Here is a 72,089-nt window from a genome sequence, read left to right on the forward strand (position 1 = left end):
GGGATAAATGCATAAGTGTAGCAGGGGATTATATAGAGAAATAAAGGCAGATTTTACTTTGAACATATATGTGAATTTGTCTGCCTTGGCTTCACCTAATGAAACTATAAAACCTGCACATTCACCAACATACCTAATTAGATGTTTTGCTCCAAACCTTGTGGCCAAACTATGGGGATTTTCTTAAAGTAAGGTGAAAAATACCAGTTTAAAGAAATTACTGAAAGTCCAATACTGCTATGAAATTCATGTTCATGAGAAGTATATGTAATTTAAAAGTATATAAGTTTCATCCTTGGATAGATACTTACACTGGGTTACTAGGTTATTAACTAACATTCATAAAGCTTGTACTTGATGTATATTTTACAGGAATCAATAAATGAACATGTATCAGAAATGGAGCTGGATACAAGCCAGTCAGGAGAATTCAGCAATGCTGATGAGGATGAATTGACCGTACAAAAGGACGAGATGAGCCCACTTTTACAGCGTAGCACAAACCTTGAGCATTAATGATAATTAACTAAACTAAACAACTGAATATTAGAAGCATGTAGTCATAAGAAGCTGCATCAAACAGCTTCTGCAGTGACATACCGATGGTGATGCCAAACACTGACAAAAACACAAAATCAGTTTCTCTGGTACCATCAATCATGTCACAGTCTATGTCACTGAAATGTAAAATAGTAGAGCAGCATTTGAACATAATCCTAGAGTGTTTGTATAACTAAGACAAAAAAATGAGATTAGATAACCAGAGCATGACAAGTATAGCTATGTCAGTACTTTGATCAAAGTAGGCTGGTTGTACTTTAAATGAACCATTATATTTGATAACATTTATTTTTATCATAATAATTCTGATAGGCTTGCTGCTTAGAAATGAAAAAAGAAAGAAGATAAAATGTACTGTATAAATTATGTTTTGTCATATTAAATTTAGCTCTGTTGGAGAAAAAACTTATTGACCTGGTCACGTACCTTGTATATTTATGTAGTCCTATTACTGAGGCATTTGTCAATGATGGGCAGGCAAATGTAATCAGCTTGAGAAATTGTTTTCTTTCATTTTTATGATGTTTCCAGTGAACTTGTATAGAAACTACATTTCTATATTTATTACACTGTGATTATGAATTGTGTGATGAATGTTGTCTCTTCAGTGTGTGCTTAGTGTACTTTTGGGTTTAGACATGTACTGTGTTATTGGTGTAGGGAAATGTAAAGTTACACCAGAAAAGGATTGCCGTTAATTTCTTTGTCATACCCTTTGCTATTCTTCAAAAAATTTGTAAATATTTAAGTCTGTTTTATACATTGATACTGTAAGACTCTTCATAATAGGTTTTTTGTTATGGAGCTATTTCACACAGTGGAGAGAAATTGAATGTGTCTTACTTCTTGTTTAAAAGAAGTCAAAATTACTCTACATTGTGAGATGAACAAAAGTGTGTGCTAATGTACTAATTACTTCAGCACTGAGCTAAGTGTTATTCTTGCTGAGCAGTGATACACTTTAACTGATGAACTCTAAATTAAAACTGGTAGTTTTTTACCCCATCATACTGAATCTGTGAAATAAAACTTAAAGCACTGAACAATAATTAATAATAATATGTCTGTATTTCAGTACATTTGTCAATGGTCAAGAGTTGGTTGAGTACATTTGGGACTTTCTTGAAAAAATACACACTAATTGTAAGTTTGTATTTTTATAAAACGTGTCTTAAAAATTTCTGTCCTGAGAAAACCTATTTATCAATAAATGCTCTATTTCCTTAAGTGATTATCCTTTTGATGCTGTACTACAACGTTGTAAGTATGTTTATACTGTGTATGTATTTGAGTGTGTTTCAGAAATTTACTTTTTCACTGTTTGTAACAGGAGATCAGGTGAAGCTCATAAAGTGCTAAAAAGTAAAATAATAAAGTGCTAATAAGTAAAATGACTGTTTAAAGAGTCACTAAGGCCTGCTATGCTCATTTTTTTTTTTGCATCAAACCACTGTTATCATCATTGTATCTACACCACTATTTGATAGTTTCTGAGGGGAATCAGATGTCAAAAGTTGAATCTTCTTATCTTCATGATTTTAATATTTTGTTAATTTAAAAGCTACTCTGATATATTTGAATAGCTACTCATGTTAAATACCAAGTTTAGGTTTCAGTGTAAATATTAACTATAAATCTAAATGCGAAACATTAACCCAGTCAGAACGTTAAATAAACCATATTTTTATATGTTTTTATCTGTTAAATTTAAGGTCTTACTCTGTAAAACTAATTACAGTTTTTTCACTGTAAATTCTAGGGTTATCCCAAGTTTTGTAAAATACGGTTTGATTCTGTAGCATTTATGCGGTATTTCACTGTTAAAATTACGAACATTTTTTCCACAGGTATTTTATAAGAACCAACAGCCTTTCCACTCTCACCTCACTTTTACTAATATTTGCTACTTCCTGTTCCAACCTCTTTGTTCTCTGTCATATTCCTCATTCATCAACTTTTTAAAGTACTCCTTCCATCTTCCCATCACCCTCCTGGCATTTGTCTGGCATATCTCTATCTTTAATCACACTAACCTGATGCATCCTTCCCATCTCTATCTCTCTGCCTTGCCAACCTGTACAGATCCCCCTCTCCCTCCTTACTGTCCAGCCCAGCATACAAGTTCTTATATGCTCTTTGTTTGGCCTTTGCCACCTCTACCTTCACCTTACTCTGCATCTCTCTGTACTCCTGTCTACTCTCTTCAGTCCTCTCAGTGTCCCACTTCTTCTTAGCTAGCCTCTTTCCCTGTATACACTCCTGGACTTCCTCATTCCACCACCAAGTCTCATTGTCCACTTTCCCCTTACCTGATGATACACCAAGTACCCTCCTACCTGTCTCCCTGATCACATTGGCTGTAGTTGTCCAGTCAACGGAAAGCACCTCCTGACCACCCATAGCCTGTCTCAAGTCCCCCTGAAAACTACACAATATTCTTCCTTTCTTTAGGCTTCCACCACTTTGTCCTCTGCTCTGCATTTGTCCTCTTCACCTTCCTCACCACCAGGGTTATTTTACACACCACCATTCTGTGTTGTCTGGCTACACTCTCCCCTACCAACACTTTGCAGTCACTGATCTCTTTCAGATTACAACGTCTACACAAGATGTAGTCCACCTGAGTGCTTCTGCCTCCACTCTTATATGTCAGCCTATGTTCCTGCCTCTTCTGAAAGAAAGTATTTTACTACTGCCATTTCCATCCTCTTTGCAAAGTCCACCACCATCTGTCCTTCTACATACCTGTCCTGAAGACCAAACCTGCCCATCACATTTTCATCACCTCTGTTCCCTTCCCCAACATGTCCATTGAAGTCTGCACCAATCACCACTCTCTCACCTCTGGGGATGCTCTGCTTCACTTCATCTAACTTACTCCAGAATTTCTCCTTCTCTCACATCCAACCTGTGGGGCATAACCACTAACATTGAACATCATCCCTTAAATTTCCAGCTTCAGACTCATCACCCTATCTGATACTCTCTTCACCTCTAGAACATTCCTTACAAACTCCTCTTTCAGAATAACTCCTACTCCATTTCTTTTCCTATCCACACTGAAAAATGAACATGGCTACCTGTTACATGTACTAAAATGTAATATGTGTTTTGTACATAATAATTTAATGTTTCCAAGATGAACATGAATAAATCATGTTGTATTTGCATGAAATTCAACAACTTAACATGTATTAGATTCAATCATGTCGAGATAAACCAATGTCACTATGAAATAGAGCAAACATCGCGAGAAGATATCGCGAGAAGAGAACACAGTTGAAAAGACATTTGGCGGGCTTGTGGAAAAGGTAAGCAGGAATTAATTCCCATCTTTCTAAATAGAAACGAAATACTGAACATAAATGTCACCTGCTGTTTAGCGATGTTTAGTCACGTTATTTTGGTTTAAGCTATTTCTTGTATTTTTAATCACACTTAAAATACCGACGGTTATATGCGTGTGCTTAATCTGCGGTTCGGTTCTGGTTTCGGTCTGTTCTCATGAGTTGTGAAGCGAGAGGAACAAAGTATAAATAATGTTTATTTGCTAATTTAAATATCATGAATTTTATTTAACTCTATCCTTATATTTTTTTCACAGGAGTTTGTGAGTGAAAGTGTCCTGTCTGCATCTGACTTCAGGAGTTTCCTGACCATCTAACGGTCATATTTAAAGGTCATAACATACAGTTATAAAGTACAAAACGCTTCTGTTGGTGTTTAATTACTTTTTCTATGATTAATACTTATTTGTGGTGTTTTATGTTTTGTACATCTTTTCAAATTGAGACCTCATTTGTAAGTTTCTGCTGGTGTAGAATAGGATTTTTATTAAATATAAAATAAAAATCTCTAAATGTCTTATGCTTCCTTCCTTCACAGAATTCTGTTGACCAGGGCTTGAAAATTAAATTTACTTGAGTTGGATCAACTTAATTTACAACTGAAAAATTTGTTGTACCAACGCTATTCATATATTTCGCAGCTGTAGTAAATAAGTTAAATGAACCTAATAAAATTTATTTGACTGATTAATTTTTTAAAATTAAAATTACATTAATTATTTGAATAATGAAAGCACTAAAAAATTGCTAGACTTTTCAATGATAACGGGGTATCATATAAATAATTTAATTACATTACAATTACACAATTAATTGCTATTACAGTAAATGATAAAGATTATGTAAAGTCAACGTGATGCTTTCACACATGTTTAACATGAATGAAATACTTTGGTTTAGCAGGCAAAAATTGTGTAATTTGGCCACATTTTGATGATGTAGGACCAATGTACACATTAAAATCAAGTAAATTCAAAGGATTATTTTTTTCAGTGATAGCCTTGCTGCCTTTCCACCTGTTCTTCTGGACACACAGTATATCCACCTTCCTTCTCTGCATCATATGAACTAACTATCTTACCTTCCCTGTCATGGTCCCAACATTCAAAGTCCCTACTATCACTCCTAAACTCTGGCCTTTTCTTTTCTCTTTCTGCTTTTGAACACACCTTCCTCCTCTCCTTTTTTTGACCAACAGTAACCCATTTTTCACCAGCACCCTGTAGGTCAACAGCACCGGTGGCGGTCGTTGTTAACCCGGGGCACAACCGATCCGGTATGGAAGTGATATTTGTGATTGGCATTATTGATTTGGCAAATGTTTTACGTCGAATGCCCTTCCTGACACAACCCTCTGCATTTAGGAGGGTTATGGTTGCATTCAGCTGTTAGCTCTTAGTGTAAAGTTTATTATTTTATGTAATCATAAGCAAAAAGTCATTGTTTTAATTTGTACTGTTTAATTTATTTCCTAGGTGATCAGCCAGGACCAGGTACGCAGGAAGTATATACTGTATGTATTACATATTTAATTTCCGTGGAACTTGTGAGTGTCATACTTGCAAGTGTTGTAATTTGGTTCCTAGTGCCTAAAATTCAAAAACATCACCTACAGTACATGATGAATGGGAGGAAAGTAGACATGCAGACTACATCACCATGCTGTCAAGCAGAGGCGGACTGGCCATCGGGAGCACCGGGACATTTCCCGGTGGCCTGACGGTCGTTCTGGCCTGCCGGCTGCCGCTGTGCAGACGATCAGTCTGGCATGTGATAGGCTGGTGTATAACTACGAATTAATTGACGGATCTCTTAATCTACGAATCAGGCAATGGAAAGGGAGGGGAAGATTAAAAGATCAGGAGGGAAAATTACACTCCCACATCACATGACCCAACGTCAGCGACGCACTGCCTAATATCTGGCCATATCCGGAGACAGGGTATATCTGACTAAATCGTTAAAAAAATGGAGCGTAAACGCAAAGGAGGAGCAGAGAGTCAGCGTATAAAAAAAAAAGGAAAAAACCCCTCTCTGCAGACGCAGCAAGCTGCTGCAAAATCCCAGCCATGTTCGCCAGTAAGGGAACAGGTCGGTCAAGATTACATCTACATTATATTTATAATAATTTGGCAGACGAACACTTTCATCCAAATCACTTAGATCATCACAATCGATAAAACTAAACCAACAAACGAGCAACAATATGTAAGTGCTGCTGTGCTGTGTCAAGTCTCGTTTCGTCTGAAAAGGTGACGAAGGAAGCAGCAGTAGCACTAGTGCTGTAAATGCTCCTGCTGTTGAGCTAGAGGTGGTGGACAGTTCAGCGTTTGAGTCAGAGCAGGGACCTTCAGGTAAAGTTAAAGATAAGCAAAACTAAACATGCAGGCAGCAGGCTATACTTTTTAAACAACATGTGCTTTTTTATGATTTATAAGATCAGTAGTAGGACTGTGATTTTGGGGACATACAACTGATGGCTGCACAATTATAAATACAGATTATTGAACACGCTTATTTCATATTGTAGAGCAACTAGATGTGCAGAGTGAGAGAGAGAAGGATTCAGGGAAAGATTAAGGAGTGTCACGATTCGGGTGTATCGGGCTGTTGGGACGCCGTGGGCTTACAAAGGGCAGGCATAGATGCAGAGGGTTCTTTTCAAAATAAAGAGTTTTTATTGACAAAACAAACTAATCACATGAAACTAAACAAACAAAACACTGGCTCTGGACAACATCACACTGAGGTATTTATAAAACAAATCACATGGGGATACAAGAAAACCCTTAACACTTCACATTTACCTAGAGTGGGGACAGAGACTCTCACAGTCAGGCTCTAATACCTGAGACATACACACACACTCTCCTCTGTGTTGTGACACAGGCTTGATTACACACAGGATCTAATACCTGGGACATACACACACTCACTCTAGGCTAGACATTTTACCCTCATAGGGCTGTGATCAAGGCTTAAAAACACATCTTGTATACACGTAATCCAGGCTCTGGCTGGTGGAATAAAACCTTGTCTGCTACTACGAGAGCCACACAACACGACCCACGCTCCTATGAGCGGCACACACACCCTACACACGCAGACCCATGCTCCTATGAGCGGCACACACACCCTACACACGCAGACCCACGCTCCTATGAGCGGCACACACACAACATCATGCACATCCTACCTACCTCAAAGAGCTTTACACACACATTCTCACACACCCGCGGACTCGTAGAGCAGACCCAGGCTTTAGAGCTTATATTAAACCCCGGGAAAAGACACTAAATACATACAAACGACATAATCACAAATGACAGCAAAACCAAAAATACACATAATCACATTTAACTTAAACATGCACTCAGAGCCAGTTCAACCCAAAAACTGAATTCAAACAAAATAAAACAAAAGCCCACTAGACATTATTAATGCTCGACCCAGTTTCCCAGAACTAACAGCTTTTTATAATGTCCCTAATGAGCCACCTCGGCTCAGGTGAACTTCGTCAACACCTGACCGAGGTGCCTTCTGGGAAACTGGGTCTTCTAACAAAACTACACACAAAAAACAAACATAGCCACAGTGCCCTCTAGGGGCAGTCCCTTACAGGAGACAGTGAAAGCCTTTATATCTCTTTTGATTATTTTGCCTGTCCACAGTCTAAGGATTTAGATTTTTTTTTTAAGTATCACCCAATTCAAACGCCTACTGGTGTACTAGTAGTGCTAATTACTTACTGTTTACTCTTACTGGTCTGTTCCACATAATGCCATAATTGAGTAAACATTGTTATCTGTTACTTACGCTGTCATAGGTTTTGTTAATTTTATTTGTGTTTGTGTTTCTGATGCATTTGATATACTAGAGTTGAGCACTGAAAATACACAAAATGTAAATATTTCAACATCTGAATGTGTCTCTTAATATCTCTTTTAAAAAGCCAATTTTCTATTTGTCATTGGTTTGGTAATAATAATAATAATAATAATAATAGATTTTATTTGTAGGCGCCTTTCATGACACTCAAGGACACCTTACACACCATAAAAAAAAGATATAATAAAAAAAAAAAAAATAATAATAATAATAATAAAATAAAATAAATAAATAAATAAAAAACCAACAACAATAGTAAAGGACAATATACAAGCAATGCAGTGTTAAAAGTATGTCTGCCTGAAGAGATGTGTTTTTAAACGGGATTTGAAAACAGAAATAGAGTTACTATTCCGGATATCAAGAGGTAGTAGATTCCACAGGTAAGGGGCAGCGTAGCTAAAAGCTCGAGATCCCATGGTTGCCAAACGCATACGAGGAAGAACCAAATTTGGTGGCGATGATGATCTCAGATTTCTTGAAGGAGTATAGGTTAGGAGAAGATCTGTTAAATATGACGGAGCCAGATTATGTAATGCCTTATAAACAAAAAACAGAATTTTATAATGTATGCGCTGTTGAACAGGAAGCCAGTGTAACTGTTGAAGAACAGGAGTTATGTGGTCCATTGTAGGAGTTCTAATTAGTATTCTAGCGGCTGAGTTCTGTACTAATTGTAACTTATGTAGGAGTTTTAGGGGAAGACCAAAAAATAGAGCATTGCAATAGTCGATGCGTGTGGTGACGAGGGCGTGTACCAGGATTGCAGCGCTTCTCATTGAGAGGGCCGGGCGAAGACGGTTAATGTTTCAGATGTGGTAGTACGCTGTCCTAGTGAGTTTATTAATATGTGCTTCAAAGGATAGGGTGCTATCAAGAATAACACCCAAGCTTTTAACTTGTGTTGAAGGAGAGATTGTAGAACCATCGATACATAAGGAAAAACTATTGGCCTTCGATAGAGTATTTTTAGTGCCCACGAGGAGTAATTCGGTTTTACTACTGTTGAGTTTAAGAAGATTATTTGAGAACCAAGATTTAATTTCAGCTAAACAATTTGAAAGAGAAGATGGAGGAAGTTCAGAGATAGGTTTGGAAGTAATATAAAGCTGGGTGTCGTCAGCATAACAATAAAATTAAAAACCGTATTTCCGGAAAATGTTCCCCAAGGGCAATAAGTAGATGATAAAGAGTAAGGGCCCCAAGACTGACCCTGAGGCACTCCTGCAGTGATGGGTAAAGGTGTAGATTTGATCTGGCCTAGCTGAACAAACTGAGTGCGGTGAGAGAGATATGAAGAAAACCAAGCCAAGGAAGTATCTACAATTCCAATGGACTTTAGTCTTTCTAATAGAATATTATGGGAGATGGTGTCAAATGCTGAGGTTAAATCAAGAAGTATTAAAATAGACAGAAGTCCTGAATCAGCTGCTACCAGAAGATCATTGGATATTCTGATAAGGGCAGTCTCAGTACTATGCTGAGGACGGAAACCTGATTGAAATTGTTCATATAATTTATTAATTGACAGGTGATCGTGTACCTGTGCTGAAACAACCTTCTCTAGGATTTTTGATAAGAATGGCAGATTTGAAATTGGACGAAAATTATCAAAATTGTTTGGATCAGCACCTGGTTTCTTGAGTATAGGAGTTATTAATGCAGTTTTAAAGAGATTGGGGACGATGCCAGAAGTCAGAGAAGAGTGGATGATCTCAGTGATGAATGGTAAGAGAACCGGAAGACAAACTTTGACTAATTGAGTTGAAAGAGGGTCTAATTGACAGGTAGTTGGTTTCGATTTCCGAATATAAGAAGCGATCTCATCAACTGTAGGTAGTTTAAAAGAACAGAGAGGAGAGTTGAATACATGTGAAAGAGTGAAGAAAGAAGGAACTTGAAGAGGATTAGAAACGAACAGAGATTTATGTATGTTCTTTGTTTTTTCAGAAAAATAAATGAGTAGTGTGTTACATAGTTCAGCTGTATGCAACTGTACAGGTAGAGAATCAGGAGGCTTTGAAATGTTTTTAACAAGAGTAAAGAGAGTTTTTGTATTACCTTCATTAGATGCGATCTGATTTGAATAGTACTCGGATTTAGCTGTATTAATAGCGGTTTTGTATTGTTTCATATGGTCAGAATACATTTCTTTGTGAACAACAAGTCCAGTTTTAATACACAGACGTTCTAGACGGCGATCTTGAGCTTTTAGCCTACGCAGATCAGATGTAAACCAGGGAGCAGAATTAACAAATGAAACAGTTCTGGATTTTATAGGTGCATGCATATCAAATGATGAATGTAGCGCTTCATTGTAATGAGAAACCAAACCATCCGGAGTTGCTAAATAGTCTTTCATAAGAAGAGTAGTAAGGTCAGATGTAAATGCCATTGTATCAATGTTCTTAGTATTCCGAAATGTGATGGTACGTCGGTTATTGGGCTTTGCTAGATTTAAGCTAGCTTTAAAGAAAACCAGAAAATGGTCGGAAAGTGTTAGGTTGGACGTGGTGAGACCAACGGGAGTAATACCAGAACAACAAACAAGGTTAAATGAGTGGCCTTTCAGATGAGTTGGAAAATCAGTGTATTGCTGAATGCCAAAACTGTCAAGACAAGACAAAAAATCCTTAGTGCATGCACTTGATTCATTGTCAACATGTATGTTAAAATCGGCAACCAGAATCACATTTGGAAACAGAGAACTAATATAGGTTAAGAACGTTGAAAAATCATTTAAAAAGTTGCTATTAACCTTAGGAGGACGGTATACATTAACAAGAATGGTCGGAACTGGACCATTTATTTGTATAACCATGGACTCAAAAGAAGTAAACTCAGGTGCAGAAACATGTGCAGTTAATATAGTAGTATAAATGGTAGTATAAATGGTGTATTCCTAGTGAGTTGTTAAGGGCTATTTTTTATTCATTTATATTGCATCTGGTAGTCTACCTGTTACAATAATAGGGTTAGCCTACAAGTTTATCAGTCCAGTAGATTACATGAATAGGGTGGTGGTGACTGCAGCAGCAGAGGTGGCCTGGGAGTGGAGTCAAATTCCCGGCCTGAATTATTGTCCCAGTCCGCCACTGCTGTCAAGTAAGGTACTGTTAAAACGACAATGACAGTATGGCACAATGTGATATAATTATGCCCATTATGAGAGAGGGGTTAACTGCTGAATAAATAGAGGTTGTGCTATGAGACAATTTATTCACTAAGCTGTGTTAAGATTTTATTACTTCCATCTTCAGCTTAAATCAAATTCAAATTTTATTTGTCACATACACAGTCATACACAGTACGATATGCAGTGAAATGCTTATACAACCGCCCGTGACCTCAAATTTTTTTATTTTTTTTATTTTTTTATTTGAACAGGAAATAATAACGGGAAATAGAAAAAGAGAAAAGAGGCAATAAATAAATAAATATCTTAACTAGTTGAACAAAATATACAAGTTTTCAAAATATATAGAAATATAAACCTATCTATACGGACAAAAATGAATTTAAATGCAAATAATATGTGGAATGAATGAAAAATGTCTGGAGTGTGCAATTGAGCATTGTTTGTGCAAATGTGCAAGTGTGTGCAAATGTGCTATGTCCATGATTGTCCGGTTTACAGTGCGTAGGGTGTGTGCACAGATGAATAATGTCCATGAGTGTCTATTTCTGTGCAAAGTTGCAAAAACGCGGAGATGATTAGTCTTGTGTGTTAATCTGGTTGAGAGACCGTATCGCCTGTGGGAAGAAGCTCCTTCTCAGTCTCTCTGTGTTGGCCTTCAGGGAGCGGAAGGGCTTTCTTGACCGCAACAGAGAGAACAGTCCATTGTTGGGATGGCTGAGGTCCTTCACGAACTTCCCGAAGTGGTAGAGACGCTGCCTGGCCTTTTTCACCATGGTGTTGATGTGGCAGGACCATGACAGGTCTGTGTGATGTGAACACCAACGTATCGGAAGCTGTCCACTCTCTCCACTGGGCTCCTGTTGATGACGGGGGTCTGGTGGTTCCACTCCTGCTTTGTGCTAAAGTCCACTATCAACTTATTTGTCTTGCTGATGTTCAGGAGGAGATTGTTCTTCTGGCACCAGTTTTTCAGATTTCCAACCTTCTCCAGGTAGGCTGTCTTGTCGTTGTCAGTGATCAAGCCGACCACGATGATGTTGTCAGCAAACTTAATGATGGTGGTGGAGTTTGTATGCAAATCGTTGGCGATCGTGGCAAAATCCTTCACAAACCGGTGATAATAAAAGGGCTAACCCGAGGAAGGTGCGTAGCTGCGACACATTTATCGATTGAGGGCAATTCTGTAACGCCGCAATTTTGGCTGGATCGGTGGCAATCCCTCAAGCACTAATTACGTGTCCTAGGAAACTGCTTTCTCGCCGCAACAGCTGGCACTTTTTGGGGTTGAGCCGCAAAAATTTGCCCGCCGGATAGCCAAAAATACCTCCCATAGGTTAGCTAGCGCGGCCTTGAACTCCTTGCCGTGCACCAGTAAATCGTCCAGGTAGACGACACAACGGTTGCGAGGAATATTGGTCAACACTCTCTCCATCAACCGTTCAAACGTAGCTGGAGCGTTACATAGGCCGAACGGCATGCGGCGAAATTGCCAATGCCCTTGCCGGATCGAGAACGCGGTTTTAGGTCGTGCTATTCGCGGTAGCGGATAAGAATCTTTGCGCGTCACCTCGTTTAACCGCCGGTAATCAACACAAAACCGCCACGATTCGTCCTTTTTACGCACCAGCACAACTGGTGAAGACCACGGTCCGGACGCTGGTTCTATGACACCCAAGTCGGCCATCTCACGCAGCTTCTGTTCGGCGATAGCTCGTTTAGCTAAGGGAAGGCGTCTCGGATGTAACCGGACAGGAGCTGCGTTACCCGTATCGATCGTGTGCTGCACCAAACTGGTATGAGTGCACTCGCGCTCATCTACCGCGAAAATGTCCGCGAACTTGTGTAAAAGGAACTTCACGGTGTCGGTCAGTGCACTCGCGCTCATCTACCGCGAAAATGTCTGCGAACTCGTGTAAAAGGGACTTCACGGTGTCGGTCTGTGTTTGACTTAGCCCCATGCTGCTACGCTGCATAAGCTCGGCCATTATTCTCGCTCGGCCTGCTACCGGATGTTTACATGGCGCGTCCACTGGAAGTTCCGCCCCCCTGGTGCGCTCTACTAACACGTCCGGCTGCGCTTTGGGCACTAGCACCTGGCTAACCCAAAGTTACCACGCAACGTTCCGTCAGCGAGATTCAGTACCGCACCCCACTTTTCCAAAATGTCCAACCCCAAGATACAATCATCCTCAATGTCGGCCACAAAGAATGGATGAAAAAGAATGATTGCACCTACTTGTAGTCGCACTGTGCGACAGGCCCGTATCTCCAAATAGCTCCCCGACACGGTGCGAATGTTCAAGGCTGGGTCCGGCAGCATACAACCGCGCTCGCCTTGTTCTAATAATCCCCAGCGCAGCAGCGAAACTGTAGAGCCGGTGTCTACAAGCGCCCGTAGCGAAACGTTGTCCAGGCCACAGTTTACGTAGACCTCCGCACGATTTCCTACACGTCCTGACTGGAAGTTGAATCCAGCAGATGGCCAGTCCGCCACTGCTCCTCTTTACTTTCCTACTGTATGTAGAATCAGCGTTTAACCGCATGCATAAATTTTTGTAAATTCGTTTAACTTCTATTTTATAAGGGTTTTGCCAGCGGTGGTACAGCGCAACGGGGGTCATTATTTACTATTAAAGAAACTTATGATGACCTGTCACGGCGTGCGCCCGTGATGGGTGTGCGCCCAAATCTACTATCGCTACTCGCTCATTCCCTAGGCTCCCTGAATAGGCGGCAAAGGGACGGAGCCGCTTATTCGTTTCAACTGGCGATAATTAACGTTAATATGATCTCGGGCTTGCTCCACATTATAAAAGCAAAGCGCGGAGTTTAGTCCGAGGTCCGAGAAGTACGTGATGTGGTGGAGAATAGGCAGTGGCGGTTCTACACTGAATTGCTCCCCGGGCGAGACTCCCTCCCACCCCCCGTCCCGTCCCCGTCAGCGCCACTTCTAACCCCCCTGCGCGATGTGTATAAATCAATGTGTGTGTGAATAATATGAAATTTTATTTGATATAGGTATATATTAACTCATGCTAGGGTACTTTTACTATGCTAAATTTATGAATTACACTCAAAGTATCAAATCCAACTATGAAGTCTGATTTAATTGTTACCAATAAAGATTTTATATCTATGTGTTTTTTTTTCTATTTATGTTTATGTTTTGCTGGTGAAATACATTTTAGGCAGAGACGTCTGCTCGGTCTTGTTAAATTGTTTTAAAACCCCCAATTCTGTGAATTCCCCCAGCAGCGAAACCGGTTTGATGACTTCACACCTGTTGTAAAGGTGAGATGGGGGATTACAGTAACTGTGGGTGCGCTTCACCTCGGAGCGCGCTGTCGCGTTGTATTCAATGAATGGACTAAAACTAAATCATGTTTGCTTCAGCATTGAAAACAACATTGTAATAGATTAACTTTATTAAAGATTATACACTTTTGTATTCTTTGTCCACACACGTAGGCATCTTTAAATTTTTAGATATTGATCCTTTTTTGATGCAGCGAATTTTCTGAGCAAATGAATAATAATTTCCATGAATAAAAAGCAGGAAGAAGAAAAGGTTACGCGAAAATAAGAAAAAGCTTTAGAGGTAAATGCTGTGAAATGCTTCAAATGAACAGATTCTGCCTATAACAGGTCAGGGACAGTGAGGCTGGACAATACTGCCAAAATGTATCATTTACATGCTGTTAGAAATTATTTTTTGCATTGTCTCTTATTGAGTCACAAGGGTGGTAAAAAGCTATTCATATGATTCAAAGTTATTCATATCAGTGTAGTTAGTATGATTTTGAAAGTGCTTTAACTCCACCTGGCACAGTTTAATCCCAGTGGAACAATCTGACTACATGTGCAGTGCCATAAAAAAAGTATTTGCCCCTTCCTGATTTATTTTTTCTTTGCATATTTGTCACCCTTGTAGTGGAAGTCCAGGGACACTTTTTGGTCCAGTCCGCCCCTGTAATAACGAATGGAGAAAGCGCAGTCAAAGCCCGGGGATTCTGCGTTCCCCGGGGGGGCAGTCGTGAATAGCTGACACTCAGTGACAGGCAATGAAATTGAATAACACCGGCATTTTGAGCCCTGGCTGGGAATCAAACCCTGGCCTCCTGCATGGCGGGCGAATCACCTACACTCAAAAAAATGAACATGGCTACCTGTTACATGTACTAAAATGTAATATGTGTTTTGTACATAATAATTTCATGTTTTCAAGATGAACATGAATAAATTATGTTGTATTTACATGAAATTCAACAACTTAACATGTATTAGATTTAATCATGTTGAGATAAACCAAAGAGATCTTGTCACTTTAAAAACCGGAAATAGCAAAACCTGAAATACCGCGAGAAGACATCGCGAGAAGAGAACACAGCGTGTTGAGAAGACAAACGTTTGGCGGGCGTGTGGAAAAGGTAAGCAGGAATTAATTCCCGTCTCTCTAAATAGAAACGAAATACTAAACATTAATGTCACCTTCTGCTTAGCGATGTTTAGTCACGTTATTTTGTTTTAAGCTATTTTTTGTATTTTTAATCACACTTAAAATACCGACGGTTATATGCGCGTGCTTAATCTGCGGTTCGGTTCTGGTTTCGGTCTGTTCTCATGAGTTGTGAAGCGAGAGGAAGAAAGTATAAATATTGTTTATTTGCTAAATTAAGTATCATGAATTTTAATTGAATCTATCTCTGTATTTTTTCACAGGAGTTTGTGAGTGAAAGTGTCCTGTCTGCATCTGACTTCAGGAGTTTCCTGACCAACCATCTCTAACGGTCATATTTAAAAGTCATAACGGACAGTTATAAAGTACAAAACGGTTCTGTTGGTGGATAATTTTTATTTCTATGATTAATACTTATTTGTGGTGTTTTATGTTTTGTACATCTTTTTAAATTAACACCTCATTTGTAAGTTGCTGCTGGTGTAAAATAAAAATCTCCCTTTTATCCCGTTTGTCTTATGCTTCCTTCCTTCACAGAATTCTGTTGACCAGGTCTTGAAATTTAAATTTACTTGAATTGGATCAACTTAATTTACAACTGAAAAATGTGTTGTACCAACGCTATTCATTTATGTTAAAAGTATTAAATTATGTTGGACGCAGCTGTAGTAAATAAGTTAAATGAACTTAATAAAATTAATTTGACTGAACCTAAGAACATTAAGTTGGGCCAACAAAATTGCTTAACGCTGAAAGAAATCCATTAAATCAGGTGGAAATTCTTTCCATAATTTAATTACGTTCATTCAACAAGTTATTTTTTTGAGTGTACCACTGAGCCACCAGTGCCCGTCTTAATTAAAGCGCATAAAAACAATAAAACAATACTGTTATAGGCTAACATATTATACATCTTTGTAGTCCTTTTGCCCGCACGCGCGGGTGCGTTACAATAATAATAATAATAATAAATTCGGAGAACTACTACTACTACTAATAATAATTCTGAATGAAAATGAAGAATAAATACATATGAGTTTGGGCTTGACACGTTTATGAGCTCTGTCGCTTGCTGTCAATGGGCGCCTAAGAGACATAACATTTTTCGGCTTCAGTAGACACACAATACTTCAGACTGAAACACGACTGCCCCCTACAGGTAATGAAGAGCATTTTCACAGCTTGGCGCGCGCAGCCGTGGCAAGTCGTGGGATCCCTTTTCCGAAAACGTGCGTTTTTAAAGGCCAGATCTGTACTTTCTTTGTTAAAAAGAAAAGTGTTTTTGAATTTGTGAGAAACCGGTGTGGACCAAAAGTTAGTGATCAAATACTAAACAACATTTACAGGGAAAATGCAATCAGGCTCTTTGGAATTCTGTATTAGTCTAGTGATTTCATTTTTGCTTTTTCGTGTGAGATGTCGTGGAAATTAATTGAAGACTCAGGCTTTGGTTTTTAGAAGATAACGACCTTTATTTATCATGCAATAATGGCCGGGGGAGACTGCAGTGTCACACTGAACTCTTAAACTTTTCGTTTAAATACACTCTGATACAATAGAGGTTATTCATTATACAGTGATGTTCCACAACAGCTGGGTTTCTTTAAATTCCCCCATTCTATGTATACCTCACCTTTCTGGGCAAGCACATTCCAGGAGGCCTTATATGGTTAGCTTTTGCACGTACGATTCCCCATCCTATGTATAGCTTGGATTCCTAGGCAAGCACTTCTCAAATTAACCACAGAAAATTACTATTATGTTCCAATGGGTACGTAAAAGTAAGTGAAATCACATAAAACCAAATAGAAATTACTACCATAGTAACAATAGGATACAGATGGCCGTGCTGCAGAGAGGGATCTTGAACATGTTGTATTTGGCATCTACAGCATCAATGCTGACGGAGGTGATGCCACAACCCCTCCAGTTGTTAAAGTGCTTCACGACTTGGGAAACATCGCTACTGCATGTGCGCTCTTAATGGTGTAGTATATGCAATGAACCTCAGGAACTGAAAACATTCTTTGAGGTACTGCAGAAGATCTTCCTCCAGCTGGATGCTACCAGACTTTCACTAAAAGTACAGATGCTTAGTGCGGGCCATGCTTTGTGGGTAATGCAGTCCAAACTTGAAAACGCTGGAATATAGAGCCTGAGCCTGTTTTCTTAAGTAGTTTTTGGTTTGATTTAAGTACGGAACCCACCCGGAAGTTTGTAATATCGCCTGACAACGCAGAAATTAAAAGAATACACATGCATCGACCCGTTTGTCTTTCTCATCACTGCATGTGCATGAATTAACGGGCTGTTGCGCTACCGCGAGCAACAACAACAAAAGAGGAGAAACTTACTGAGAGAGATACGGACGCGATGTGTTTACTGATGTGTTTACATGACTTCTTAATCTTTGACAGACATCGTTATAAACCATCTAATATTACAAAGGTAAGCATAATATAGTTTTCCGACTACGTACACAGTTTGCAACTAGACAATCACCTTAATGCATTGTTTATTATAAACGGGCGATTAGGGATTATATAGAGACGGCTGTACATAGAGAAGACGACATAACCATGTTCTATTAGAGTATAAGTTAACTTACACTCCGCATTTATCGTGATTATTAGAAAAGGCGATCTGCAAAGATTCATAAAAAAGAAATTACTCACTGAGCCTGGTGAAGATGAAGCAGGAACACGAAGCGTTAGTACAGATCCATTTTTTAGTGTAGGAGCCTCATGCGGTGTGGCGTCACAGTGACAGGCATTTGCGATTGGCCTGATTTCAGAAGGGGCATGTTATTGTAATAAATGAAAAGAAAACCACTGGGCGGCTCTTTATCATCGTAGAGTGGTTGTGTACGCACTCTCCTAACACACAGTTCAGTCCAAACAGCTTAAAAAAGTGCATGTAGGCCCGTATGACCCCTTTAAGTTCCACATGAAGACCTTTGGATGTTTGGATGTTTTGTTTTGGATGCAATATATTTAGGCTTTGCAGAAACTTAGGAAGAGAAAATGTTTTTCATAGCAAAGAAATAGGGTAAATTTTGTTAATATGGTAAATTAACTAATGTTTAGTTGGTATTATTGACCCTGGGACAAGGTTGTGCATTTTCCTTTAAATTTAATTCTTTTTAGGATTCATACAGTGAGAACCTTTTTTTTTCCTATTTTTGTGGGTGACATGATTTTTTTTCTTATGTAAAACACGTCCAGAATACTATTGAAAGAAAAGTTGAAGATACCCGACTTAAATGTTGTTTTTTTGTTAAACATAATTTTCCCGCTTTTTAAATGTGTCAAAGTTGACAGTAAATTTGGAAAAGAAAAACTAAAAAAATTTAGAACATGTTGCATATTGTGTACAGTATGTCTTTAGTATTGTTGAACCATAATATTCTCAATTTCTCTATTCCTGTTCTGCATTTCAAACAGTGCCAATTGTTATTAAAATGCTTGTGACATTAATGTTGTTGTGAATAAAGACCCTTACAAATGTTAGTTAAGTTTACCAAAGTAATTTTACTAAAGTGGAACTTGTTGACAAGAAAAAAATTAATAAACCCAACATAAAATATTTTTGAGCTTGTGAATTAGATTGTTAGTGTTTTATAAAAGTATGGCACCTGTTATAAGTTGTTCCATAATACAAAGGATGTATTACATATTTTCTGCCTCTGGAGGTGTCTTTAAGGGTCACTAAAGCATGGGAAAAGAGGGCTGCTAGTCATTATGGTATAACATCTAATTGTAGTAACATGACTAAATGGGATTCATTGAAATGAATGTAAACATATAGGATTAACATCAAGGAATAAATTTTGTATAGCATGTATAGTTGAAGTTAAACAAAAAAATTAAGTTAAAAAGAAATTATTAAATAATGTTTAAAGTTAGCTGTTCATGTTAAATGAACACAAATATTTAAAGTTGGTTTATCATTATCCAATGTTGTTAAGATAATGTGGTGTAATCATGTGGAACCACTGTACACTATTGAATCATGTTCAACCAAAGTGCTATTTTTTTGAGTGTGAAGTATTTTCTGCATACGAACAAATGAACCAATCGCCAGTTTGTGCCTATGTTGCATGTATTTTAGACTAACGCCTATATTGCACCACTTTCAGTTTTTTTTTTTTTTTTTAATTAGCCGTTGCCAAGAGGAATTCTAAGTTAAGGATAAGTGAGGCTTAATGTGGTGTAGTAGTTAGCACTGTCGCCTTGCACCTCCAGGGCCAAGGCTTGATTCCCATCTCTGTGTGCATGGAGTTTGCATTTTCTCCCTGTGCTTGGTGGGTTTCCTCTGGGTACTCCAGTTTCCTCCCACAGTCCAAAGACATGCAGATTAGGCTGATATAAAGACATGATATATTAGACTTTTTGTTAAGGCTTTTTTTTTTTGTTGTATTTTTGCATTTTTTTTTTATGTACTTGGAAACATATATTTCCCAATAAATGTTTCAGCAAATAATTCTCCTTTTGATGCTAATAAGACACTTAAATGTGCTATATTTCTTCTTGTTATACTAAATAATATAATGTTATAAACAATGATATATAAACAATACTATGCTGATATAAACAGGTACGTATTAATCATTTAGTTAAACATCTTTATTTGAGGGAAAATTCAGCAATGCCACACAATTATAGTTTTAGCTGCAAGTATTAAATGATTGATTTTAGTTTTAGCCAAAATGTAAAATCTTAACCCAAATATCTATAAAAGTGTAGTTAAAACTGTAATATTAAACACTTAGTTTTTATTTTAAATACTTAATATTTACATGGTCGCCAAACTTTGATCTGATCCTCTGCATTGTTAGATCAAAGAGATCACACATTTGTATTGTGTCTACACCACTGTGTGAAGATTTGTATGAGGAACCAAAGGTCAAAGCTTGAATAATTTTTCTTGAAGCAATTTTGATACATTTAAATATTAAATATCAACTCATTAAATAACTGCTTTTTAATAATTATTTAAATAACTGTAAATATTAATTATGAAGTTAAATGTAAATGTAGAGTTGCAGTCAGAAACCTCCCTTAAAGTCATAATGAACATGAGTGTCATGGCTAGATTGCTCAGTGATGTTAGCTAACACACGTAGCCAGCCTAGTGCAAGAGGGGGTTCTTTTTTTTTTTAAGTGGAACTTTATTTCTCAGTATTTTGTATTTAAGTATTTACTCATTTTGTATTTCATTTTAAGGATTAAATACTGCATTTTAGTGACATGTGCTGGATTAGCTTGTCTGCGGGTATCATAATGTGCATGCTTTTGATGCACCAAAAATATTTACTACAATGTTGTCAAATTGCTTATCAAGATCATGTGCGATTTTTTTTCCCCCAAAACACACACACACACACACACACACACACACACACACACACACACACACACACACACTAAAGTTTAAAAAGTTTAAAAACCACACTAACAACAGAATACATTTAAGGAATTTTTGCTGTTCAAGTTCAAGTTCAAGTAGGCTTTATTGTCACTTTAACCATATACAGTTAGTACACAGTGAAACGAAACAACGTTCCTCCAGGACCAAGGTGCTACATGCAACATAAACTTACAACATAAATTAACAGAGACACTAAACTAGCTAACCAAGAGGCCTAGTTAACTGGCTAGCAGAGACAGGACAGAGAGACCTAACATAAATTACAACATAAATTAACAAAAACTAACTAACTAAGTATAAAATTTTTATAGACAACATAAAGTGCACGTGCAAATGTGCAAACAAGAGCAACAACAAAGTGACTGGAATATTATTAAACTACAAATTCAACTTCTCTCATCAACATGCTTTCTCATTTCTTTGTCTTGGCCTTTTCATTTTATTGAACTTATGAAATAAGAACACTGATCAGCTCCAGTCTTCTTGGATACAACTTAGAGAATATGTTCACAGCTACATCCAGGTTGACTGCCATGTTGTAGTGTGTATGAATGAAGGCCAGGGCTGCCAAGCGGTCCTCTCCCATGCTGCTACGCATGAATGACACTAGACAGCATCGCCGATGGTTAATAGAATAATTTAATAAATTTACTAATTTAATATAATAATTTATTAATTCAAAATAAAATGTTAATAAATCCTAATAATATGCATGGTCAAGCAGGTTTGTTTACGCATTGAACTCGTCGTTCTTTCTTTTCTTTTCTTTTTTTTTGATAGATTAACATTATTTAACATAATAAATTCACAGATCCATCAGATAGGCTCCTGTCTGTTAATGTTTATTTAAGATGTTACAGACTTGTCATAGCCATTCAGACTGCTCAATTTAAAAAACACATTTAAAAAACGTCAGTTGACTCTTTTTTTTTTGTAAATTGTTTTGTAATAAAGTGTTATTTTAAATAATGCCCAACAATTTTAATCTGTCTAAAAATAAAATAATAATAATAATAATAATAATAATAATAATAATAATAACAACAAAATATTCTGGACCTTTGGCAGTGGGGGGTGGGTCGTTCGAACCACCCGAACCCCCCCTGGTTACACACTCTCACACATCCAGTCACACTACAATCAGCCTATAGTGCATATCTTTGGACTGTGAAAGGGAAACACAAGCTAGCATAGGGATAACATACAAAGTAGACCACACAGCAACGCAACACAAAGTAATACACACACATTACACACAAAGAAAAAGACAACTACTAGCACTCAATAAATTATGGACTATAGATGTGTCCAGGTAAACCAGTAGGTCCTAAAAGCCTTGAACTCTGAGAAAGAGGAACATTGATGAATATTAAAAGAGCTTTTGTGCAACATTGGAAAATGCGGAAACACCTACTGTTAAAAAGTTGCACATCTGGTACTGAAAGTAGAACTTCCAAAGGTGATCACAATGAGTGAGACTAAAGTAAAACCAGCATGTAGGTTGGGGCACAAAGGTGCATTGACCCAAAGTCCTGCACTGCCCTGAGAAAGAGAGAGGAAGTGCATAGCAATATGCCAATTGACTTTGTGTTTAACCTACTGTATTCCTGTTGTTAATTCCCACAGACCAAGACGTTTCCTCTCACACAGCAGAGGCAGATCTATAAGAAATCTTATCTGCCCTTCACTGCTGTTTCACTCTCATGCACTGGTGGTAGGTAGGATCTGGAACTACCAATCTGCTGTTCTCCTTAGATCTTTTTGCCTTAGATCTTTCTTGCTCCTTAGATCTTTTTGCCCTGAGACCTGGATATCTCATGATATTCTCTTAATCTTCTGCCCTCTCCTTTTTAAAACGGTGAGGGTTATTCTTATCCTACAGAAACTCTGCCTGGATCCAGCAGACATCAGCATACGGTACTGTATATCGCACCGTATCACTTCTCTCTTTTCTTTCTAAAGTTCTTGAATGCATTGTTTACAATCAATCAAATGTCTCTCTATCTCTCGCAGAACAACTTCAATGATCCCAACCAATCTTGCATCAAAGTGGCCCATTTCACAGAGACTGCGCTTCTGTCTGTCACTGAGAAGCTCCATACTGTTAGATCAGCTAAACTGTCAGCTGTCTTCATCCTTCTGGACATCTTAGCTGCATTTGACACGATGAATCACAATATCCTCTTATCTTTTTTTAAAAGCCTATGAAGGCATGCATCTGGACTCTTCTGTTCTGGCTCCTCGGTGGTGAACGATCTTTCTCTAGAAATCTGTACAGCTGAGTCTCTGACAATCTTTAAATAATGACTTAAGACATAAATAAACTGATTTAAATCTGTATGTTATGTGTGAGTGAGTGATGATCAGTTATTGACAGATGATTAACACCTTATAAACTTATAAAATACTCCAGCAGCTTTAAGAGCAGCACTCGGCCCAGGTATAGAATGAAAGCATTGTTCTTCTGAACAGATCTCAGAACAGCATGAGGACGTTATTTGAAGTCCTAGCTGTGTGACTTAGGGACAGTCCACATTCAGTCTGACCAACAATCCCATTCCTGTGGAGATCAGCCATGTCTGTGGAATCGTCACTTCTAGCCTTAAAGATTTTCTACTCTGAGATAAAGGAAACTAATAATAGTCTTAATAATTAGACCACATTCTAGTGCACACATTCTATCATAAACTTACAGTAAGAGTGTGTTTACTTCCTGCATTGTTGTGTATAAAGTATAATAATAATAATAATAATAATAATAATAATAATAATGATAATAATAATAATAATAATAATAATAATGATAATAATAATAATAATAATAATAATAATAATAACTACAAGATTGTATCCATGGTTGCAGTGTGTGCTCTTGAGAGGGCGGAGTCTGCTAGGCTCACGGGTATAAAATAAGAATAAAGCAGAAGCAGCATCACATGGAGACTAAACTCAAAGTTTCACCAGCACTAAAAGGGAAAATAGCAGAAGTGTGAAATTCATAAGGTTAGTGTGTTTGATTTGTATATACAGTAATATCACTCTGATGTATAATACAGAGAGAAGTTAAAGTGGATTTAGTGTAAAATATCTGATCTGAAAAACATAAGAAAAAATTATTAAAGTTCAATATTCTTAAAAAAAAAACATTTTTCATCCACCTTCGCAAAAAACTATTAGTTTAATGTTTTTTCTTGTCGTGCTGAACTTATCTGGAGAGAGAGATTGAGTGTGTTGTTGCTACACACTGTAGATCATCTGTATTTATATGTGATTGTAATATAATCTGATCCACATTCTTGTCTCAGTTTGTTCATGTAAATATTGTCAGTGTGTTTAACTTAATCACACAATCTACTGTTTATCCACATGTTCACTAAAGCACAGGTTTAAACCACAAACGTCAGACAAGAGCACAGTGAAGCCCCTTACATCTAGCGTTTATGTTTAACAGGAAGCCCAGAATGAGGAAGTTATTATTATTAGACTGGCTTTTAGAGAGGCTTCACATTCCACTAAAGAATCAACAACACAAACACATCGTCTCTTTACCTTAATGTATCATGACTGCTTCATTTATTCATTCCCATTTTACACCTCCAGCGGTGTGTGTGTGTGTGTGTGTGTGTGTGTGTGCGCTCCACATGACATGTGTCCAGTAATAATACCATAATGGAAAGCGTGGCCTGTTTCAGTTTTTGGATTTGAGCACAAAAATATCAGAAAACAAAAATAAGTTATTATCCACATTTTTTGTAAAGAAACACAAAAGTAATCTTCTTTTTGTTTTTGCTATTAGAACAAAAAACCAAATGAATAAATGATACATGGATCCTGCCCTATGTAATGGAATTGTTGATCGTGCAGCTGAATCATCAGTGAGACTGGCCTCAGTCACTTCACTCTGTCCACACGGAGCTGTTTATATTATAAGAGTTATTACTGTGAGGCATTTAAAGGCATTATTGGTCTGCATGTAAATGTCACAAATTAATTATATTTAAAGGTGAATGTGTGTGTTTTATTACAAGAGTAGTGGAGTTTCTCCTGCTTTATTCTCCACCTGTGCAGTGCTGATGGTGGTGTTGTGTCTCCTCAGACATGCAGTCCTGCAGCGTCCATCACTGTGTCCTGTTCTTACTCACACTCACACTCACCACTGGTAAGTCTCACTCTACACTCTACACTATACACTCTACACTCTACACACTCACACTCACCACTGGTAAGTCTCACTCTACACTCTACACTACACACTCTCACTGTACACACACTCACATCACTGTGTCCTGCTCTTATTCACACTCACACTCACCACTGGTAAGTCTCACTGTACACTCTACACTACACACTCTCACTGTACACTACACACTCACTACACACTCACTACACACTCTCACTACACTCTCACTACACACTCACACTCACCACTGGTAAGTCTCACTGTACACTCTATACTATACACACTCTACACTACACACTCTCACATCACTGTGTCCTGTTCTTACTCACACTCACATTCACCACTGGTAAGTCTCACTACACTCTACACTACACACTCTCACTGTACACTGCACAGTGCACAGCACGTGTTTAAATGTTGGATTAATCAGCTGGGGATTGGAGACAGGTGTGCAGACGGGGTGGAAACGGGGGGCATGGGTAAACATCAGCACATGGAGAAAAAGTTACAGCATAGGAAAAACGGGGCAGACAGAGCATAAATCATGACAACCCTCACTGTACACTCTCACTACACACACACTGTACACTCTCACTACACACTCTCACTGTACACTCTCACTACACACTCTCACTACACACTCACTGTACACTCTCACTACACACTCTCACTGTACACTTTCACTACACACTCTCACTGTAGACTCTCACTGTACACTCTGACTGTACACACTCACTGCACACACTCAGTGCTCACTCTCACTCTGCACACTATTACTGCACACCCTCACTGCACACTCTCACCCTTGCTGCACACACTCACTGCACACTTACTGCTCACTCTCCCTGTGATAGGTTTTTATTTATTTATTTATTTATTTATTTTGTAGAATCTGTGCCGGACATTTCTTGGGTAACAGTAAAGCTGGGCGACTCGGCTCTTCTCCCCTGTAAGTGGAAATGCTCTGGTTTGAGCACATGGACTGTGACTGATAAACAGGCTCCTGTGGCTGGGTGTAATCAGACATCATGCTGGTCAGAGGAGGGATTCATCATTTCTCACGATCAGTACCTGAAAGGGATTCTCTCTCTCACCGTCACTACAGCTGATTACAGTAGGCGTGGCTGGTACACGTGTCAGTGTGATGGAAGAGAAATCCGTACAGTGCGTCTCAGCATTGAGAGTAAGTGTGCGCACTTTACCTACTGACCTCCCAGTGCTGATGAACCATTACTCATTCAGGTTCTGTATCAGGTCCAGTTAATGATGATTCTTCTTCCTCCTTAGCTTTCATGTCATCGGTTCAGCTAAAGACTGGTGATCCTCTGTTATTAGCTTTGTCAGTAACACAGCCAGTGGAGGTGACTTACAAAAGCAATGATTCAGCTGATTCTTATGGTGAAGAGATCTGCACTGTGACTCAACACTCACTACAGTGTAAAGCTGAATACACACACAGAGTGTCACTGAGTGCAGCAGATTTCATCCTGAAGAAAGTAAAGGTATCTGATGGAGGAGTTTATCTCATCAAGGACAGGTCGAATAATGAAGTCCTTCACATTTATACAGTATATGTGACAGGTACAGCTTCTTCTATTATTAACCAAAACTCAGTGTTTACAGCTAATATCAATAGATGAGTAAAATATTGGAGGTATGTGATTTAGATTAGTACGAGTATGATTCCCTCATGTCATTACACATGTGACCACAACAAGTATAAAGTTTTAATTTGTCATTTTTGTGTGTTTCACAGAACAACAGCGCCCACTGTGGGTGATTCTGTTAGTAACTGTGCCTGTGCTAATTCTGCTTAAAATGATGAAGTCGTGCTGTCAGGGCAATAAATACTGAGCAGCTGATCAGTCATGCCGTTTGGATTCAGTACGCTTCACTCAACATTTCATCCTGGGCATCAAAAAACAGTGGACTAAGGTCCAAGTCAGAAGATCTAAGATCTGTTTGAGTCTCACTGGATCGCTGAGACTGGGGATCTACTGCATCTACTGTTCACACCAAACAGGGAGCAGAAACTACAGACCTTTTTACTCCTCCTGTCAGGTCTGACACTTACATCTAACATCACCACATTATTCTTGATCATTCATTATACTGATATTGATTATTTATTATATTGATATGATATTATCTCTCACTCACTCACATCAAAATTACTGCTTAATCCTGTATTCACGGTCGCAGGGGGCCTGGAGCCTGTCCCAGGGGACTTAGGGCATGAGGCGGGGTACACCCTGGACAGGGCGCCAATCCATCGCAGGGCACACATACACATACACACACACACACACACACACACACACACACACACACACACACATACACCCATTCACACGATATGATATTATATAGATGATATTATTTAGCACTTGATTTGGGGGTAGAAGGGTCAGACCTGTCCTTATTTTTGGGATATGTAGTCAGGGGTTATGGTGTGCAGGACAGTACAGGAATTATAAGCTTGTTATAAATGAACACATTTAGAGACAATCAACACTGATTATGTATTAATAAAGACATGATGTAATCATTTAAGATTTAGCTGATGTAATGTGATACTTGTTCATGCTTTATGTACACATGTCTGTTCTCTGGTCGTGATGTTTTGTTCTTGCGGGTTTTTTTCACCGTTATCCTTATCTATATGCTCTTCTTGTACACACACTTCAGTGTGTCTGTGTGTCTATGCTGTGTAAGAGGAAAAATAAATAATTTAATATATTATAAGTACATTACAGCTATTTCTACTGTGTTACAAATACATGATCCATACACTATGAGTATATTCTTATTGCAGCAGTAACATGCTGTTATACTTCTGGACAATTACAAATACTAAAAAAGTACACTGTGTGGGTAATACAAATATACTTTATTGTATCATACAGTACATAAAACCTTCTATATTACAGTATTGCAAATGTATTACCAGTACACTAAAGGTGTTTAGGATAATTTACAAATGCTGAATGTATTTTCTACACTATAACATGTTTTTAAAACACATTACATTAGTACAGTAATTATGAGGAAGATTTTATTCATGAGTTCAACAGATTTGATTTGCACAAGGTTACAAAAAGCACTACAACAGTTTATTTGTGTTCAACAAAAGTCAGGTTGTCTCACAAACACAGAGACTGAAAACAGGCCGAGAGCTACGGAGCCATTATACCACAAGCAAAGTACATGAGATTTAGCAACAACACATTAGACAATACATTCTATAGTTTAAAGTATCTACTTAATTAGAAATTATCTAACAAAAAACATAAAATTTACCTTAATTCAAACTAGAAGCAGAGGACTGGGGAGCCAATCAGGAATCAGTCGGAATCTGCCCGCCCCCAATTTTTTGATTGGCTGGTGTGCCGCTGATTCTAGTCTCTGGTTGGCTGGAATAGTTGCAAAGTTCTAACGCTGCTGCAGTTTGTGCAGTTGTTGCTTTATGATCGTGAGCGCACAGAAGAGTGAGAGAGTGCAAACATAAATTATCTTAAACACACAATTATTTTAAAGTATATTTAAAGTTTAATTCCAAAATTTGGTAAAAGCATAATGTTAGTATACTTTTTATATATTAACTGATGGTACAACTTTTTGTTAGTATATTTGCAATGTAACATCGAGATTTTCAATATATTTGTAATACACTAAAGTCTATTTTTTACACTGGGGTAATGTTCTCTTTCTGAGTAAACTATGAGAAAGTTATGAGCTCTTTATCTTATGTGCTGGTGTTGCATTAAACCCCGCGGAGCAATAAAGGACAGAGACACAAACACAAACCAAAGTGTATTATATACAAAAAAAATCTAAATAAAACGCTGCACCACAACAAACTAAACAATCAATAGTTACAAACTATTGCACATTTTGCACACTGTGAACTTGAACTGCAATCTGCACATTATCTTGCCAATAACTGGACTCGGTTCTACACTGCACTACATTACATTCCTACCAGTGGCGGACTGGCCATCTGAAGCACTGGGAGTTTTCCCGGTGGGCCGCTGGTCAGTGTGGTCCGGCCCAGCCAGTACACTGGGGTTAATGAACATTGCCGGGAGCACAAGGACGGAGAGAGAGATATGGAGTTATTTATGTGCCAAAATTAAACAAACAAATCCAGCGTTTTGCAAACAAACACAATCTGCTTTGCAAAGAAAAAATCGACTTTTAAACAAACAAAAAGTAATATGCACAAACACAAGTCAATTTGAGAGAAAATGCAGAGGTATAACAAATATATGCATTTTGTGTTGCAAATATAATACATTTGAATGTGAATAATACAGTTATATCAAACCACAGTTTCATTTTAATGAACTATTGAAGGCTGTAAGAACTGCCATCATGTTTGGAATTTTATATCCATAACGGACGTCTGCAACATGATGCACATACGTATTATACATATTATCTGTACTTTCATAAATACCTGGGTACTTTCACAATTATAACATGGATTCATGCATGTTGCTGCATAAATACTGTAAGACTTTGGCTTGGTTTAGAAAAGTCCAGCCCTTTGTCATTTTAATAAATGCATACACAGCATTTTCACACATATTGGGATGTCTGCTAATAATATGTGCCTGGTGACTTAGTGGTGTGTGAACAGGACGTACAGGAGGGGGCTGAGGATACATTCCTGTGGAGCTCCTGTGCTCAGAGACAGTGTCACATCAAGTAAGTCAAACAGCCTTTTATTATCATTTCAACCATATAAAGTTCAGCACACAGTGAAACAAAAGAATGTTCCTCCAGGACAAAGGTACTATACACACAACATAAATTAACAACATAGATTAACACAGAAGACTTCTTCAGGATGGGGATGATGGTGGTGGTCTTGAAGCACATAGTTAGACAGGTCAGATGTCAGTAAGGACATCTGCCAGCTGTTCAGCACTATGTTATGTGATATTGTCTGGTCTGGCCAATTTAAGTGGCTGTAGAAGCTGTTCTGGAAGGGATCTATCACTGTCTCAGCAGGTGGTGATGTCCTGTAGTTGGTGATAGCTTGTATGGCCTGCCACATGCACGGTCTGTACCACTACTGTCTCTAAAGTGGTTGTGGATTCACCTCTCTGATGGCGTCACTAATGTCCATATACCATGTAAAAATAGGCTGCAACACAAAAAATGCACCATTTTGGATCTGGAGTGGGACTGGGGGACTGGGGGACTGGGGGGCTACTGCCACACCATCATCTCACCATGTCTGTACAAGTGGTGCAACCACTGAAATTCACCACTTGGGGTCTGCTCATCAGAGAATCCAGGACCCAATTTCACAGTTTTGTGTTTAATCCTGAGTCCTTAAGCTTTTTAATGAGTTTAGCTGAAATGATGGTGTTGAAGATCACCATCTGCATTCTCACAAGGTTTTCTTCTATGCCGGTGTGTGAGAGCACAGTGCATCACCAGAGCAGTGGCACTGTTCCTTGGAAGGTTGGAAAGAAGCAAGAGATGAGGTTATTACCTGATCGAAGCACGTCATGAGTGTAGAGGTCAGAGCCACAGGTCAGTAGTTGTTTACACATCTTGAGGTTAATAAGTATACAGGGTTCATACAGGGTAATAGAAAAAAAAAAACATGTTTTAAGTGTGTTTATTGTTTGTTACTGAGGAATTAATACTATGTAGTTAAATGTGTGATTTATTTCTTAAGTTTAGTTAAATCCTCTGTTGTTTTCCCAGCAGTCACGTGGTAGTGTCAGTGTGTGTTTATGAGTGAGGTGGAGTCTGGAGGTGGAGAAGAACGGCAAAGCTTTTTCAAAGTTAACCAAGAAGGACACTGGCAGAATCAGATGGTGAGTAGGAAATACAGACAGCGGCCTACGGTAAGCTCTGCAATGTGCTTTTGTGCTTCTGTATAAATCTACAGACTTTATCAAAATCTTTTCTGCATAGTTTTTGACAGAGTGCAGTGGACTTCGCTCCATGAGTGCCTGCATTCACATGTTAACATTTAGACCAACCTGTATGAAGTTATTTTGATGTCAGGTTCTGACATCTTGATGGTTGGTTTCTGGTTCTAGTTTCTGGTTCTAGTGAACACTCGGAAGATCATCTGCATTCATACAAAATAAGTGAATTTAGGTCACATTAGGTCACATTAAAATGATGTGGATCTTTTTTCAGCAAAAAGATTAACAAGGATTGATTATTAACGATCAGAAAGTGTTTGTGAGAGTTCACTCAATGTTTGAAAATGAAAATTTAGAAATTGTAATTTTTTTTAAATAAAATTTAGAAATACTAAGGCTTAGCTTATTTAAAATACTGTGTGTGAACACCAGGGGCAGTTCTAGTGAATTGTCTGAATCCTGTAGCACCCCTTCAATAAAAACATGCTATGAATGGCATGTGGTGCCATTAGGTGATTTATATTAGGTGATTTATAATGGCTCTGTCATATACTCCAACAAACCAACCAGTAAACAGCTGTACAGCGGTGACTACACACACAGGATCATGCACAAGGAAGTCCTTCTGGTCTACAATGTCTCTGTGAAGGGTATGTCTCGTGTGTGTGTGTGTGTGTGTGTGTGTGTGTGTGTGTGTGTGTGTGTGTGTGTGTGCGATATATACATCTATAAAATCAGCAATGTTAAGATGTATTTTTAGAAACGATCAGCTACAGTTTGTCATTCTGTTATTCTGTCAAGGTAATAATATACTGTAGCAACACAGACAGAAAATCATACTGTATTAATATGCTCTGTGTGTGTGTGTGTGTGTGTGTGTGTGTGTGTGTGTGTGTGTTGTAGAAGACCATTCAGCATCACTTGGATTGCTGGTCGGGGCTCCACTCGCAGTGATCGTTGTGCTTGTGGGAGTAATTGTGGGAGTAAAGGTGTACAGGAGGCGTAACAGTCCATGGCCCACAAATTTTTATTATTTATGAGTGAAGCCCTTTGTGTGTAAATTGCTGAGGAAGTCATCTCAGTGCTGCTTGAAGGTCAAGTGTGTTTCAGTCTACACTGTGATACAGAGGAGCTGGGTGGAAAATTAATAAACTTTATTTTTTACAACTGAAACTTCATGTACACTACCGTTCAAAAGTTTTAGAACACTTTCTAACTCCATGATGGTTCCTGATCTTTATTTCTTTCTACATTGTAAAGGAATGCTAAATGGCGTCCAAAAAATGCATTAATCTCCTTTGAACAGTTAATGGTGAGATGTTTCTGCTACTTCTGCTCTGTAAAGACTTCATAACGCCTCTAATCTGAGGGGTTGTTAATTGGTCATTTTTCAGGCTGATAACTCTAAATGAACTTCTCGTCTGAGACAGAGGTAGGTTTTGGTCTCGCCCTCCTGGGACGGCCTTCATGAGAGACAGTTTCATTATGGTGCTTGACGGATTTTGCAAATGCACTTGACAATACTGTTCTTGCAAGAACTGTTACAGAAAGGCTGACCTCTGTGTCTTAAAATAACAACTAACTGTTGTTTTTGTTGTTGTTACGTAATTACCTAATTCCATATGTGTTATTTTATAGTTTTGAAATCCCCAGTATTGTTGTAGAACGTAGAAAATAAATCACCAAACAAAAACAAAGAAGTGTTCTAAAACTTTTGAACGGTAGTGTGTATTAAGTGTGATAATAATCATAAATAAGCAGTGATCAAAAGTTTGATTATTTACATGATCTGTTTATCTGCAAAATGAGAGAAATCTATTGGAACAGTTTTGAGAAAAACAGTTTTTTCAAAAGAAGCATGAAGGGTTGAAACTGTTTTTTTAAACAGCTGTGTTAAAAAGCACAAGTGCCGAAATATGTGGAAAAATAGAACTTCCAAGTAGTTTTGTTTGTAAAGTATATGTAAGTGTGTGAGTTTTCCAAGCTGTGTGATCTGTAGATGTCTGCAGTTGTGTTTGTAGTAATCAAAGTTTGTAATTCAGTAGGAATTATATATTCACTTAATTTAATCACAAATATAGCAAACTCATGCTTAGTGTTTTTGTCGTGGCAGAAGTGTAGAATAAGGACAAAATTGCTGACTAAACACTTTACCTTACAAAGATTGATAAAGATTATGAGAAACATTAAAACATTACAAACACTTCAGGTTACTGTGTCATCAGCACCTCTACAACTTCAACAAAGTCTGTTTAATCTCTCTTTCTCTCTCTCTCTATCTCTGTCTCTCTCTCTCTCTCCCTCTATCTCTGTCTCTCTGTCTGTCTCTCTCTCTCTGTCTCTCTCGCTCTCTGTCTCTCTCTCTCTCTCTCCCTCTCTCTCTCTCTCTGTCCATGCACCGGGTGTAGAGGAAACGTGTGGAAAGTTCTGAAAGACTGTCTGTTTTTTCCCCACTTTTATTTAGTGAATATTCCCACAGGAGGCATACCTTTCACAAAGTTTAGCGTGAGAGAGGGAGCGGGACACTATGGCCTCGAGGCCGACATGGTGTGTGCTGGAGGACAGAGTACAGGTAGAGGAGATGCTGCTAGTGGTGGGAGAGCAGGTCCAGTGTGAGAACATCTATTCCTCCTCCTGGATGAACAAAGCGGTGGTGTGTTCCTGATCAATATAAACCTTGTGAGTACCCTGAGAATAAGTGAAATATGGGTAAGAGGATCTGTGGTCCAAGTTACCCCTCTGTCTATCCCTTTAACAAGAGTGTTAATCTCAAACATGCCCCTGTTCATCAAAGACATGGTGATTAATGAAGGAACTGACCTGCTTCTGGAAGTTCATCAACCTTATGAAAGCGATCCTGCTTGAGTGTAAGAGCTCCTACGTGAGACATGTCTTATTTTTTAAACACACACTGCGTCTGGCGATCATATGTACATAAACAACAGCATGAATAAAAACCTGACAACTCCTGTACAGGAGTTAGCGCTAAAAGTAACTTCACCCCTAACATTGACCCCAGCCCTAAAATTGACCCCACCCCTAACATTGACCCCACCCCTAACATTGACCCCACCCCTAACATTGACGCCAGTCCTAACATTGACCCCAGCCCTAACATTGACCCCAGTCCTAACATTGACCCCAGCCCTAACATTGACCCCAGCCCTAACATTGACCCCAGTCCTAACATTGACCCCAGTCCTAACATTGACCCCACCCCTAAAATTGACCCCAGACCTAACATTGACCCCAGTCCTAACATTGACCCCACCCCTAACATTGACCCCAGTCCTAACATTGACCCCAGTCCTAACATTGACCCCACCCCTAACATTGACCCCAGTCCTAACATTGACCCCAGCCCTAACATTGACCCCAGTCCTAACATTGACCCCACCCCTAACATTGACCCCAGTCCAAACATTGACGCCAGCCCTAACATTGACCCCACCCCTAACATTGACCCCAGCCCTAACATTGACCCCACCCCTAACATTGACCCCACCCCTAACATTGACCCCAGTCCTAACATTGACCCCACCCCTAACATTGACCCCAGTCCTAACATTGACCCCAGTCCTAACATTGACCCCACCCCTAACATTGACCCCACCCCTAACATTGACCCCACCCCTAACATTGACCCCAGTCCTAACATTGACCCCAGTCCTAACATTGACCCCACCCCTAACATTGACCCCAATCCTAACATTGACCCCACCCCTAACATTGACCCCAGTCCTAACATTGACCCCACCCCTAACAATGACGCCAGCCCTAACATTGACCCCAGTCCTAACATTGACCCCAGTCCTAACATTGACCCCACCCCGAACATTGACCCCACCCCTAACATTGACCCCAGACCTAACATTGACCCCACCCCTAACATTGACGCCAGCCCTAACATTGACCCCACTCCTAACATTGACCCCAGCCCTAACATTGACCCCACCCCTAACATTGACGCCAGCCCTAACATTGACCCCACCCCTAATGTCTGCACCTAAGACCCTGTAAATTAATGGACGAAAACAAAAGTACAACTGAGAAAAGAGTTACATTAATGGTGGGAAAGTGGTGTGGGAGGCTTGGTAGCAGTCCTTTATTAAAACATTATTTTATCATTAAAAGCCAAAAAACACTGTAAATGTGTAAATAACACCAGATACACAAGAAAAGTGAAACAATTTAAATATGTTTACTGTAAAAATAAACATTTAAATCAACATTTAAATGCTGCTTTCAGCAAGCTTTTTTATTTTAGTAATTAAGTCCAGTCCAGGTGAGCTGGGGATGGATGGGTAGAGGGAGGTTCTACTGAAAAACATCTTTGTACTGCTCACAGTAGCTCATTAAAAAGGATGTATAAACTAAATAAAAAGAAAAATGGGGGACAAATGAATGAACAAAAAGTTTAAGATCTAACACCCTAGCAGAAATTAGTGTTCAATCATCAGATAAATGTTTTTCTTATCGAGTTGTGTGTGAGCAGTGTGCATCACCAGAGCTTTGTCTGTTGGTCTGTTTTAATGACATGCAAATTATGTCTGGAAGTGAGGAACGTCTGGTTTCACTCGAGCCGATTGAAGCATTTAAAGACTGTAGAGGTCAGAGGGACTGGGCACTAGTCATTTACACATGTGGTCAATAAATGTGTGTGTGTGTGTGTGTGTGTGTGTGCACTTATGAGAGGGGCGGAGCCTGTCTGCGAGGAATTGAAAAAAAGAAAACAGGGCTGTATCAGGTGACTAAACAGAATGTTTTCTCCTGCATGAGTCAAAGAAGGAAAGCAGTGTTTGGGTAAATGTCATACGGTGAGTTTATTTCTTTATTCCTACTCAACATACCATTGTTTTATCGTAATATAAAATCTGACTTTATAATTTCAGTGCTTGTGTTTACATGTAAACATTTCCACCACCTTCAATAATTTATATAAATTACAGATTCTGAATTCTGTATACAGATTAAAAATACAGTACAATACGGAACTGATTGCATAGCATGGAATGGAAACATGATGATATCTGATCCACGATATCTGATGATTGTGTGTGCAGTGAGAGGGATTTAGTCTCAACTTTCTATAAACACATAGTATTTGTGAGGCTGTACAATGACTCAGAGTTTCATAATTACCTGAAATTCAGGAACAGTGAGGTTTAGCTGTGGATAAACTGCACTAGCTCTAACCGGTTTCAACCTGTTTCAGGCCACCATTAATCTGAATATTCCTATAAATTATATTTATTTTTTATTATGAAAATAAATTTATGTATTTTTAGTTTTTAAGTTTTTTTTTTAATTTATTTGGAATCTTTTTTGGGCAATAAGAAGTGCTGGAAAAGCACAGAGTGTAAGCTCGCCGTGATCACGTGACTGCTGCTTAATTAGAAGATCAGGTCGATCTGGTCCATGCTCTTTAACTTTTTTTCTTTCTTCATCCAATCGCCTTGTGAAGGGGTAAGAAGTTACAGAATTTCCTCACATATTTAGCTGGCTTCCGCATGCGGTCCCCTGTGGTGCTCCAGTGCTGCTGATCATTTTTTCTGACATACATTCCTGCAACCTTACAAACTGTTGTCTGTCCATCAAATAGTTGGTGATCCAGGGGGTTGTGAAGAAGTCAACATGCATCTTCTCTTGTAGCAGTGTGGGTTTAATTGTCTTAAAGGCACTGTAGAAATCAAATAACATAATTCTCACAGTGCTACCCGCTTTATCCAGGTGAGAAAGAGTTCACTAAAGAAGATAAATTATTGCATCATCCACACCCACCTGAGGGCGGTAGGGAAACTGCAGAGGGTCTAGGAAAGTATTGACCTGAGGTCTCAGATGAGCCAGCACCATCCTCTCCAAAATCTTCATTAGATGGGATGTAAGGGCAACTGGTCTGTAGTCATTTAGGGTGGATAGAGATGACTTTTTTGGGACTGGAACAAGGCAGGAAGTCTTCCTCAGTGTGGGGAACCTTCCACTGAGTCAGGCTTAGGATAAACAGAGGATAAACAGAGGAAAGATGGCGCCGGTGTGGTCGGCTGCCGTCACGACTGCTCCGACCACCTTTTCTTTGTTTTTGTTCTTTAAGTTAGTTTACAGCGTTTTAAAACCGGCAAAATTACCACCATGGGGTACATTAGTTATGATAGAGACACTCTTGTTTCTATTGGTATACAATGTACTCACAATTCGACGTTTTTAACTCCGGATCCGAGCTGGCCGAGTGAGATCCTGAGGGAGAACAAAGGACGCGACGCGAAGCGGCGGCCCCGAGGGAAACGAGCCGGCGTCAGGAACAGGCTGAGAGCCCGTGCACACCGCACACCTCTGCCTAGCATCCTGCTCGCCAACGTCCAGTCACTGGAGAACAAGCTCGATGACCTCAGGGCCAGGGTAAAGTTCCAGAGAGACATTTGGGACTGCAATCTCCTCTGCTTCACCGAGACATGGCTGAGCCCAGCGGTGCCGGACCACGCCATCCAGCCGGCCGAGTTCTTCTCGGTTCACCGCATGGACAGGACGCAGGACTCGGGGAAGTCAAGGGGAGGCGGTGTGTGTTTAATGGTGAACAGCAGCTGGTGCAACAGCGCGAGCGTTGTTCCCCTTACACACTCCTGCACACCAAACCTGGAACTACTGTCCATCATGTGTCCTTTTTACCTTCCTCGGGAGTTTACATCGGTCATAATCAGAGCCGTTTATATTCCACCACAAGCGGACACGGACACTGCCTTATGCGAGCTGCATGAGGCACTCACACAACAATAAACACAACACCGGGACGCTGCGCTTATTGTGGCGGGGGGCTTTAATAGTGCCAACCTCAAACGTGCAGCGCCGAACTTTTATCAGCACATTACCTGCCCCACCAGGGGCGAAAGGACACTGGACCACTGCTACACAACGGTCAAGGACGGCTACAAGGCACAATCTTGTCCACCGTTTGGTAAATCCGACCACGCCGCCATCTTCCTCATGCCAAAATACAAACAAAGGCTGAAACAGGAAGTTCCGGTTCAGAGGGAGGTCGCGCGCTGGACGGACCAATCGGTGGCCGCGTTACAGGACGCACTCGATGACGCAGACTGGGACATGTTCAGAAATAGCTCCGATGGTGACGTCAGCGTGTTTACGGAAGCGGTTGTGGGATTCATCGGGAAATTAGCGGACGATACCGTAGAAAAAAAGACTATTAAAACGTTTCCCAACCAGAAGCCGTGGGTGGATAAAACCATCCGCGACGCTCTGAGATCTCGCACCGCTGCCTACAACACGGGACTCGCGTCGGGGGACATGGAACCGTACAAGGGCTGCGTCATACAGCGTCCGGAAGGCGGTGAAAGAGGCGAAGCAGCGCTACGGGAGGAAACTAGAGTCACAACTCCAACAGAGTGACTCTAGGAGCCTGTGGCAGGGATTAAGGACAATAACGGATTATAAAGCACCAACACCCGGTATGTTAAACGCAAACGTGTCTCTGGCAGATGAGCTGAACACTTTCTATGCTCGCTTCGAGGCTGCAGCTAAGGACGCTAGCGATGCTAATGCTAGCGGCGCTAACGGCTGCAGACAGGAAGTCACTGCCAGCACCGGAAGCGCGTTCATCATCACCGAGCATGACGTGAGAAGAGCCTTCAAGAGAGTGAACACCAGGAAAGCAGCAGGACCAGACGGCATCTCAGGCCGTATCCTCAGAGCCTGCGCAGACCAGCTAGCACCTGTGTTCACTGAGATAGTCCATTATTGTTCCTGTCCCAAAGAAACCTCATCCTGCTTCCCTCAATGATTATCGCCCTGTATCCCTCACTTCAGTAGTGATGAAGTGCTTTGAACGCCTGGTCAGAGACTTCATCATCTCTTCACTACCAGACACACTCGACCCACTACAGTTCGCTTATCGTCCAAACCGTTCCACGGACGATGCAATCTCTCATCTCCTCCATACATCTCTCACTCACCTGGACACTCGGAGGGGGAATTATGTGAAAATGCTCTTCATCGACTACAGTTCTGCATTTAATACCATAATTCCCTCCACACTTACCACCAAGCTGGAGCACCTGGGACTCAGCTCATCTATGTGTCAGTGGATCTCCAACTTCCTAACTGGCAGACCACAGGCAGTAAGGATGGGCGGACATGTCTCAGCCTTCCTCACTCTCAGCACTGGAGCCCCCCAGGGTTGTGTTCTGAGCCCCCTGCTGTACTCTCTGTACACCCACGACTGCGTGGCCACTACCAGCTCCACCACCATCATCAAGTTTGCTGACGACACTGTTGTGGTGGGCCTGATCACGAACAACGATGAGATGGCCTACCTGGAGGAGGTTGGAAATCTGGAGAACTGGTGCCAGAGAAACAATCTCCTCCTGAACGTCAGTAAGACAAAGGAGCTGATAGTGGACTTCAGTACAAAGCAGGTGAGGAACTACCAGACCCCCGTCATCAACAGGAGCCCAGTGGAGAGAGTGGACAGCTTCAGATACCTCTGTGTTCACATCACGCAGGACCTGGCATGGTCCTGTCACATCAACACCGTGGTAAAAAAGGCCCGGCAGCGTCTCTACCACCTCAGACGCTTGAGAGACTTTAGACTGCCCTCCAAGGTGCTCAGGAATTTCTACTCCTGCACCATAGAGAGCATCCTGACGGGAAATATCACGACCTGGTTCGGGAACAGCACCATGCAGGACAGACGAGCTCTACAGAGGGTGGTGCGATCAGCTGAGCGCATCATCCGCATCGAGCTCCCTGACCTGCAATCGATTTACAGCAAGCGGTGCTTGACCAAGGCCAGGAAGATCGTGAAGGACCTCAGCCACCCCAATAACGGACTGTTTACTCTGTTGCGGTCTGGGAAGCGATTCCGCTCCTTGAAGGCCAACACAGAGAGACTGAGGAGGAGCTTCTTCCCGCAGGCGATAAGGTCTCTCAACCACAACCACACCACTATGCAGAACTAACACAATCTTTTCATAATTGGTCAAATCTATCAATCTTCTTACATCCATAAACACTATGGACAATTACACGCTCACCTTCCTTCATATATACACTACATGTCGTACGTTACATCCTGGACCATTGCACAAAGACACTTTAATAACTTTGCACACCTACCTTCACAACTACACTACATTTTACAGTTTTACGTTTACATCCTGGACCAGTGCACAAAGACACTTTAATAACCTCTGCACAAAGACACTTTGTTCTATGCATATTTGCACACACCGTACAGTTTATTTCAATTTGCACAGTATATTTCTATTTTGTACATCATATTTCTATTTTTATTTTTAGTTCTATTTTTTCCTAGCACATTTCTATTTTTATTTTTAGTTCTATTTTTCCTAGTTTAATTTATTATTATTTTTTTTATTTAATTTCTATCGTATTTCTTTTATTCATATTTATTTCTTATTTGTAAAATTTTATTCTCTTTTAGGGTCAATGGCAGTCGTATAATGCATTTCACTACATTTCGTACTGTGTATGTTTGTGTATGTGACAAATAAAATTTGAATTTGAATTTGAATTTGAAAAAAACAGTGCTGTAAAATCCCACATAGCTGGTTAGCACAGGCCTTCAGAACTCTGGGGCTGATGCGATCAGGACCTGCAGCCTTGTTTTGATTCAGTCTCTCCAGCTACCTCTTCACCTGACCTTGAAACAGGGAGGGGGTGGGGGAGTAGAGAACACATCATTGTTGTTGGACAAGGTGGAAGACATGTATGATGGAGCTGTGAAGTGTATTGTGGGGGTTTGGGTGTGGAGCAATGGACAGTGTGACTTTCTATTGTTAGTCACTGGGGAGGTGTGAGAGGGAATCAATTGTGCTTTGCCTACCGCTCTGTGGGGGGGGAGGGAGAGTGTGATGTCTGTGTGGCTGGAGGAGGGAGCAGAGGGGGAAGTTGGGGATTCTGTACTAAGCCTGTTAAAGAAAAGGTTCAGCACATGGTCTCAGGTCTCCCCTCAGTCTGTCCATCTTTTACCTTAAAACCGGTAATACTCCTCATACCAGACCACATGTCTCTCACGTTGTTCACCTGGAGTTTATTTTCCAGCTTCCGCCTGTATGCATCTTTACACTCCCTCAGTTTCACTTTCAGTTCTTCTGCACTCTCTTCAGCAGGTCTTTGTCCCCATCTCTGAAGGCTCTCTTCTTGTTGTTCAGTAGCTCCTTCAGATCACTGGTAATCCAGGGCTTGTTATTAGGGAAACACCTCACTGTCCTGGTAGAGACAATGTTGTCCACACAGAAGTTGATATAGATATAGATGCCGCCTCAATAGGGAGCCTGCAGAGTGAGGAAGGAGTAGAAAAGTATGGGCATATGCCCATCACTAGTTCACGGCGTGACAGTTAGAATGTGAAATTGTTATGAAATAAGTATATGTAATATGTCTATGTAAAACCTTTTTTTTACTTCAATATGAACAAATTCAGTATCATTCTAAGATAATCTTTAGTCAGATTCCTCAGGTTTAGTCAGTAAATCATTTCTATTTGCTCTGATTATTTGCTTGTATTGTCTCTAATGCATTATTCTCCTTATTATTAATATTATACCTCCTTTATATCTATTAGTCTGTAGTCGGTTTCTCTCTCCTGCTTTATTCTCCACCTGTGCAGTGCTGATGGTGGTGTTGTGTCTCCTCAGACATGCAGTCCTGCAGCGTCCATCACTGTGTCCTGTTCTTACTCACACTTACATTCACCACTGGTAAGTCTCACTGTACACTCTACACTACACACTCTCACTGTACACTCTACACTACACACACTCACTCTACCCTCTCACTGTACACTCTCATGGCACACTCTCAGCACTTGCTGCTTTCTCTCACTGCTGACTCCAGACCAAACATTTTATTTCAGCCTTAACTGTTTAATTTCTCTTTAAGTGTCTACTCTGGGTTTCACGTCTGTGATGGTGAAGCTGAATCAGCCTGCTGTTCTTCCCTGTAAATGGAACTGCCCTGTTTCACTCAAATGGACTGTGATTGATAAACCCGGTAGAGTTCTGGCTCAGTGTAATCAGACTTCATGCTGGTCTGAGGAGGGATTTATCATCTCTCATGCTCAGTACCTGAAGGGAGATCTCTCTCTCACCGTCACGGCAGCTGACTACAGTAATAGGGGCTTGTACACGTGTGAGTGTGGTCATGTACGTATCATCAACACCGTACATCTCAGCATTGAGAGTAAGTGGATTTATTTGTTTCTTACTGCCCTACAGTAGGTGTGAAGATTTGAATCATAAGATTTGAAAACTGATGACATTCCTAAATGTTTTTTCTCTCCCTCAGCTCTGATGCTGTCAGTTCAGCTAAAGCCTGGGGAAGATTTGAGACTAAATGTACACATTCCAGACCAAATAGAAGTGATTTATAAAAGCAAAAGGTCACGTGATCCATATGGTGAACAGATCTGCAGCGTGACACTACACTCACTACAGTGTAAAGCCGAATATAAGCAGAGAGTATCACTGAGCGGCACAGAGCTAATCCTGAAGAATGTAAAGCCATCTGATAGTGGAGTTTACACCGTCCGGGACGAGAAGTATAAAGACATTAATCTTATTTACACTCTCTCTATGAAAGGTATTAATTCAATGTGAAAATATTAATATCTGATTTATCCAGAATCCCCAAATAATCAGATAAAGTCGGAGTTAACCAGCAGGCTCACTAGAGTTACTAACATTCACAATTAATGTGATTTATTTTCTCTTTGTGTGCCTGACATTGCTGGTTAGAAATGACCTCACAATTAGTGTATGTTTGAACCCTCACATTAGAATAGAAATAGACACCTTCTTTACTCTTTACATTATATAAAAGGTTTTCCCAATTTTTTCAGAAACTCTGGTTGTACATGTGAAGCGTCATGAGTCCGTTACGCTCCCCTGCATGTGGAACTGTTCTGGTTTGGTCAAATGGATCCTCAATGAAAAAACTGTGGCCTGGTGTAATAAGCGATTATGCAAACCAAATGAGGGATATAAGATGTCTCATGATCAGTACCTGTTCGGAGATTTTTCTCTCACCATCACTGAGGCTGATTTCAGTGAGCGGGGTTTGTACGAGTGCAAGTGTGATGACAAAGTTGTCAATGTAAAGGATGTTGTCATTGAGAGTGAGTGTTGTTATCTCTTCTATCCAGCAGGTACTTATGTATATTTTTTATTGTAACAGATTCATATTCAGTTTATACCATTGTTTTTTTCTTAGCTGAGAATTTATCAGTCCAGCTAAATCCAGGTGAAGATCTGCTCATGGATTTGCCCACACCAGAGAGAGTGGAGGTGATTTATAATGACTGTGTGATATATCCCAATGATCCAAAGATTAAACAGCTGTGTAAATCTGAACACACACACAGGCTATCACACATCCTCAAACTGGGAAAAGTGAAAGTCACTGATAGAGGAGTTTACATCATCCGGGATAAGGAGTTTAAAGAAGAACTTCTTAGGTACAGAGTGCATATGAAAGGTGCGTCTATAAGTGTGTGCATGGTTCTTAAAGTGAATATTAACATTATAGCACTTCTAATAAGATATCATTAGTGGTGCTTGCAAAGCAAAGCACTACTATTATTATCTCACGGGCCTATTATTCTTTTTATTTTTCTTCTAGTTTCGTAACTAGTCCCGCACCGTTTGTCGTAGACCCATGAATGAGGTGTCAAATCATGCATCTTAGTCGGAATGGGGTGCTATGACTTTTCTAAGGGGTGAGAGGGAATTTTGTAAAAAAAGGTAAAATTAACCTTTGCAACCTGTGTCAGAACATACCCTGCAAGAGGGTATAGGTTTTACCCCAGGGGTGCAAGAGGCACCCAAATTTGCCCTATAATGGGGATTTTTGCATGTACCTATTCCTGTACCGTTCGTCGTAGACCCATGAAAGAGGTGGCAAATTGTGCGGCTCATTCAGCAATGGGGTTGTATCGCCCTTAAAATCCCATAGGTTTTGAAGAGGCTTGCAAGCTGTGTCAGAACATACCCCACACAAGAGTATTAGTTTTACCACCGGGGCAAAACAGGTGCCCAAATTAGCCCCACTTATCTCATTAGCATTATGCTAACTATATTAGCATGTCACTAGCATTATGCTAATTATATTAGCATGTTGTTAGTATGAGGCTAACAATATTACCTTGTTACTAGCATTATGGTAACTATATTAGCATGTTGCTAGCAACATCATTAGAATGTCGCTTACATGACGCTAGTGTGATTGGCATGTTGGTAGCATGACTCCAAAGTTTTGCCACAGCAAGCTCCACTCACATTTTCTTTAGAAAACTTACCTCTCTAGTGTTATTATTATTTTTTTACTTCTGTACAAACGTTTGGCCCATGACTAGTCCTGCACCGTTTGTCGTAGAACCATGAAAGAGGTATTAAATCATGCATCTTCCATGCATCAGGAATAGGGTGCTATGATTGTTCTAAGGGGTGGGTGGTAAACTGCCACCACAGGGGGCAATTACCTACCCAAAGAAATTCTATAGACTTAACATTGAGACCAACTTTGACAGATTCTGTTGCAGAGCAAGAGTCTCGTAGAAATATGCAATTTACCACATTTGAAGAGGCCAGCAAACTGTGTCAAAGCATACTCCGCAAACAGGTATAAGTTGTACCCCAGGGGCACAAGAGATGCCCAAATTTGCCCCACTGACATATAATGGGGAAGGTACTGCCGATTAAAACAGCTTTGAAACTGAACCTGAGCGGCAAGCACCACTCATATTTTCTTCAGAAAATGTACCTCTCTAGTTCCTATATATGTTATTCCTAGTAAGAGAGGGCTTATGGTCAAAATGCTCTAAAGACACAAATACAGTATTATATTATTATATAAGTTAATACACATCTGGCTGTGCTGGAAAATAATCCACTGTGAGAGAGAGTGATGCCCCAAAGCTGATAATGCTTCAAAAACAGCATGTCTCCCCAAGGGTTTCAATCCTCTTATGTCATGGCAATTTGTCATGTTCACTCTACCTGCATTCATAATACATATATGCAGGAGGATAATCTCATAATACCTAAAAGTACACACAATAACACATTAATACACATAATAATGTCTGTAGTTTAAAGAGATTGCATTTCCATGTTATTTATTTTATCAAAACTAACAAATTATCAAGAACTAAACCAAGGTGACCAGAAGACGTAGCTTTAGCGGTTAGCCCTTTGTAGCGTGAATGGTAAACCCAAACGCGGAGTGACACGAATAGGCAGGATAATCACGCGATTTAGTATAAGGACTCTCACAAATGGGGAGCAAGGGAAAGACACAATCTAACCCGTGTCCTATAAACACACACTCAATCTGAAAGCAAATTCAAGAAAGTGAGTAATCACGAATCGGCGAGCGAATCCGACGCGGCATGGGCAAACTCAATGACTGAGCGACGTGCTGCACCATCTTGTCTCGTTTTATGCTTCCTGGTTCCCGACCGCATTACATCCGGGTCCTAGTGCCGGTCGCGGGCCGAGTGTGCATGACACAAATGCCAACTGGATGGTAACAATTGATCACAAGTGGTACATATAATTCACACAAGGAGTTATGAGGTGCAGTATTAAAGTGAATTTAAATAGAAATGTATTGAGAAAGAGTGCATTAATTGCCATGAATGCCAAATCAGTTCGGAATGCCTCGCTTACTCCTGGGAACACACTTGATCTGCAGGTGTTTGAAGGAGCATAAATAATTATCAATGCACCTCAGGCTTGCTCCGGCCTCTAAAAGGAAGCGTGGAGTTTAGCTTGGTTTTCTGATGTCCAAGCTAAACTCCACGTGAGCAGGGTGTTTGATCCCTGGGCAAGAGACAGTTGCTGAAGAAGTGCATGAGCGTCCCTGGCACATTCAGTTTCACCAAGAGCCAGCCATGATGACACAGCCACCGAAAGGGAGAAGTTCACTGCTTTGACGTTAAGGCCACAGTCCCCAGTCAGGATGGTCACCCAGATGTGGGATCAAGACGTTTGACACACTCTTGTGGTCAAAGAGGACTGGATGGCACTGGCCTGCTGCAACTGCAACTGCCTAAGCAAAAACCACTGTCTATGCAAGTCCATTTCACCAATCTGCCCCCATCGTTGCTTGTCAGCAGCAAGGAGAGTGGCACATGAAAGGGACCATACCACGTGCCCCAGGTGCTTAAAAGGTGTGTGGATTAAACACCACTGTTTAACTGCCTGACAGGGGACGAGCGCTTAATGACTGCAGAAGCCGCCTTCGGCACTTTCAGTTTTATTCTGAGCCAGCCATCGCAACACAGTGGCCGAAAGGAAAAAGGTTGGTATTGCCTTGGTATTAAGGGACCCAGACGGGATGGCACTGTAGCTTCTGAAGAAGTGACAGCCATGTTTGTTGTGTCGCATTTTGACTGACGTCATGCCGCTGAGAAATCTGCAAGAGCTGCTGCCTCTCTCACCGCCATTGTTTGCCAGCCGAGTACCTGTATGCCAGCTGGGCACTACTTCTGGACCTACACATGCACACCCTTACTCTTTGCTTTCTTTCCACTCTCCCTTCTTAAAATCCTGTCCTTTCCCTATTGTCCCAATAAAACTACTCCTTTCCTGAAATACATTGCCTTGTATCTGTTTGTGATGCCCCGTGTGTTTGTGATGTGCTTAAAAATCTTACATAAATAAAACTGTGATTTTTAGCCATGTAGAAAATTAATCAACACCTTCTGACCAATTGGATTTCCGTTATTACACACTGCAACAGATGTTATGTTGTGTCATAACATGATTAAAAGGAGAAAAAAGTAATTGTTTTAATGTTATTTTTGTCTTTGTGTCTTTTGTAGGAGACCAGTGGAATTTAGGCAGCAATCAGGTTCATTCATTACAGATGTGGATTAAGGAAGAATATCCTGTGCTAATTATTCTGTGCAGTGTACTTATAGGAGGGGTGATTTTTCTGATAAACAAAAATCGCATGTTTTAAAAAGAACATATAAGTAACTAATGAATGAAGGTGGTGCAAAAACCACATTACTCCTTTTGACAGGACAAATGATAAATTCATGGCGTCAAAAAATCCCTGTGCAATAAGGGGCCAAATATGCCACAAAACCTTACAAACAGCCCGTCATAACAAAGTATCTACTGTAGAGTACCCTGTTTTATCCTGTTTTACTCTTATCTAGGTAAGTTTAACCAGACAGAAGCAAATACACAGCCGACCTACAAGAACTCAGAAGCTAATATATTTTCCTGTGTAGATGTGGGGGAATAACAGCCTAATTTCTATGTTTTTGTAGTTACACCACTTTGAGGTTGAGGCTGGGAACATGCTAGAGATAGTTATTTATGGTGATGATTTATATTTTACTGTAATTTCAAATCAACTTGTCACATACATAGTGTTACAATACGACCCGGTCTAGGTCGGGCCGTAACAGGAATGAAAAGAAGAGGGAAAAAAGGGGTGAGACCAAAAGTGCGTTTGTTTAGTATTTGTTTAGTGTTTATTTACAAAAGTGTGTAGGCAAATCCTTGCTACAGAAGCCGACAGGCCAAAAAAAAAAAAACTAACCTGCACCAAAAGTAAAGAAATTAAAATACAAAATACCACCCTTACTTCCTTACTAAACACAAACCAGGAAAAAGCAGGTGTAAATAAAATGGCATTGACTCCCTACTAAGCCACTAAGTACAGAACTGTATACAAATATATACAAAACATATTTACAGCCGAACAACCAAAACCAAACAAGGGCATACACAAAAACGTAGCACGAGGTCATACACAGTATAATTTTACAATTGGTCATCAGATAACCAGTAAGCAAAGACATGGTCTGTAATTATTGTGGTTTGAAGAGCCTAAATAGGCCTCGGGGTCTCCTGGTTACCCGCTCATCAGGCAGGAGGTGGGATCAACAAAGGACAGGCAGGGCAGCAACCAATAGATTGCAGGCAAGGGTACACTGAAGAGGGCGGGACCTGGAACAACAAGGGAAGACACACCCCCTTCCCACCAACAGCAGAGACACAAAAATCACAAAATACAAGTATACTCAATATCGTAATACACAGCCATATGCATGATAGCAGTGAAATGCTTATGCGACCATTTGTGACCTAAAAAGGAGTTTTTTCTGCAAGAATAAATTACACCAGCACGTACAATTAATATAAAAAAATTACAGCTGAGTGCAGTTAGTCCTCATTTGTGTGAAAAATGAATAATGTCCAAACACAAGCAGAAGGAGATTCATGTTGAAATGGAACAAGAGTCGGTGTCAGAGCAGTTAATTAAGGCTTGGAAAGTTTGGAATATTTTTCCACTGTGTGGACAGTTAATTAATTTTAATTTATATGTTTCTGAAAGAAGAGTAATTAATGTTTACATTTTATCAAAAGCAGGTAATGTTTTAGTTTGTAATTGTGTTTATTGAACTGTGTGAATTTATCTCACTATTGCACTTTGTGTTTTTGTTCTGTTCTTATGCAGCCATTTTCCTAATCTAAATTATTTACTTATGTAACCTTTGTATGTAAAATCTAACTTTATTAAACTGTGGATGTGTTTGACTTTTTAGTGTTTAAAAGAGTTATATTAGTAATAGACAGAAAACCCTACTGTGATTATATTGTATATTTGGCATGAGGGAGCTCTTTTATTATTTAACTTTACTTTTATACATTGCACTGGAAGAAAAAAAATGGAACAACAATGGAATATAATTTCATTACTGCCTCAGATACCGTTGGTCAGCAGGATATCTGTGGAAATTGGTCCACTTTTGACCAAAGAATAAGGAGAAAGAAGCGGCCGTGGTGGCAAAAACGGTGTAACTGTTTTCAAAATCTTTCCACTTCAAGTGTCTCTTGATTATTTAAAACTAATAAGGTCTGTCTGTGGAAGGACAGTACGTGTCTGACGGTGGAACTTTTCCACCCGAGAGGGATAGCTCTCATGGGGCTGACGAACTGCTTGAGCTGGGCCAGCTCCCTTATAAATCACTTCTTCCTTAATAAACGAGGGCACATTGGAAATCATCTCTCAAGTAGATTCCAGTCTTTATTAGAGTGCTTACAAGGTTTGTCCTTGTTAGAAACACCACCAAAGCTTTGTTCATTTATATATAAAGATGTTGTCACACCCCACTTGTTCTCCCACCACCAGTAGCACCTCCTCTACCTGTACCTGAGTCCCAAACACTATTTGGAAGACTATTCCATAACTTTAGGTTAGCTGAAGCTTGTTTATGCACCTAGTTGAACAACCAGACAGTAAGGCATTACAATAGTCCAACCTAGAGGTGATAAAAGCATGAACTAGTTTTTCTGCATCATTTAGTGATAATATATTTCTTATCTTGGCAATATTTCTGAGGTGAAAGGATCCTTTCCTGGTAATATTATCTACATGAGCTTCAAATGAAAGATTGCAATATAATCTTATTATCACACAGAGGTCTTTCATTTTTATATATGATGAAACAAAAAGGCCATCCAGACTTATTGTGCGATCAAAAAGTTTACTTCTAGCTGCATGTGCACATGCAGATGAAAATGTACTGACAAGTGGAGAGTGTTTTAATAAGGGAAAAGGAGCTGATGAATGGAGAAAATAAGAGAGAGAGAAAGAGGAAGAGAGAGAGAGAGAGGCCTACAGAGGCATAAAGCTGATGAGAAACACCATGAAGTTATGGGAAAAAGTATGGGATGCTAGGTTGAGAAAAGAGGTGACAATCTGTGAGCAGCAGTATGGCTTCATGCCAAGAAAGAGCACCACAGATGCCATGGTTGCTTTGCTCTAGAAAAAGCGTATGACAGGCTGCCCAGAGATGAACTGTGGTACTGCATGAGAAAGTCAGGAGTGGCAGAGAAGTATGTTAAGATAAGATACGATAAGATACGATAAGATACGATAAGATAATACTTAGCAGTTAAGTAACACTTAGGAGTGTCACTTAACAGTGTCCCAGGGAATCCCCAAAACTGAGGTGGCCCTCTTTATCAGCTTGTCCACTCTCTTCCTGTCTGAAGTAGAGAAGCAAACCACTCCAAAGCAATGGGGAGTGAGGTAGAGAAGTGAAGAAGAGAGTGCAAGCAGTGTGAAATGGGTGAAGAAGAGTAGCAGGAGTGGTTTGTAAGAGAAAGGTATCAGCAAGAGTGAAAGGGAAAGTTTACTGCACTGTAATGAGACCAGCAATAATGTCCGGTTTGGAGATGACAAAAAGACAGGAAGCAGAGCTGAAGGTGGTAGAGCTGAAGATGTTGTGATTTGCTTTAAAACTGACAAGAATGTACAAAATTTGGAATGAGTGTATTATAGAGACAGTGGAGGTAGACCGTATAATGTGAAGCCACAATCAGTGAGGTACGTTCATTAAAAAAAAAAAGGTTAATGTGACAATGAGCTGTTTGATAACATCACTTCCTCCATGTTACAGCATTATAGATCCTTACATCGCTCTGATCATAAGTGCAAAATATTTTACTAAGTTATGAAATAGCAAAGGGGCTAAAATAAAGCATAGGTTTTATTTGTTGTAGGCCTATATATTTTTTTATTGTACTCTCCAATGCAATTTATTTCTCACAGTTATTTTTTTTCTTTTTAGTTCACAGGCAGTTGTAGAACATTTGTGCAACATTTTCTTATTTCTTACAATAATGTTTGTACTTTTTGCACTCTTTGCACCAAGATCCAAGTCCCACTTCACAAATATTCCATTGTATATATTGTTATATATACAATGGAATTGTATATAAGCATTTCACTGCATATCGTACTGTGTATGACTGTGTATGTGACAAATAAAATTTGAATTTGAATTTATATTGATTATATCTTAGTGCAATGGTAGCTAAGGGACACTCGGAGGCTATATGTTCATTGTGTGTGTGGAGCTGATTCGGTGTTGTCAAGTTGTGTTGTGTATTAGAGAATAGGTAAGTAGTTAGCCTCTGTGTTCCTAGCCTCTCTGTATCCTTAGCCTAGCCTCTGTGTGCCCCTTAGCCTAGCCTCCGCGTAGACTAGGCTAAGGATACAGAGAGGCTAGGAACACAGAGGCTAACTACTTACCTATTCTCTAATACACAGCACAACTTGACAACACCGAATCAGCTCCACACACACAATGAACATATAACATTGACCACACTAGAGCCTGACCGGACAACAGAATGAACAGAACTAAAATTCAAACATAAATGAAAATACAAAGTAACCAAAAAACTAAACAAAATGCCCAAATTATGACAGTGATTTCAAACCAACAATGCTTAACCTAGTTTCCCAGACTAATCAGCTATTCATAGAGGATTTAATGATCTGCCTTGGATCAGGTGAGCTCCTGCAAAAAACTACAAACGAAACAGTGACCTCTAGTGGAGATCCCTTACAAATGATCCTAAACATAACTTGAAATCCACTGTGGAATACCTCAAGAGACGCAAGCTGAAGGTTTAGGAACGGTCATTACAGTCCCCAGATTTAAACTTCTTTGAAAATTTGTGGGTAGATCTTAAAAGTGTGCATGCAAGACGACCAAAGAATTTTACGGAACTAGAGGCCTTTTGCAAGGAATAATAGGAGAAAATCCCAAGTAAAAGAATTGAAAGACTTTTAGCTATAAAAAGTATGCAAGTGCAAGCTGTGATATCTGCCAGAGGAGGTGCTACTAAGTACTGATTATGTAGGGTGTCCAAACTTTTGCACAGTGCCACAATTATTATTATAATTGTTTTTACATTATTATTATAATTTTTGTTCATCAACAATTTCATTTTGTTCAGTACGTTGGTTTCCTGTAAATTCTTGGAGTATTTTAGTTCTTTAGATCATTTTATAGCTTAGTTTCTGAGCCGATACTTAAAAAATTCTCATTTGGATTTATAATGTTTTGTCTCAATGACAAATTGTTTCATCTTCTAAAAGCTGATAGTTAAATTTCCAATATTCCCCTCCACCTTTAGAATCCTGAGAAGATTTTAACTTTAAAATAATAACTTGTATGATAAAGGGCATAGATGTGAGATACATCCGTGACAAACTGTAGAGGCGTAGAAAAAAAATGTAAGAACTCTGGTATTCTGATTGTAAAGTTTTGAAGACAAGAAAAACACACACAAAATGAGTAAGTAAGGGTTGTAGCTATTGAATATTTTAGTAATCGAGTATTCTAACAAACATTTAATCGATTAATCGAGTAATCTGATAAAATGTACTTTTGCTTAATTTAACAGCAATTTAAAATATATAAGAGAATCAAAGATTAATTGTTTTTCTGTTTTAGAAAAATCTACTTTTATTTTTAAAATGCATACAGCATTTTATCAAAAATATACACTGTCATTATTCATAATACAAGAAATAGCTTAAAGTTGCCTGAGATTAATTAAATGCATTACAGTTCCGTACATTTTTAGTTTAAAGCCCTTTCTCAGATGCGAAAATGAAAAAAAAAAAAAAGGTATTTCAAATGATTTTTCAAGTATCAAAAAAACTCATTAAAATAAATAAATATACAAAAACTTTAATACTCCTATCTCACTTGAATCTGGAAGCGCGCTGTGTCACACCAAACAAATAATTGCGCAAAAACATAACGCAAGTTTTTAAAATTAATTAAGAGAAGGTTTGAGGCAGAAGATTTTGCCTCGATCATTTTTTGTAATCGAATTACTCGAAGAATCGTTTCAGCCCTAGAATTAACTGTGATATCTTCAGTATATAAACAGCAAAAAGGGATTAAACTATATATATATATATGTTACACTTACCTGAGGTAGTACCGCATGGCGAAGTTCTGAGCTATGACTGAGTGAGCAGATCCGTCCTTCCTGCACGGGCCCAGACCATGTGTGATGTCAACAACATCTTTCAGCTTGTTTCGATATTTAGGGGCCACTTTCCCCAAAATACTGATGACGACCTGTGGTGGATCTTCCCTGTTCTCCTCCTTTAATCCGTGCAGTTTCAGCGACCAGCGCCGGCTGTATCTCTGCATGTCACTATCTTCTTCTTCAGCTGTTTGTTTTCAACTTTAATTAACTTTATCATTTCTTCCAGTCTAATCATTTAGTTTTTTCTGATCAGTGACATCAGTAACAAGATGGATATCTGTAGCTGTGAGTGAGGACATTGTTTCTGAGGTGGATAAAGAGACCTTTCACAGCAGTGACTTTATCAAATAAATCTTTCCAGGTCTCATCATGTTCAGCTGAAATGTCTTGTATGGCCTTCAGCACTGTGTTAGTGTCACACTCACTTGTATTCTTCTCCTGTCTTAGTCTCTTTATGGAGGCAGTTTTCCTGGAGTTTCAGGAACACAAGAACGTCCGAATGGATTTTTGGTTCGTAGCACAAGTCAACATCATAATAGGCAATAAACCCTAACAAAACTCCTCACACTGTACGAGATAAAGGAGGTGTAACTAGTTTCTGGATTCACAGAAGAACTATTTAGTCACGTGCCTCACAGAAGACGCCGCCATCTTGGCTCCCCCGAGCGGAGGTTTAAAAGGCGCGCGCGTTCGATGGCGATGACGTCAGAAACAGCGAGTCACGCGCTCAGGTAGACGAAAGTGAAAGTGTTCGCGAGGCGAGAGCGCGAGACGGAGTGAGATGTGAGGACTGTGAAGTTCACACGGTGAGATTATTACAGATTATAACAGATTCATGAAGCGCTGAAGTGTGTGTGTGTGTGTGTGTGTGTGTGTGTGTGTGAATAGAGTGGATGAAGCTGATGCTGTGTGAGCTGGTGCTGAGGAGGAAGAGGAAGAGGCAGTGTAAAGTGTCAGCTTGGTCTGAGACAGTACACACACACACACACACACATACACACACACATTATTATCTCAGTAGTGTGTGTGTCACTAAAATCTCTCACACACAGTGCTTTTAGTGAGTGTAAAGGGAGATCAATGAGTGTGAGGAGCTGTGATTATATTTACATATGAACAGCTGGCCACGCCCTCTCTGTCACAGTGATCTGTACTTATGGGTTTTACTCTGACAACAGAGGTGTGTATTACACACTGTATACAACAGGGAGTCCAAAAGGTGTAAAGTCTTAGAGAAATATAGCTTTATTTACAACATCTCCTGTACATCACTGCTGTTTCTATGTTCCTGATGGTCTCAGATTAACACATCAGGCGTTCTGTCCTGCTTTACCTGGTACACCACGCCCTATGAAGGTAAAACACTGACTCTGCTCTCTCAAGTTCGCGTTTACAAGTGCACAAGTGAGTTTTGCTACAGGAGTATCTCAAAATGAGTAGCAAAAGTCAGAGCGCTGGGATTTGGTGTTGTACTGCCAGATCTGAGAGTTTGTGAGTGCAGGATAAATGTGTAGTACACAATTGTGCCTGTCATTTTGTTTATGTGAATGACACTTTAGACATTTGTCACTATTAATCTGCAACTTCGAATTCAAAACACAGGTGTTCTGAGTATTGTCTATGTGTGCAAATCGATAGATGCAGCTTTTCACATCAGACTGTGAGTATAAATTTCAACTTACAAATACAAATATTAATTTTACAAGTTCTCACATTCAAATTTGCAAGCTCTCGGGTTTTGCTACTGTTTTACCTTCATAGCACCCTCACCCGCAATAACATGTACACATCATTTGAGTTACATTTGTGGATCTATAAAACCACTCAGAGCTAACAATCCAAGAACCAAAAGTGTTGATCCAACCAACTTTAAAAAAGAATACTTGGGGAGGATTTAAACATAATTTAAAATGAACGCTGTGAGATCGGCTTACACTATGGACTAGCTAGCTAGGACTGCAAAGTGAATTTGTCGAGCTTCACATGCTGTTTCTGGGCTGCCAGTGATCCAGCCCCCCTCTGTCCTCTGGACCTGTTTGACTCGTCCTGGTGTCCCACTTCTACTTGGAGATCTCACCCCCTTCACCATAAAGACGTTCCTGGCCTGGGCTGATGCAGACAGCTGTTCTCTGAGGACTCGTGACTGCAATTTAGTTTACTGGAATTCCCTACAGTTTTGTACCTGAGCCTTCAATAACAAAATGGACACCATGATAACTTCTCCACATCTCCTGTTATACTGAACTTCCAGTCTCCTAACACACAGTATTATGCAGATCAATCCCTGCTATCCGTTATCACCCAGATGAGGATGGGTTTCCTGTTGAGTCTGGTTCCTCTCAAGGTTTCTTCCTACTGCCATCTCAAGGACATCAGGGACAATCTGATCATCTTGATTCACACACATTTTCTTACATTTCCGTCATTTCTTTTGATTATGTAAAGTTCATTTAGAGTCACCAGCCTCAGAAATCACCAATTAACAACCAGCACCTCATATTAGAGACGTTATGAAGCTCTACAGATTAGAAGTAGCAGATATACATCTCAATATCAACTGTTCAGAGGAGATTATTTTGGATTTTTGGATAAACGCCTTCAGTATTGTTTTACAGTGTAGAAAGAAATAAACATCAGGAACGACCTCGGAGTTAGTAAATGATCCCAACCATTTAAACAGTAGTGTAACTTCTCTATCACTCTCTCGTCATTCTTTATCATCACTTCATTTTTGTTTCTACAGGAAGAGTAGAGTTTTAATCTCCTGGATTCCTCCACCTGTCTCCACCTGTGCAGTGCTGATGGTGGTGCTGTGTGTCCTCCACCATGCAGTCCTGCAGCATTCATCACTGTGTCCTGTTCTTACTCACCCTCACATTTACCACTGGTAAGTCTGATGTTGGAGCATCTGGTGTTGGGTGAAGTCAGCATTGTTTTTCTGTTCTGTTAGATGTCATTCAGATTATGAGTGATGATGGTGTTTGTGTCATGTTCAGTATCTACACTGGCCTCCACCTCCAACAGTGTGACAGTAAAGCTTAATCACACTGCTACGCTCCCATGCAGTTACCGATGTTCTGGTGTGGTCAAGTGGGCCATGTTCCATAAACCAGTTGATATTCTGGCTCAGTGTAATCAGACGTCCTGCTGGTCAGAGCAGGGATATGAAATGTCTTATGGTCAGTACCTGAAGGGGAAGCTGTATCTCACCATCACTGCAGCTGATTACAGTAAGAGGGCTTTATACACGTGTGAGTGTAACAATGTAGAGGCCTGTGGTGTGAGGCTCATCATTGAGAGTAAGTTTTTCCTTCCATCTCATTAACCGTCTGTCATTTATTCAGATCATGTTTATTCAGACTTAATTAGATTTTTTTTTTTTTCGTTTCAGCTTTGACGTCATCCGTGGAGTTAAACCCTGGTGAAGCTCTGATCATGGGTTTGCCTGTAGAAGATCCAGTGGAGGTGGTTTATACGGCCAGAAATTTAGCTGGTTCATACGGTCAACAGATCTGTACTGTGACTGAACACACACTACAGTGTGAAGCTGAATACACACTCAGAGCATCACTCAGTTCCACAAACATCACACTGAGAGACGTGAACGTGTCAGATAGTGGAAGTTACACCATCCGGGACAGGAAGAACGATGAAGTCATTCATATATACACACTCCTTGTGAAAGGTACGTCATCCAGGTTAAACACATTCAGGAAATGAGTGTGTGTTTGTGTGTGAAAGTAAAGAAAGAAACATCAAGGCTTTATCAAAGGGTATTAACTATACCTCATGTGTGTGTGTGTTGTAGTGGTCCAGCCAGAACCTGAAGGGAAGCCAGAGCATCACGTGGTGGCTGTAGTGGTGACGGTGACGCTGCTGTCGCTGTTCCTGGTCGTTTTGGGAACAGTGTTATTTATGAAACACCGGCATATAAAGCGTCTTAAGCAGGAAAAAGCCGAGCTGGAGGAAACTGTAAGTAATAAGACACCAGGTGAACCGAGGTAGCTCATTAGTTTCTTTATAAATAGTTTTTGTTTTGGGAAACTGGGTCGAGCATTGGTTATGTAAAGTGGGCATTTTGTTTTGTGTTGGTTTTTGTTCAGTTTTACTTGGCATTTGTTTTGTTGAGCTGTTTAGTTAAGTTTACATTCTTTTTGGTTACGTATGTATTGTTAGATTGTCTCCTTGCCTGTGTGTCTCTCAGTCCGTTTGTCTTCCTTGTTTAGTTACTGTTGCTGTCTCTGTGTGTCTACGCCTGTGTGTCTCCTAGAGTAGGCTTCTAGCATGGTTAGTCTCTAGCATGGTTAGCCTCTAGCATGGTTAGCCTCTTGTGTGTTAAACCTCTTGTATGATCAGCCTCTTGTGTGTTTCGTTTCTTGTATGTTCAGCCCCTAGTCTGTTTAGTTCTTAGTCTGTTGAGAATCCTAGTCTTGTCTACCCGTCTGCTTAGTTCTTAGTCTGTATAGCCACTAACATGTTCAGCTACTAACCTGAATAGCTCTTAGTCTGTTTTGTATCTAAGTCTGTTAAGTTCGTTTAGTCTCAGAGTCTGTTTAGTCCCCTGTCTGTTTTAGGTCTGTTTAAGTCCCTTGTATGTTAAGGTTATTTGATTATTGTTTTGTTTAAAACATGTTCCAACGTAAAGCCAACTACCTTCGTTCATGTTTTGTTTTATGTATTGTTTTTGGTAATAAAAAGACTCTGTAAGTTCTTACCTCTGCATCTATTCCTCTTCACCCCACAGCCCAACACCAACAACCCGTGACATTAATAGATGATTTGAAGTGTTTAGTAAAATCAGTCTTCACTCTCAGTGCTCTCATCCTTCTACATGATTTACACTGTACTTTGAGCTTCTCTCTATAAATCTACACCCAGTCTGTTCATATCTGTTCTATATGTTACAGATTAAACTGAATGAATCAGTGGCAGACGTGGACACGAGTCGGCGGAGATCCAACAGCGATGTGAGACCAGTAATAAAGCAGATGCTGGAGGTGGACAAATTCATCCAGCAGTACAGAAGTGAATCGGTGAGGACGTCCCAGAGCTGGACGAGTCTGAACGACATCCCGGTGGTGGAACTATTAAAGAGGAGGAGGACGGAAATGGACGAGTTTATACAGAGCAGACAGATCTCAGAGCAGGACACGATCGGCCAGTGGTGGAGTCTGAAAAAACCAGAACTGGAGATGATCATCGAGCACTGGAGAACGTACGACGCAGAACCGGATGAGCTCGCACAGCCGCAACACTGTTCTACACCACAAGGAACGTGACGGGAAAGTCTGTCTCAACTGCACTCGGATATTTTAGGACTAAAACACAGAAGGAAGGGTGTAAGGCCTTGTTATTTTGTAGTGGCGCTCGATTGACTTCTACACCAGCGTTGGTTTGTCTTTGTCTAACGTCAGCCTGCAGCCCAAATTGTAGTTTGTGTGTTAACCTGTGGAGGCAGTGTGTCGGGAACTGGATATGAAAGCCCTTGTCGTTTTATTTCAGGTGCCTCCTTTTAATATGGACCATTTTGCTATATTACACATTAATCTTCTTGTTTTAAAAATTCTCGTAATACGGCAATGTAGGGAGAGAAAAAATCGCCGCCGCTACTGGGTTCACCCTCTGACTGCACAACGTCGGATTAAAGGAAGGGTTTTTTTGGTTGATGAAGAAATGCGAAATTTTCCGCTCAAGTTTTTCAATTACTCTTGGATGTCAATTTCCACCTTTGATTGTCTGCTGCAGCTGGTGCTATTTTATTTTGCTTTTTTTCTGCATTTCCCTATGTATAGCATGTAGGATCATGGGATATATCCGGTCCTTCGAAGAGTAAAATGAACGCGAAGAAAATGCACTAGAAGCGTTTTCCTTGCGTTCGTTGGGATTTGAACGCCAAGAAAAAGCTCATTGCAACGTTTTTTTTGACGCCTTATCAACGCGCAGCCGGACAAACGCACGTCACCAAAGCCTGTGTGAACACTCTCACTGACTCCCATGTGTAGAAAAACACTCGGCGCTTGATCCGCGCTCACCGGACGCTACGAACGCCAGAAAAACGCTCGATTTTAACACCCATGTGAACAAGGCCTCAGTGAGGTGTGCCTTTATTAGTTACATGACCAACGACAGAAAAAGTGTGTGTGTGTGTGTGTGTGTGTGTGTCCTGTAAACACTTCTAACAGATCAGTATTAACTGTGAAAAGTGTGACTTCTCTGATTACAGAACATCATGGACACACTGTTTACTTTATTAAAATTCAGGATTTGTATGATCAGTTCAGATCAGATAGAGACTGATATATCGATGATTTAATCTCATCATCATCATCATCATCATCACAACTACACATAAGTGTTTGTCTGCTACTGTAACTGTCTGAAAATAGATGAAGAAGAGTCTAACACTAACACAGAGATCCTCTTTCCCTTCGTTCCCTAAATCAGACCCACGTGTAGTATTTTATTCGTGTCAGTGACGTGTGCATTATGATTCAGTCTCTACACCACATTCCCTGTACAGTCTGTAATCCTGGAGCTGATCTCAGGACAGTCTGGACACGAGGTGGGTTCACACTGGACGCGGTGCCGATCCGTTATAAACATACAGTGTTAATGGAATTCAATTACAGTCTACATGTACATGTGTGTGTCAGTTTATTGTGGTTTTATATTCAGGATTATTTTAAAAACAAATAAAATTTGTATTTTCTTTAACTTTGTTTTTTTTTTATAGCTGTCTGTATCAGTGTGTGTGTGTGTGTGTGTGTGTGTGTTATTGACACATTCAGTGTTTAAATACCAGTGAGATGAGACAAAGATGATGAAGTGTTGAGGGATAAATGATGAAATGATGAGTTTAGTCCTCAGTTTAAATGTTATTATCTGAGTGAGACTAAAGGACTAAATTGACTACATGTTCTCCTGCATTAACTGAAGCTCCACAGGTGATTACTGGAACACTGTTACATGAAGATCTCACTGTTTTATCTCATCACACGTCTACATCACACACTAATCAACAACAACGTGTGTGTGTGTGTGTGTGTGTGTGTGTGTGTTAGAACACAGTGCATGTTGAAGACTTTTTGGAAGTTGTTTGTTCACCAGCTGTGTCTCGTTCTTCACTCTGAACCTCCTCTGAGTGTTCCTCCTCCTCCTGCACACCTGAAACCACACACACACACACACACACACACACACACACTGAGCCCCTGCAGTGAACACAGCCCTGTGTGATTAGTGTACAGCATGTGATACGTCACCTCCAAAGAGCGCTCCAGAACCTTCCTCTCCTCCTGAGGAAGACGAGCGAGGTACCTGAGGACGGGAAGAGACAGGACGCGGTCTGAGACGTCTATCCAGAGTCACGTGTAACACCAAACACCTGCTTTTCTTCTCTACATTATACTGTACACATGATATAGGATTGAGGTAAAGGAGACGTGCGGGGGGTTTAGAGATCTACACAATACACATGAGCAGGAAAAGGACACTTTCACAACATTTCATTCTCACTGACACAAAGTTCAGGAAGTCAGAAAATAATTTAATTGTTTGATAATTATAATTATTTTTTATCAGTTTTATAAAATAATGCAGTGATTCGATGCATTTTTTTTCTCAGATTGCCATAACAACAAAAGAATTGAATTGGATCGTGCTGAATAAATAAAGGGCACAAGGTACAGATTTTGACTGTTATATTGTTTACAGTAGTTCATGGTTAATTTCATCATTAGTATATTTTATGTTTCTTAATTACACTCCTAAGGAGAGATTGTCAATGTTTAAAATATATAAATATATATATTATGTTGTTGTTGCAAATGCTTTATAGACATTTAAAAATACATCATCAGTGTTAAAATAAGTCTAATTAAAATATTGTAAGGCAAAGATATGATTTAATATATATTAAAAGGGATGACTGTCATTTAATTTATGGTAAATACATATACATTATTGTACATGTTTATTGTTAACATTGGTGATGATTCATACCATTTACAAGCAATGTCTATTGTTTGTTTGTTTGTTTGTTTTTATTCAGCTCTTATGTTGTTTTGGATATTAAAATATCTTTTTAAACATCAGTCAAGAGAGTAAAGTGCTTATGGTTAGCCGGGAATGCTACACCGCGTATTGATGTCTTTTCATTTCCTAATGATTATTTGAAAGAGCGTTATTGGTTTTTAATGGAATCATTAATTTACTTAACACATCTCCTGAAACCGCACATGTCACAAACCACTGATTGAGGGACCTTATGCTCCTCCTCAGTCCCTCTGTGTTGGCCTTCAGAGCGGAGTTTGTGTGTAAGGCAGAGAGTGTGTGTGTGTGTGCTCACAGAGAGTGTGTGTGTCTATTCGCCTTTACCCGTAAGGAGTTGGGGTTCACACTTTTCAGCTTCGCACACACAGACACACACACTCTCTGCACGCGCACACACACACACACACACTCCTGAGAGTTTTACTTATTTGATAGTTTATTTTACATTTCTTGTTTGTAAAGGCTAAATACAAATAAAAAGTGAACCTTATTTTTTTGTACTGTTTTTATTAAAAACAAATTATATAATGTTAATAGGAGGAGCCTGGAGGTATTATAGACTTTGCAAATTCAGTTTGCAGACATCCACTGTGTGTGTCCTCGGCAGTTTTTTTCTAAAGGCTTTTTAATATTGTCCATATCGATATCGGAATTATATCGTATCGACCAAATATATAAAGATATAAATTTTTGCCATATCGTCCAGCCCTACTTTATACAATGTTTTTTTTTTGTTTTTTATATATTAGTATTGTACACTTGAATCATTACAGGACAGTACAATGGTTACTTGCTGCGGGACAGAGGACACCATTGTCTGTCCTATTTAATGACCCCCTATCCTGAACCTGATCCTGGACCACAGACATGCTTTAACCTGGCTCACAGCCGAACACGGGCCGAGGTGGAGATGACCATCGGGATCCTAAAGTCTAGGTTTCAGTGTCTGCGTGGGCTCTGGGTCAGTCCAGAGAGGACATGAGACATCATAGTGGCTTGTGTTGTGCTTCACCACATTGCCACTATAAGAGGAGAGAGCCACCTTCCTTGTATTGAAGAAGAGGCCCAGAGGAACCTCTACAGATTTTTGCACACAACATGGACGTGATGGAAGACAGGATTTGTCAAAATTACTTTTATTAAATAGTTTGCACTGGTCTGCTGCTCAGTTCATTTCTTTATTTCCTGAAAAACTATGAAAGTAAAATTAAATAAAATGTGTTTTTTTTAATGACATTGCTTTATATACACAACACTTTTAACATGCAACAGATTAATACACGCACAAGTTCTCACCTTAAGGCGACGCTCCAGTAATTCAATTTCTAGTGTTGCTTTTTTAATGGATAGCCTTTTCTCTTCCATTTAAGGTCCATCTCCATGTCACTTTTTCTTTTTTGTTTTTGAAGATGGACCTTATACAGCTCCTTTGCTGGCAACTAGGATTTATTAATAAAAAATAATTAATAAATAAGATTGTCAGACAATAACATTTAATTATGGACAACTGCACACAAATTCTTACATTGATTAGATTGTGCATTGAGGTTGAAGGACCTTCATCCGTGGAGAAATCCCAATCTATCAGTATTCATAAGAAACTACAACCCATAAAATTCTCAATATTATCAAAGAAAAAAACAATAATGCAGGAAAAAAACATGACAGAGTAATACAACTAAGATCACTGTAGCCTAAACATCATATGCAGTTAAATACAGTAAGCCTGCATAAAAACATAAAGCATGTTTAAAAGCCTTTAAGTGACAGAGATAGTCATTTATTAAGCCGTATAATGAAAATAAATCATAGTGGTAAACTTGTTTATGTTAGTGTTAGTGTCACTGGCGGCCCTTTATTAAGGGACAGAGCCGCTCCTCAGATGGGGGGAGGGGAGGTGGGGGTGGGCCCTCGTTAGTTAAACAGGCTTTAACCTTCTTTCTATTAGCTACATGACAGAAAGAATAAACTAAATCATGTTTAATAAATAGTTCAGTGATCGTGTAATTAAATATTACCTTTTTGCAGAATGTTTTTGTGTTTCATTTTCACTTGGCTTCTGGTTCCAGAAGGATTACACCTTATTAAATAAGAAACCATAAAGTCCTAGTCAGTATACATTGGTAATTTAACCTAAAGAAATGAGTGGCAGGAAAAGTAAATGCTTTCATTTAACAGCCAAAAGTATGCGGAAGGGGTGTTTAATTATTTTGTATTATAATAAAAGGGGAGGCGATGTTACATTTGTAATTTAATACACTCACACATTTACTCTGTCTTTTATTTTTTGCCATTGCTATTTTTATCTTTCTTCATTTTTATCTTTTTTCATTATTATTGGCTTAAATTGTGTGCATTAAAACCTCTGTAAAGTATAATAGACTCTGTGCCGCTCTCTTTTTTTTACTTTGATTTTCCATTTTGACTCGTGAAATCGTCGGCCTATTAAAAATGTCTTTATAAATGCACCGTGCACGCGCACTAACTCTGGGTAACCAGTAGAGGGTTGATTAAACTTACTCTTATCAGGGGGTTTGGAACCGACATACTCGCGGTATGCGGGTTTGGGGTTAATCAACCCAGAGGGTAAGATTAACCAAATGGTAAGTTAACCAAGCTTTCTGGAATACCCCCCAGGTGTGATATATTATTTCCTCTCCAGTCTGTAGATCTGCTCCTGTCCTTCTCCATCTCACCATCCTGCCTGTGTGGGATACAGGAGAGTGTGTGTGTCTTTCTATAACAACAACAAAACTTTGTTTTGTAAAAACAATAAATAAATAAAATCAACACTACAAATACTGACTATTTACGTAAACTTAATGTAATTATTAATAAAATCCCTTGATTCTTATTAAATGTGTGTAATTATACTTCAGTACACCAGAGTAACATGTGACACACAGATCTAAACTCACTGAAACAACAGAACTGTATAAATTAATATTTGTGTCATTCTCAAAACTTTTGGCCCCCGCTGTAGATTGTTAATGTTAGCTTTGTGGCCAGTTCTGCAAAACGTTCTGCAAGTGTCGTCCCACACACTGTTCATGCCTCCATCTATCTTACCTGGTGAGATAATTTTATTTAATTAATATGTATTTCATATCTATCTATCTATCTATCTATCTATCTATCTATCTATCTATCTATCTATCTATCTATCTATCTATCTTAATTAAATTTTGTCTGACTTTATGTAAATATATACACAATATATAGAAAGAGTCGGACAAAAAATCATACACACTTCATGAAAAGAAAAATTGTATACATTATATTTATACAGTATAATATTAACATATTATTATAATAATATTATCATATATATATTAATATATAATGTATAGCATTTTGTATGGTTTTTTTTTTACTCTGTATATACTGTATGTATTTTTTTCTAATCTAATCCCTGCCTTACTAACGGTAACAACTCACCGAGTGTGTAATGGGCGGTCCACAAAGATTATTTTGGTACTATTTGGGGATTTAAAAAAAATATATAGATTTTTTTTATTATAAACATAGAGCAATAAATTTGTTATTAGGATATTTATACAGGTTTGTCTTTTCCTGAGGTGTGTGGTATTTTTTTCTCTGTTATATACATACAAGTATAATATGTATAATATGTTGTTTATGTTAGCTTTGTGGCTGTAACATACTATAAGAATATTGGACTTGTTTATGAAGCTGGTGTTGTGTAGTTGTCTTGCGAGAGCCTAGGACTCCATAAGCTCAACATCAGGTCCACTGCACTGCACCCACCATGGAAACACCACCAGTAGGTCTAAAACAAAAAATAAAGGACAACCCAACACACATCCCATGCTGGTCAATAGTGGAAAACCATATAGAAGCAAAAGGAAATAAAAAATTAATAATATACAGGGACTGTTCCAAAGATTCAGGGTCGGATGAACAGGGGCAGCGTTCTACATCCCACAGTATAAAGTTTCTAATGCTAAAGAAAACTAATAGGATTACAAATGGCACTTGAATGGGTGGAGAAGAATTACTGTACCAAGAGGAGGCAATAATAGCATCTGATAACATGTCAGCCATAATCAGTCTAGAAACAGGAAACTCATGCAGACAGGACTGTCTATATAATATATTACAAACAATAACAGAATTAAACCATAAGGGTGTAGGGATTACCAGCACATGTAGGTGTAAAAGGAAACGAAGAAGCCAAATAACAATCAAAAGCAAAAATGTTCAAATAAAAATCCCAATAAGCCGAGCGGAAGTTAAGAAAATAATTAAAGAAGACACAAAAAAATATGGCAAGAAAGATGGGATGAAGAAACAGATAGACACATGCATAAAAAAATAAAAAAAATAAAAAACAGATAAAAAGAGGGACAATATGGGGCAGAAACAGAAGAGAGGAAATCATCATAACTAGGCTAAGGATAGGACACACAGGACTAAACCAAAGTCTTCACCCAGCTGGAGAATGTGAATTCTGTGGACAAATAGAGACAGTAACACATACAGTATATTAACAAACTGTAAAAGATACGACAAAGAAAGACAGAGAAAACTCAGAGAAACCATGTAAGAGGAAGGAGCGGAAAGAACAACAGAAGACATACAGGGGAAGATGAACTGGAAAATATATAGAAGTCTGTTTAATTATCTAAACAATCTTTTGAATTAGGTCCACCAATCCTAGTGGACCTAATTCAAAGGATTTTTTGTTGCTATGTTTGTTTTGTCTTCTGTCAACCTGATGCTCTACACTCAGCAGTCCAGCAGGTGGCGGTAATGGCTGATAAAAAAAAAAACAACAACGAAGAAGAAGAAAACTAAAACAAGGCAGAAGAAGAGAGACAGGCCATCACCGAGAGTAAACACATCAGCGTGCATTGTTTTTAAACCACTTAGAGCGTAATACACACACACACACACACTCACTTTATCTTTAGACCTACACCCTGACATTACCGCTGGAGTTTATCATATTAAACAGTTTGTTCCACTCTCCCTGTTTCCGGTTAGCTTTATCCCTGAGCTAGTGAAGTTCTACAGGAGTGAACTGATCCTGGACCAGGTGAGAGCTCTGTGTATTTGGTGTTTCTGATGGAGGACTGTAAGTGCTGATTAGACATTGCTGCTCTCTGATCAGTTATTATTATTATTATTATCTGATCAGTTCGGTTCATCACTTCACTGGGGGTCTGTTGTGTATCAGTGGATCTAAAATGATAAGAGTAGATGTTTAGATAAACTATTATTAATTATAGAAGAAAAGACCAGAGAGAAACTGAGTCCTGGCTGCACAGCGTCTCTATTAGATTAAAGTCCAGACTGTGACTGGGCCGCTACAAAACCTTAGTTTAGTTTCTGATCCATTCAGAGGTGGTCAGACTCGCTGGTGTGTTTGGGTTCGTTGTCCTGCTGCAGAACACAAGTGTGTTTGAGCTTGAGATCATGAAATGATGATCAGACATTCTCCTTCAGGATTCTCTGTAGAGCTCAGGATTCATGGTTCCATCAGTTATGGCGAGTCGTCCAGGACCCGAAGCTGCAGAGCCCCAGACCTTCACACTACCACCACCATGTGTGACTGTTGGTACGATGTTCTCTTTATGAAACACTGTGTTTTACATCAGATGTAACAGGACACACACCTTCCAAAAAGTTCAACTTTTGTCTCATCTGTCCACAGAATATTTACCCAGACGTCTTGGGGGTCACCAATATAATTTTTTGGTAAATGTGAGACAGACCTTTGTGTTCTTTTTCCTTTTTGTTGAATCATGAACTCTGACGGTAACTGAGGCGAGTGAGGCCTGCAGGTCTTTAGATGTTCTTCTGGTTCTTTTTTGAGCTCCTGGATGAGGCGTTGTTGTGGTCTTGGAGATCTAATGTTGATAGGCTGCTCACTCCTGGGAAGGTTCACCGCTGTTCCATGTTTTCTCCATGTGTGTATAATGGCTGTTATTGTGGTTCTCTGGAGTCTCAAAGTTTTAGAAATCCCTCTGTAATCCTTTCCACACTGATACTGTACATGTCAATTACCTGTTTTTGAATTTCTTTAGATTGCAGCATGATGTGTTTCTGTTTGGGATTTTTTATTGTGCTTCAATTTATCATACAGATTCTTTGAAGTGATTTACTGATTTAACCGATGTAGCAATGTAACAATGGAGCCATAATAATAATAATTATTATTAATATAATTATTATTAGTGGTGCTTTCGAAGCAAAGCACTACTGTTGTTATCTCACAGGCTGATTTTTTCTTCTTTTTCTTCTTCTTCCATATAAAAGTTTGGTGTGTAACTAGTCCTGCACCGTTTGTCGTAGACCCATGAATGAGGTGTCAAATTGTGCAGCGTATTCAGGAATGGGGTGATATGACCTTTCTAAGGGGTGGAAGGGGTGGCATCTGGAGGAACGTAAGCTGAAGTCATAACAATGGCAGTGAATTCTCTGGTTAATAAAAGGCTCTACATTTAATCATCAGATACTCAAAGTTATCAGATCAATGAGTTTCAGTAACAGTAGAGTCTGTGCAGCAGGATTTAACATCAACACACAACATAAACACTTTACTCTTACCGGAATCTGCTGCTGTCCTTTCTCTCTCTCTCTCTCTCTCTCTCTGTCTCTCTCTCTCCCTGAACACACCGAGACCCTCTAGCTCTAATTATATTATTCTCTAATTAAAATAACACTATTTCCTCTACATGAACACACAGGCTATAAACACACTAAGGCTAATTAAACAATATAATGGATCCTTTTGATTTGTTTTGTATATTATAATTATTTAGTTTATTTATTTATGTATTGTGTGAATGTTTTATAGGGCTGCAACAACAAATCGTTAAAATCGATTACTAAAAGCGTTGGCATCGAATTTCATAATCGATTCGGAGACATTTGATTATTAAAAAAAAAAATTAGTTGAGCACAGAGCAGAGTGTACACACTTGGTCTCGCGTACTGATGCTAGCAGAGTTCGGCGCCTCATAGACAGGGCGGAGGTACAGGAAAGATGCAGCGGAGGCTGCTGGGTCTTAGTGCCCGTCCCTTACTGGTATAATCAACGTCTGTGCACGCGTGTACTGTTTACTATAACACTGTGACGTGTGAAACATATTTTATTTTGTGTCTGTATGTGTGTGTGTACATCGCGCGTGTAAAGCAAAAGAAAGTCTCATTAGAGAGGTTAAAAATCCATCCTCTCTCTGCTCAAGGCTCAGCCCGCTGTGTGCGTGTGTGTGCGTGTGTGTGCGTGCGTGTGCGTGCGTGTGTGTGCGCGTGTGTGCGCGTGTGTGTGCGTGTGTGTGCGTGTGTGCGTGTGTGTGCGTGTGTGTGCGTGTGTGTGCGTGCGTGAGTAAGTGTGTGAGTAAGTGTGTGTGTGTGTGCGCGCGCGCGCGCGGCGCGTCACCGTGCTTCACACACACAAGACACACTTCTACTTTTACCTTCACACACACACACTCTTTCTCTTTGCTCCACACAGAAACGCTGCTCTATCACGATTCTTGTCAAAGGTAAAGTTTAGGTTAGTTTGTTTTATTTTTACTTTGCAGCAGTGATTCCGTTAGTATGTTTAAAAAATTTAATTTGGTCTTCGAGTGTTTTGGAATACGAGCCGCTTCCGGAACGAATTATGCTCGTAATCCGAGATTCCACTGTATATATTTGGAAGATGTGAAGCATACAGTACATGTCTATGTTTTTTTTTGTTAGTCCATTTTCATTTTATTAGTATTATAACAGCTCATGGAGCAACACGTTTTTGCACCTTCTAAAGATTTTAGTTCTGTTTTTGAGTAAAGGGTTGGTGTCATGAATCTGGGACTATGGGCTGATGGTATAGTCGTGGGCTTAAAGAGGCAGGCAAAAACGCAGAGGTCCTTTTTAAAAGGAAGAGTCTTTTATTAACAAAACATAACTAAACACAGTGAAACCAAACAAACAAAATACTGGCTCAGTAAACATAACACACAAGGGTTTAGGAAATTAAACACACACACGGAAATACAGGAAATAGACGTACTGGGGTTCTAGGAACCCGTCGCGGTTATCTGGCGCTAAGTGATGGAACCTCGGCTTTCTAATACAGGCAGACATTTAGGCTCTAATACCTGGGACACATACATAGGCTGTAACACCTGAGACCAATGACAAGCCTGCTCTGTGTTAGACGCACGGCTGTAGCTAGGTGCCGTGACCAGGGCCCCAAGGCCCCCCTTAACCAAATCACATGAACACAAACTTAGACAAACTCCACAAGACTCACACATAAGACCAAAGCTCCTAGACGTAAACTTACCCCTGGTATGCACCTACGAGCGACTCCCACACACCCAGCGCTCCAATGAGCGGCATTCAGACACACGCGCTCCTATGAGCGGCATTCGTACCCACGCGCTCCTATGAGCGGCATTCATACACACGCGCTCCTATGAGCGGCATTCGTACCCACGCGCTCCTATGAGCGGCATTCAGACACACGCGCTCCTATGAGCGGCATTCAGACACACGCGCTCCTATGAGCGGCATTCAGACACACGCGCTCCTATGAGCGGCATTCAGACACACGCGCTCCTATGAGCGAACCTCACACATCCACGTTTCTATGATTGGCTTGCACACACGCTCCTAAGAGCGGCACTCGTAGAGCATACCAAGGCCTAGAGCTTCGGTCAAACACAGGGGAATACATACAAACGGCATTAACATGAAACACTAGGACCCTAAATACACGCAACATACTCACACATAAATGGTTTAACTCAGGAATAACTTAAGCCCTTAAACACATAATACAAACCCACAGAGCCAGTACTAACAAACCCCCCAACATACAAACACAACAAAACAAAAGCCCACTAGACAATAACAATGCTCGGCCCAGTTTCCCAGAACTAACAGCTACTTATAGTCTCACTAATTGGCTGCCTCGGCGCAGGTGAGCTCCTTCCTTACCTGGCCGAGGTGCCTTCTGGGAAACTGGGTCTTTCCAACAAAACTACAAACGAAACAAAACAAAGCCACAGTGCCCTCTAGGGGCAGTCCCTTACAGTTGGAAATAAATGCTTTTCCTGTTTTTTTTTTTGGTTTTATCCGATTAACCGGTCAATCGAAAAAATAATCGACAGATTAATCAATTATTAAAATAATTGTTAGTTGCAGCCCTAATTTTTAATATGTTTGTCCTTATTTATATAAATATCTTTTATGCTTTCTCCTCGCATGTACTTATTGTACTAAGTGTTTTATAAACTGTTATAATTCTATAATTAAAAAAATTAAAATAATGAAGTGGACATGCAGAATTACCCATCAGTCATTGCGCCTTGCTGGGGCGCAGAAAACATGGATCTCGCAAAGAGATTTATATATTTATTATCCAGAACGATTTAATAGGAATTTGTAATTAATTATTTATAATGAATTACTTACTGTGATTTAGGCTAATAAATCTAAAAATCATTTTAAATGAATTGAGTAATTTATTTATGAGGTGTACACATTTCAGTAGTGTACGGTTTGTAATGGTATCAGTTTAGTTTAATTTCAGTAGTGTAATATTTTCATCAGTAGCAGCAAAGTAAAAGCTCTTATAGATGTGTTGAGCTCGCGGAGTTCCTTTTCCACTTTCATCACCGTTACCTCTTAATGTGTTAAAGGCCCCCTTTACTCTTTTTTTTTTTTTGGTTTCATATTGGAAACCAAAGGAATGAGTGATTCATATTCAGATACTCATATGTATCATATGACACACACTCAGATTTGTTTAAGTGATTTTAATAGGTAGTCAGATGTAACAGCTGTGGATGTGATTTGCTCTACACTTACTGTACTGTGTTACTCTACTGCTGGAGCTCAGTGAGGACTCAGTGTTTCTCTATACAGATTTATTTGTGGAAGCCGCCATGACACCAACATTGACGGACGCCTCTGATCCTCTGTTATCTTACTGTTTTAGTTCAGTAAAATATTTAATTTTAAACACATTGATTTTTACCTCCTTATGATTCACACTGTTTATTAACACAAAGGAAAAAAACAAAAGGACTTAATTACTTCTCCTTAATACACTGTAAACCAATAAAAATTTAAAGGGGTTACGCGTGGAATACCAATGACAATAAACAAGCTTGTTCACAATGTATATACCAGATAGATACAGTACCTGATGTGACTAAAGCATTTAAAATAAAGATCCACTCTGTGCTGTACATCATTAAATGCAAAAACTTTGTCTGTGCTTAATTAGTTGATTTTGTATTTTAAACAGGGATGTTGTCAATAAGCTTTTGTTTATTTTATGTGAAGAAATAATTGAAATATGTTTTATTTGGAGGTAAATAAGAGTCAGTCCAGTAGACCCTGTGCTGCTTGGTATTGCAGTTAACTATAGTTAGTCTCCCTCCTAAAGAGGTCTCCCTTCTTATCCCTTCTCATCCAGTCTCAGCCAGTCTCCAGTCATCATGTGTTCATTTCTAACATTAAATTGCTTTTAATTGGAGAAATTCTGACTAGGTGCCCTTATAGCCTGACAGATAGTCCGGGTGTCCTTTATTTTTCAGATTTGATCGTTATAGAGAAGAAGTTAGGCAAAATGCACCTGTAGTAACCTGCCAAACCTAAAACAGTATGTACCTGGTGATCAGTGGTTGGGTGTAGATACTGTCAGACTGCTTCACCTTTCTTTTCCTGGTGCTTTAAACAGTCTCATCTGATGGTTTTTTTTTCAGGTACTGGGTCTCAGTCAGCCCAAAATTACACTTACAGAAGTTTGCAGCCCAGCACTGCATAGTGCTTTCAAACCAGATGATTAAATGATGTTTGTTGTTGGCCCATCTGTGGCAGTGGATCACCATGCTACTTAGGTGAGCTGCAGGTAAAGGCTGTACTGGATTTTTGATCATTGACAACATCTGGAATGCCCATTGATGTCTCACAAACAGGAGCTTGAATGGTGTAAATCCTGTGGAGGCCTGAGCAGTCTGCCAGTTGCCAATACCACAAGGCCATCAGTTCAGGGGTAATACACCAATCTTATATGCTCTGGTATATTGGGATGTTATTTGGTATTCCCACATGCCTGCAAAGCAGGACCAAATTGAGAATGATGTTCTTAGAAGTTGCTTTTCATGTAGGTTCTGCTTCAGGATGCCTGGTGATGTAATCTATGATGGCCATGATGTATTCATGCCCTTGAGCTGATTTGGGGAGGTCCACCAGTCCGTGTCTGTGCTCATAAATGGGACACCAGTGATGAGGAGAGAGAATAGGAGGGTGGGTGATGGCTTGCA

General features: G+C 39.6%; 2 protein-coding genes and 1 long non-coding RNA gene across 5 annotated transcripts; all 3 read left to right on the top strand.

Annotated features, from left to right (window-relative positions):
• The first annotated feature begins 23,764 nt into the window (after nt 1-23,764).
• Nucleotides 23,765-47,063, top strand: LOC128509649 (uncharacterized). 2 transcript variants are annotated; one of them, XM_053481467.1, is made up of 7 exons: nt 23,765-23,824; nt 24,918-24,980; nt 41,807-42,106; nt 42,212-42,505; nt 42,765-43,040; nt 43,136-43,399; nt 46,749-47,063. In XM_053481467.1, the coding sequence occupies exons 2-7, from the start codon at nt 24,920-24,922 to the stop codon at nt 46,886-46,888; spliced, it is 1,335 nt and encodes a 444-aa protein (XP_053337442.1). In that variant the 5' UTR covers nt 23,765-23,824; nt 24,918-24,919; the 3' UTR covers nt 46,889-47,063. The 2 variants fall into 2 exon arrangements, with proteins under 2 accessions (XP_053337442.1, XP_053337441.1); XM_053481466.1 differs by having other exon boundaries at nt 23,798-23,824; nt 24,850-24,980.
• Nucleotides 25,233-27,173, top strand: LOC128509653 (uncharacterized). The gene is made up of 4 exons (XR_008356064.1): nt 25,233-25,251; nt 25,891-26,184; nt 26,289-26,582; nt 26,758-27,173. It is a non-coding gene; the product is annotated as an uncharacterized LOC128509653 (long non-coding RNA).
• A 6,404-nt stretch (nt 47,064-53,467) lies between the features above and the next one.
• LOC128509650 (uncharacterized) lies at nt 53,468-58,449 on the top strand. 2 transcript variants are annotated; one of them, XM_053481469.1, is made up of 6 exons: nt 53,468-53,552; nt 55,490-55,633; nt 55,743-56,045; nt 56,138-56,431; nt 56,555-56,718; nt 57,654-58,449. In XM_053481469.1, the coding sequence occupies exons 2-6, from the start codon at nt 55,573-55,575 to the stop codon at nt 58,023-58,025; spliced, it is 1,194 nt and encodes a 397-aa protein (XP_053337444.1). In that variant the 5' UTR covers nt 53,468-53,552; nt 55,490-55,572; the 3' UTR covers nt 58,026-58,449. The 2 variants fall into 2 exon arrangements, with proteins under 2 accessions (XP_053337444.1, XP_053337443.1); XM_053481468.1 differs by lacking the exon at nt 53,468-53,552 and having other exon boundaries at nt 55,221-55,633.
• The last annotated feature ends 13,640 nt before the right edge of the window (nt 58,450-72,089 follow it).

The sequence above is a fragment of the Clarias gariepinus genome, chromosome 21 (genome assembly GCF_024256425.1).
Source record: "Clarias gariepinus isolate MV-2021 ecotype Netherlands chromosome 21, CGAR_prim_01v2, whole genome shotgun sequence".
Lineage (NCBI taxonomy): Eukaryota > Metazoa > Chordata > Actinopteri > Siluriformes > Clariidae > Clarias > Clarias gariepinus.

Excerpts from the sequence above, each read along its gene's own strand:
- LOC128509649 (XM_053481467.1), top strand. The coding sequence starts at position 24,920 with ATGCAGTCCTGCAGCGTCCATCACTGTGTCCTGTTCTTACTCACACTC. Across the intron at positions 24,981-41,806 it reads CACACTCACACTCACCACTG|TGTCTACTCTGGGTTTCACG; the intron begins GTAAGTCTCACT and ends TTTCTCTTTAAG. Across the intron at positions 42,107-42,211 it reads CGTACATCTCAGCATTGAGA|CTCTGATGCTGTCAGTTCAG; the intron begins GTAAGTGGATTT and ends TCTCTCCCTCAG.
- LOC128509650 (XM_053481469.1), top strand. The coding sequence starts at position 55,573 with ATGCAGTCCTGCAGCATTCATCACTGTGTCCTGTTCTTACTCACCCTC. Across the intron at positions 55,634-55,742 it reads CACCCTCACATTTACCACTG|TATCTACACTGGCCTCCACC; the intron begins GTAAGTCTGATG and ends TGTCATGTTCAG. Across the intron at positions 56,719-57,653 it reads AAGCCGAGCTGGAGGAAACT|ATTAAACTGAATGAATCAGT; the intron begins GTAAGTAATAAG and ends TATATGTTACAG.